This window comes from Amblyraja radiata, unplaced genomic scaffold (assembly GCF_010909765.2).
Source record: "Amblyraja radiata isolate CabotCenter1 unplaced genomic scaffold, sAmbRad1.1.pri scaffold_397_ctg1, whole genome shotgun sequence".
NCBI lineage: Eukaryota > Metazoa > Chordata > Chondrichthyes > Rajiformes > Rajidae > Amblyraja > Amblyraja radiata.
In genome coordinates, this window is record NW_022630519.1 from 64905 (window position 1) to 116168 (window position 51264).

The 51264-nt window shown below is 51.7% G+C and overlaps 2 protein-coding genes across 2 annotated transcripts in view; one reads left to right on the forward strand and one right to left on the reverse strand.

Moving 5' to 3' along the window:
* The first annotated feature begins 9523 nt into the window (after positions 1 to 9523).
* LOC116969904 (zinc finger protein 219-like) lies at positions 9524 to 26824 on the forward strand. The gene is made up of 6 exons (XM_033016662.1): positions 9524 to 9563; positions 13622 to 13724; positions 15829 to 15957; positions 19698 to 21624; positions 22998 to 23120; positions 25594 to 26824. The coding sequence occupies exons 4-6, from the start codon at positions 19701 to 19703 to the stop codon at positions 26628 to 26630; spliced, it is 3084 nt and encodes a 1027-aa protein (XP_032872553.1). The 5' UTR covers positions 9524 to 9563; positions 13622 to 13724; positions 15829 to 15957; positions 19698 to 19700; the 3' UTR covers positions 26631 to 26824.
* A 13767-nt stretch (positions 26825 to 40591) lies between these two features.
* LOC116969905 (FH1/FH2 domain-containing protein 3-like) overlaps positions 40592 to 51264 on the reverse strand; it is an 11356-nt gene continuing 683 nt past the window's right edge. Inside the window, exons 2-7 of the mRNA XM_033016663.1 lie at positions 50683 to 50802; positions 47531 to 47692; positions 46567 to 46775; positions 43534 to 43705; positions 42845 to 43004; positions 40592 to 40793 (exon numbers count right to left, since the gene is read on the reverse strand). Of these exons, the coding sequence (XP_032872554.1) occupies positions 40762 to 40793; positions 42845 to 43004; positions 43534 to 43705; positions 46567 to 46775; positions 47531 to 47692; positions 50683 to 50802 (855 nt within the window). The 3' untranslated portion in view covers positions 40592 to 40761. The remainder of the gene's footprint in view (positions 40794 to 42844; positions 43005 to 43533; positions 43706 to 46566; positions 46776 to 47530; positions 47693 to 50682; positions 50803 to 51264) is intronic.

The following is a 51264-nucleotide window of genomic DNA, read 5'->3' on the forward strand; positions in this document are numbered from 1 at the left end:
ACCAGGAGCATGGTGTGCAGTTTTGGTCTCCTAATTTGAGGAAGGACATTCTTGCTATTGAGGGAGCGCAGAGTAGGTTCACCAGGTTAATTCCCGGGATGGCGGGACTATGATGAAAGAATGGAGCGACTGGGCCTGTATTCATTGGAATTTAGGATGAGAGGGGATCTTATAAAAACATATTAAATTATTAAGGGATTGTACACGTTAGATGCAGGAAACATATTCCCGATGTTGGGGAAGTCCAGAACCAGGGGCCACATTTTAAGAATAAGGTGCAATAGCAAAATTCCGCTCCTATCACCTATGAACATATACTCCCCCCATCCACACTGCATCTTTCTCTCGGCATCACTCTTTCGGCTGTGGCTTCCTCGTTTAGCTGGTGAAGTCTTGGGAAAGAAGGTGTCGCTACCTTCATGTCGCCAGCAGAGGTAGCTGCTCAGCACCCAGTGAGACCTGCAACTCTTCACCATTAGGGGGCAGTCAGGGAGCAGGCTGCAGGCTAACAAAGCACAAACAAGGCCGCCTGCCTGAGGCCTGGGTTGTGTGGAACAGGGATGGAGGGAGCTAATGAGAACTGCTAATTCCCTGTTTTCATATATTTGCTCAAGGGGTGTAGGCGGTACTGGCAATTAATTAGAAAAATGTGGGATTAAAGCCAGTCTCAGCAATAGTGACATTGAAACGAGTGGTTATATCTTCATGGAGATGCACAGCACCGAAACAGGCCTTTCGGCCCATCATGTTCAGGCTATCCTTTTTGCCAGTATACATTTGCTCGTATCCTTCTGCACATCGCCTATATAAGTCGCAGTCTAAACACATCTTAAATGCAGTGACTATCTGATTCCGCCAACTCCTCTGGCAACTATAAAATGTGAGGTGTTGCATTTTGGGACGTCTAACATGGGCAGGACCTACACAGTGAATGGTAGGGCCTTGGGAAGTGTTGTAGAGCAGAGGGATCCAGGAGTACAGGTACAAGTTCTCTCAAAAGTGGCGTCACATATAGGATGACCAAAAAGGGTTTTGGCACATTGGCCTTCATTAGTCAGAGTGTTGAGTATAGAAGTTGGGAGGTCATGTTACAGTTATATTAGACAATGGTGAGGCCGCATCTAGTGTATTGTGTTCAGTTCTGGGCATCATGTTACAGGAAAGATGTTGTCAAACTGGAATGGGTACAGAGAAGATTTACAAGGATGTTGCCAGGACTCAAGGGTGTGAGCTATAGGGAGAGGTTCAGCAGGCTGGGACTCTATACCTTGGAACGCAGGAGGATGTGTGGTGATCTTACAGAGATGTGCAAAATCATGAGAGGAATAGATCGGGTAGATGCACAGAGTCTCTTGCTCAAAGTAAGGGTATCGAGAATCCGAGGACATAGGTTTAAGGTGAGGGGGGAAAGATTTAATAGGAACCTGAGGGGTAACTTTTTCACACAAAGGTTGGTGGGTGTCTGAAACGAGCTGTCAGAGGAGGTAGTTGAGGAAGATACTAATGCACGTTTTAAGAAACATTTAGACAGGTACATTGATAGGACAGGTTTAGAAGGATATGGGCCATATGCAGGCGGGGGGACTGGTGTAGACGAGACATGGTGGTTGGTGTGGGCAAGTTATGTCATAAGTGATAGGAGTAGAATTAGGCCATTCGGCCCATCAAGTCTAATCCGCCATTCAATCATGGTTGATCTATCTCTCCCTCCTGACCCCATTCTCCTGCTTTCTCCCCATAACCTCTGACACCCTAATCAAGAATCTATCTATCTCTGCCGTAAAAAATATCCACCAACTTGACCTCCACAGCCATCTGTGGCAAAGAATTCCACAGATTCATCACCCTCTGACTAAAGAAATTTCTCCTAATCTCCTTCCTAAAAAAACATCCTTTAATTCTGAGGCTACGACCTCTAGTCCTAGACTCTCTCACTAGTGGAAACATCCTCTCCACATCCACTCTATCCAAGCCTTTCACTATTTTGTACATTTCAATGAGGTCCCCCCTCATTCTTATAAACTCCAGCCAGTACAGGCCCAGTGCCTATTCATTCCTGGGATCATTCTTGTAAACCTCCCCTGGACCCCCCTCCAGAGCCAGCACATCCTTCCTCAGATACGGTGCCCAAAACTGGTCACAAAACTCCAAACGCGGCCTTACCAATGCCTTATAGAGCCTCAGCATTGCATCCCTGTTTTTGTATACAAGCCCTCTTGAAATAATTGAGTTTGTTTTCTTGGGCCAAAGGGCCTGGTTCCACACTGTATGACTCTATGAACTCCTCTGGCAGCAGGTTCCAGGTAAGAACCATTCTCTGTGTGGAAAACACACCTCGGATCCCTTTTAAAAAACCTTTTTCCCACTTTTGAAACCTGCACCCTCTTGTTTTAGACCTCTTCCCTTGAAACGATTCTGACTATACAGGCCTCTCCTAAACATGTAGAATTCCATCAGGTCTACCCTCAGCCTCCTTCGCAAGACAAACCTGAACAGTCCGATCCCTCACCGTAATTAAAGTCTTCCAACCCAGGCAACATCCTGGTGAATCTCTCCTGCCGTTTTTATATTCTTCGCCCCGTCCAGGATTGTCATAAAAATCCTTCCAGCTCGTCGATGCCCTTCAATGGAGGAAACCTGCCCCGCATTCCCCCAACATATCCAGATGGGATCTGTGCATTTGTCCACTCCTGAATTCAGAGGTGCAATTAGGGATGGATAGTGAATGTTGACAGTGCAAGTAATGTCCCCATTCCTGGAGTAGACGTGTGTTTTCAAAAGGGAATGGTGCACAGAGAACAGTGCGAGACAGGCACTTCAGCTCACAGTGTCCGTGCGCAACTAGTCTCCACTGCCTGCATGTGATCCATATCACTCCATTCCCTGCATACCCATGTGCCTATATAAAAAATAGTTTAGAGATTCAGTGTGGAAACAGGCCCTTCTGACCACCGTGTCTGCGTCGACCTGTCATCCCCGCACACTAACACTATCCCACACACACTAAGACTTACAATTTTACCAAGCCATTTAACCTACAAACCTGCATGTGTTTGGAGTGTGGGCAAAAACCAGAGATACCGGCGCAAACCCACGCAGGTAACGGGGAAAAACGTTCAAACTCCGTACAGACAGCACCCCGTAGTCAGGATCGAACCCAGGTCTCTGGCGCTGTGAGGCAGCAACTCCTGCACTGCGCCACTGTGCCACCTCAATGCCACCATCATATTCAATGGTGCTTTTATTGTCACGTGCAAACGCACAGTGAAATTCTTTTACAAACAGTCCAGTAGAGTATTGCCGTATCTAAGCATGTCTCCGATTATATTTGTCTTTTTGCTTCTTATGCTTTCTCTCGCTCTGCTTCATTTTGTCATGCTGGCCCCTATTGCACTACGTCCTTTTATCCTGTCTATTCTCACTTCTCACTCTCACTCTTTCCTTCTACCCCTTTCCCTAGCCCCATTATTTATCAGGGGCGGCACAGTGGGGCAGCAGTAGAGTTCCTGCCTCACAGCGCCGGAGACCCGAGTTTGATCCTGACTTTGGGTGCTGTCTGTACGTTCTCCCTGTGACCGCGTGGGTTTTCTCCGTGTGCTCCGGTTTCCTCCAACATCTCAAAGGCATGCAGATTTGTAGATTAATTGGCACCTGTAAATTGTCCCTAGTGTGTAGGATAGAACTAGTATATGGTCTAAGTGGACTCGGTGGGCCGAAGGGCCTGTTTTTGTACTATTTCAATCTCCCCTGACTCCACCCACTTTTCTACATTTCTATCTCTGACCTCCCTCCGTCCCTCATTTGTACGTGATTTCTGTTTTCATCTCTCCTGTCCTCTCCAACATACATCTCCTCTCTGATCCGCCCCCTCTTGCTCCATTTCCGCATCCTACACATTGTAATCGTAGGAACAGGGCCTTTAGCCCAAGATGTCGTGACAAACATGATGCCAATTTAAACTAATCTCCTTTGCCTACATGTCCCTCCATTCCCTGCACATCTATATCCATGTGCCCGTCTAAAAGCCTCTCTTTTGATCGTCACGATTGCATCTGCCTCCACCGCTATCGCTGGTAGCGCATTCCATCATCCTTCTCCCTCTCTATAAAAAAAACCTGCCCAGCACATTTATTTTCTCTCCTCTCTCACCTTAAATATATGGCCTACATTATTTTACATTTCCACTTTGGGGGGAAAAAGTCTTAGAATTTCTACATCTCATAATTTTATAGGTTTTTATCTGGTTTCCCCTCAGACTCTGAGGCTTCAGAGAAGATCCAATCTATCATCTTGTCGGTATTTTGGTTAATTCTCCCTGACCTCCTCCTTTCCACACACTTATCCCCATATTTCTCTCTATCCCTAGGATGGTTTCTCAGTCTCTTGGTGTCTATCTGTTTAGCTATTTCTGTCTATTTATCTCTGTTTTCCCCTCTGTATTCTCTCCCTTTGTTTCAACCCCTCTCTCTGTTATTATCTCTCCCTCTCCTCATCACGATTCTCTCCCTGCCCCCCCCCCCTTGCCTCTATCATCTGACCTCTCTCACTCTTCCTCATTTGTATGTCATCTCTTGTCCTCTCCAGCATACACTATCTTTATCTGACCCAGCCCCTCTCGTTCTATTTCTATCTCTTTCCCTTTTTATTTCTACCCTGCCTCTCTCCCTGCCACTCTGTTTCCCGTTGCATCTCTCCCTCCCCATCCCTCTCCCTCTCACATATAATGGGGAGATGAATCTGGACCAGCGCGCTTTATCATAGCCTTTCAATAACCTCAGAAGGTAACCGATTACCATGAGAATAGTGATGGTTGAGATAAGAGAGCGCGACAGATTTATTTTTTTGAAAAGCAGAGCAGATTTCTTGAAAGGGAAAGGGATTGAAAGGGAAGCTGGCATGCAGCGCACTAGGGGAGTGGGCAACTTCAAACGGGCCTTTAAGAAGCCGGTTGCCACAGTGATCAAAATTAGCATAAGATTAATAAATTGAAACACGTCCTTCAGATGAGCACAATAGGCCCGCAGGCCAGGGGCTCGCATTGTTAGAGGGAATGGATGAGAGGGCAAGATCGGGCAGGATTTTGGCTGTGGGTGAGAGGCCGCCATTTTACTGGGGGTGGAGAGAGGGGTTGGATCACTTTTCTGTGGCACTGCCTCCCCACAAGGCAAATGGACGCCGTTTCCGCACAGCTTCCACATAAACTCAGAGAAGTGCGCAGTAGCGAGTGTATTGACTGCGTCACGACCCAACTCGGCAACTTGAATGCCCAGGTGTGAAGGAGATTACACAAAGTGGTGGACACTGTCCGGTCCATCACGGGTACTGACCAGTACTCCGCTCAAAGGCATATGCGGGTGGGAGACATCGGGCGCGAGGAGTGGGCCGGTAGAAGGGTGAACCGGGGTACAGCCTGCAGAGCCTTCAAGGTCGGCTGCAGTAGGCATCCCGGGACAAAACGATGGCCGGGCGAGGAGAGGGATGTCAGTTCATGCGAACTGCGCCAGTCCATCGATCATACAGGCCGATTGGACTTTGAATTTCACTGTCCAGTGGCATTTGTGACAAATAACGAACCTTTGAGTTACACAGCCTCCTCCATCTCCTGAAGGGAGAATCTCTGTGCCTTTTCCCAGATCCCCCTTCCCCATTTTGGACGGCCACAAGCTGGGGATGTCATGAATCGGCAAAAGACACTACATTGTCTTGTTACTCCCTCTTGGGCATCCTGAGAAGATAGGAGAGTGTAAAAGTAGAGAGCACAGGTTTAAAGTGAGGGAAACGATGGAAAGGAGATCTTAGGGGCAGTTTTCCACATAGGGTGGTGGGTACATGCCAGAGGAGGTAGTTGAGGCAGGTACAATTACAGAGTTTAAAAGACAGTTGGACAGGTAGGAAAGGTTTAGAGAGATCTGGGCCAAATTGGACCAAGTTGCTGAGGAATAGGGTCAGGTAGATGCACAGTCTCTTGCTCAGAGTAGGGGAATCGAGAACTAGAGGACATAGGTTTAAGGTGAGGGGGGAATGATTTAATTGGAACCTGAGAGGTAACTTTTTCTCACAAATTTAGGTGGGTGTATGAAACGCGTTGTCGGAGGGGGTATTTGAGGCAGGTACTATCACAACGTTTAAGAAACATTTAGACAGGTATATGGATAGGACAGGTTTAGAGGGATATGGACCAAACAGCGGCAGGCGGGACTAGTGCATGTGAGACATGTTGGTTGATGTGGGCAAGTTGGGCCAAAGGGCCTGTTTCCATGTTGTATGACTCTATGACTGCTGAAGGAACTAAGCATCTGTGGAGGCAGAGGGACGGTCGACATTTCTGGTAGGAGGAGGAGGGGTGGAGACAGCGACAGAGCATGGGCGGCCACGGTGGCTCAGCGGTAGAGTTGCTACATTACAGCGCTTGTAGCGCCGGAGACCCGGGTTCGATCCTGACTATGCGTGCTGTCAGTGCGGAGTTTGTACGTTCTCCCCGTGACCGTGTAGGTTTTCTCCGAGATCTTTGGTTTCCTCCCACACTCCAAAAACGTACAGGTATGTAGGTTAATTGGCTTGGTGTATGTGTAAATTATCCCTAATGTGTGTAGGATAATGTTAATGTGCGGGGATCGCTGGTTGGTGCGGACTCAGTGGGCCAAAGGGCCTGTTTCCGCGCTGTATCTCTAAAAAAAAAAGCATGCGAGGTGATGGCTGCCCATTGACCACATGAATACCGTTGCCATGTAGTCTGCAATAGCTCCTCTCTAAGACACTGGCTAGACCATATTTATAGTATTGTGAGCTGTTTTGGACCCCATATCTGAGGAAGGATGTGCTGGTGTTGGAGAGGGTCCAGAGGAGGTTTACGAGAATGATCCCAGGAATGATTGGGTTAACGTACGATGAGCGCTTGAAGGCACTGGGCCTGTACCGGCTGGAGTTTAGAAGGATGAGGGGGAATCTCATTGAAACTTACCACAGTTGCTGCCTGACCTTGAGACTTTACTTTAGACTTTAAAAATACAGCCGGAAACAGGTCCTTTGGCCCACCGAGTTCCCGCCGACCAATGATCACTAACAATTTGCTACATACCAGGAACATTTTTACAATGTATCAAAGCCAATTAACCTACAAACCTACGAGACACGCAGAATGCTGGAGTAACTCAGCGAGACATTGGTCGGGTTACAGGCAACTTCTGTAGAGAATGAATGGGTGGCGTTTTGCGTCGAGACCCTTCTTCAGACAAAGTCACTGGAACGGGAAGATAGAGATATAGACATGTACAAACCGGTAGTCTTTGGATTGTGGGAGGAAACTGGAGCATGGGGAGAACGTGCAAACTCTGTACAGACAGTTCAGTTTAGTTTATTATCATCACGTATACTGAGGTACAGTGAAAAGCTTGTGGTTGTGTGCCAACCAGCCAACGGAAAGACAATACATGATTACAATCGAGCCATTCACAGTGTACAGATACATGAAAAAGGAATAACATTTGTGCAAGGTAAAGCCAGTAAAGTCCGATCAAAGATAGTCCAAGGGTCTATCAATGAGGTAGATAGTAGTTCAGGACTGCTCTCTGGTTGCGGTAGGACAGTTCAGTTGCCTGATAACAGCTGGGATTAAACTGTTCCTGAATCTGGAGGTGTGCATAACGCCCGTAGTCAGGATCGAACCCAGGTCTCTGGTACGGTAAGGCAGCAACTCTACTGCTGTGCCCGCTGAGTGCTTCCAGCAATTCCTGATTTTAAAAACAGATAAAGCATGGAACTAGGCCCTATGGCCCACCAAGTCCATCAAACATCCGTTCACACTGGTTCTATGTTATCCCATTACTTGCATCCACTCCCTATACACTAGGGGCAATTCACAGAGGCCAATTAACCTACAATCCCTTTGGGATGTTGGAGGGAACCCACGCAGACACAGGCAGAATGCTCAAACTGCACACAGACAGCACCCGAGGTCAGGATCGAACCCAGGTCTCTGGCGTTATGAGGCAGCAGCTCTACCAGCTTTATTTCAGATGAAAAGGTAAATATTTATATATACACTTTGTTCAGAATTATAGTTGTAAGAATGAGGAGCGTTGAAATGTACTGTGTATATAACAACTTGTTTATACCGTGCAGTTAATTGTACATTTATTTATATAAAACTCTGTGCTTAAACCATGTCCATTTTTTGCATCAAAAGTTTGAATATACACACACATATAAATAAAAACACGGTGTGCGTGTTGTATGTAAACGTGATTTAATTTGCTGTCAAGGTCAGCCTGCACTGATTGTGGATGATCAGCCATGATCACAGTGAATGGTGGTGCTGGCTCGAAGGGCCGAATAGCCTACTCCTGCGTCTATTGTCTATTGAGGCAGGGGGCATAGGTTTCAACATCGAGCTAAAGCATTGTCTCTGTTTCTTTCTCCACAGATGGTGCTGAGTGCTTCAAACACATTCATTTATTTCAGATTCCCAGCACCGGTAGTATTTTAGAGATACAGATTAGTTTAGGGATACAGCTTGGAAACTGTCCCTTTGGCCCACCAAGTCCACTCTGACCATCTGTTGACACTAACCCTGCTATCCCACTTTCTCATTCACTCTCTACACACTAGGTGCAGTTTACAGAGTGCCAATTAACCCACACGGGCACGTCTTTGGGACGTGGGGGGAAACCGGAGCACCAGGGAGAACGTGCAAGCAGACACAGACAGCACCCGTAGTCTGGATCGGACCGGGGTCTCTGGCATTGTGAGGCTTTCTTGCATGATGGTAATTTGTCATAAACAGCCCAGTCAAGGGTAGTAATGCTCACCAACCACTGATCTTCCCCCCGCCCCATTTCCCTCCAAAGATAGACACAAAAAGCTGGAGTAACTCAGCGGGTCAGGCAGCATTCCTGGAGAAAAGGAATAGGTGACGTTTCAGGTTGAGACCCTTCTTCAGACGCCCTCTCCATCCCCCCTCTCTTCCTTGTGCCCCTTATTGCCCTCTGCTTCTCAGTAATCCTGTTTAATCTGGAGCATTCACTGATGAAACTCCTGCATGTTGGATCGATTTCAAAACGCGCACACAACAAAATCCTTTTCAACCCTCCAGTGAAGGACGGGGAGAGAAGAGAGGGCGGGAGGGAAGAGGGATTAACTCAACTCCCAAAAGTAATTCGCATGATCGGTTTTGGGGAGAAAGAATATCTTAAAATAAAAGTCACAATTTAAACAAAAATGCTATCGAGCCAGGAATATTGATGCCACAATAGACGAGAGAGAGAGAGAGGGAGAGAGAGAGAGAGATGCCACCTAAAAATAGATAGATAATGTTTTGGAATTAGTACTACAGGGGCCAAGAATGAATGAAACCTGTGTGTGTGAGCTTTTGGGGGTGGGGATATGGTGTCCTTAAGAAGCAGGTGAAAGGCAAGGAAGGCAGTGAAAGAAGGCTGGTAGGGTGTGTGTGTGACTGATGACAGACTACGCTCTTTCTGATATGTCTTAATTGGCAATGCAACAGCTAACAAAACAAAACGTAAGTGTGACGCGCTTGTTAATCACTCTGTCTTGGCGCTATCACTGTGAGTATCATTTCCTTCCTCTCTCTCTCTCCCTCCCTCCCTCCCTCCCTCTCCCCCTCCTAAAATAACCCCCTCCCTCCCCCTCCCGGGCAAGTTTCGGAAGGCTTTGCTAAGATTTATTTTGATGTGTATTTTCTCCCTCCTCTTCGCAAAGTTGAAAGATGGTAACTGCACCCGGTCTCTCTCTTTTTCCCTCTCTCTCCCTCCCCCCCCCCCCCCCCCTTCCCCCCCCCCCCTCTCCCTCCCTCCCTGTCTGCCCCGATGTGATATGTCTGCCTCTCTGTGTGCAAAGGCACAGGAGAATGGGATGCTTAAATCTGTTGTTTAATGTCAGGTCGAAGATACTTGTGACAGTCTGCACCAATCGGAGAAAAAAAATGTTTTTTTTTTCAATGGAGGTCAAAGGGTGGGGTGGTATTTGTACAACTCCTTCACTCGTACAAACTCTCCCACGCAAACTCCATTGTGCACTCCCCTACACACACTCATTTGCCCCCGCACTCACACTTCCCCTCAACACACACACACACACACTCACAATCATGCATTCCCTCACACACACCAACACATACAAACCCTCTTGCACACACAATCTCCCTCCCACAGACTCCGTTACCCACGGGCGTTCAGGCACGTTCCCTCCCTAACACATGCACTCGCCCTCTCACTTCCCTCAATCTCACCGTTTCTATCTCCCTCAATGCACAAACATTCTCACACACAGGCTCCTCGGATGCACACCCTCACGCACACTCACACTCTTTCGCGTACATACACGCACACACACACACTCCTTCACACGTACATACACACACACTCGCACACACACACACTCTTTCACACATATACGCAAACTCGTTCACACATAAATACACTTGTACGCACCCACGCACCCTCCCCCTCCTACACACCTCCTCTTTGTACACCTCTCACTCTGCCTCCCCCTCGTACACACACCCCCTCCCCCTTGCACACACTCGCTCATCTTTTCCCCTGACCTTAAACCTATGTCCTCTGGTACTTGATTCCCCTACTCTGGGTGAAACACTACATTCACCCTGTCTATCCCTTTCATGCTCTTTTCCACCTTCATAAGTCAAGCAGCAGAATTAGGCCATTCAGCCCATCGACACTACTCCACCATTCAATCATGGCTGATCTATCTCTCCCTCTCAACCCCATTCTCCTGCCTTCGCCCCATAACCCTTGACACCCGCACTAATCAAGAACCTGTCAGTTTCCGCTATAAAAATACCCAATGGCGGTCTCCACAGCCGTCTGGCAAGAAATTCCACAAATTCACCACCCTCTGACTAAAGAAATTCCTCTTCATCCCATCTCCTACACCTCAATAAATTCACCCATCATCCTCCTGTGCTAATAACGGAATAATGTCCAGCCTGCTCAACTCAGTGCATCCATAAATTATTTCCACTGTCATACCTTTCCCGTGATAGAGCTCGGAATAGCGTGGCCATTTTGGGAATGTGGTGCAAACCACACGGATCTGACTGAGTGTATCCGGGCCTCGATGCTGGCCTATTGGCCTGGGAGAGCACACACTACCATGAATGGAGAGAGGTTGGAGTTAGGGGAGGAAACACGCCCTTCGGCCCACCTGTCCATGGCATCTACATTGCCTCTTCAAAGAATTTTCAATCAAATTGGACAGGCACGGTGGCGCAGCAGTAGAGTTGCTGCTTCACAGCGCCAGAGACGCGGGTTCGATCCTGACTACGGGTGTTGTCTGTACGAAGTTTGTACCTTCCGTAACCGTGTGGGTTTTCTCTGGGTGCTCCGGTTTCCTGCCACATCCCAAAGACGTACAGATATGCTTTGGTAAAAAAATTGTGAATTGTCCCTAGTATGTACAATAGTGCTAGTCGCTGGTCGGCGTGGACTCAGTGGGCCGAATGGCCTATTTCCACGCTGTAACTAAAGTCTAAAAAGGGAAAGTTTGGGATTGAAACATATCTTGGGTTGTTTAGTTAATTTTGGAGATACAGTGCGGAAACAGGCCCACCGAGTCCACACTGACCAACAAACACCTGTGCATTAGCTCTATCCTACACACTAGGGAGAATTTACAGGTGCCAATTGACCTATAAACTGCAAGTCTTTGTGGTGGGGGAGGAAACCGGAGCACCCGGAGAAAACCCACACTGTCACAGGAAGAACGTGCAAACTCTATGCCGACAGCTCCCCTCGTCAGGATCAAACTTGGGTCGCTGGCGCTGTGAGGCAGCAACTCTACTGCTTCCAAATGTCCATCCTCTGCGCTCATTAGGTGTGCTTCTTGATGTCCCATAACCACAACACCCCCCCCCCAACTGAAGTGTTGCATCCAACCATTTCCTGCTCCGGCACCCACATCACCATTGCTTGCTCTGCATGGTGATCGACTAAAGAATCACTCGATCCGATCATTACACGCATGGCTGGATAAATAGACAGATAAAGGGGCCGGTCGGAGATGGGGGGGGGGGGGGGTGGCCTCGCCTGGGGAGGGGAGATGGTGATGGTGATGGTGATTAGAAAGGAGGGAGTTGGCAAGCAGATAGAATCCGGGGAGAAAATACGACAGGAAGTGCGCTTTACAGAGCTATTGACAAATAATGGAGGGGGCAGGGAAGGAGGGAGCGGGGAGATCTGACACATTGACAGTTTTGGGGGGGGGGGAGGGGGGGGGTTATTGATTGCAGCCGGTCTCACTTTTTGCAGAGGCCGTACACATCTGAGATGATCATCTAAAAGAGCCAGAATAAAGAGGCAAAATATAACTGGATGCAAAGGTATTGATTGCAGGATTAGTGCGTGCCAGAGACAGAGAGGATGTGACTGATGCAGAATGTCACAGGCAAACAGATATTGACAGAGAGATTATGAAGCAGAGCAGCAGATATTGAGAAAGGGGGAGACTGCAACAGAGCATCTGGCTGTCAGGTAACAAAAGACAGGAGAATATAGGTGGGGAGAGATGACCACACAGGGACAGAGACTGGATTTATATAGACCTTCCTCTACAGGGAGTGAAGGTGCTCCACAGCGCTGTCAGACTGGGTCAGTGAGGGAACGGCCAGCTTGTGAAAGGCCTGGATAGAGTGGATGTGGAGAGGATGTTTCCACTAGTGGGAGAGCCTAAGACCAGAGGCCATAGTCTCAGAATTAAAGGATGTACTTTTAGAAAGAAGACGAGGGGGAATTTCTTTAGTCAGAGGGTGGTGAATCTATTGAATTCTTTGCCACAGACGACTGTGGAGGCCACGTCAATGGATATTTTTAAGGTGGAGATTGACAGATTCTTGATTAGTACGGGTGTCGGGGGTTATGGGGAGAAGGCAGGAGGGAAGGGAAGGGTGTTAGAAGGGAAAGATAGATCAGCCATGATTGAAAGGCGGAGTAGACTAGATGGGCTGAATGGGCTAATTCTGCTCCTATCACTTATGAACTTGTTTTCCCGGAAAGTGATTCCCGTATCCCCACACGCACTGCCCTCGCCCTCCTGGGTGGGAGAAGGAGGAATAGACCTGGTAGAAGCACAGAATCTCTTGCCCAGAGTTGGTAAATCGAGGACCAGAGGACATAGGTTTGTGAAGGGGAAAAGATGTAATAGGAATCTGAGGGGTAACTTTTTCACAGAAAGGGTGGTGGGTATATGGAACAAGCTGCCAGAGGAGGTAGTTGAAGCAAGGACTATCCCAACATTTAAGAAGCAGAAAAGTACATTAATAGGACAGATTTGGAGGGATATGTGCCAAACATGGGCAGGTGGGACTAGTGTAGATGGGACATGTTGGCCGGTGTGGGCAAGTTGAGCTGAAGGGCCTGTTTCCATGCTGTATCACTCTGACTCGATTAGCACAACCAGAACTATACACTATTCTCTAGGTGTGGTCTCGCCTACGTCTGTATCGCTCGAATATAACGTTGCAACTCCTTTACTCATTGCTCTGACCGATGAAGCCAAGCTTCATCGCACTGTCTAACCGTGCTTAGTGATGCTAGTTCTACGATAAATATTGTTGTGCAAAAACCTTTCCTACTCTTCCTCATGACAGCGAATGGGATTGCCCTGAGCCATCCGATCGTGCAGTTAGTGAGGACCTTGGACTGGTCATCGAGACTGCTGCCCGATCGGCCTACTGATCACATTGAACAAGGGTGAGTCCCAGCATTTATCCAGCGTTCATTGTAGAACCCACAACCTGAGAGAGGAAGCAAACAAAATGAGTTTAGTTTATGGCCAGAGTGAGTCCCACCGCAAATGGAGGAGCAGCACCTCATATTTTGCTTGTACAAGTTTGAAGATAGACACAAAGTGCTGGAGAAACTCAGCGGGACATACAGCATCTCTGGAGAGAAGGAATGGGTGATGTTTTGGGTCAATATCCTTCATCAGACTGTCTCTGCCTCTTCCTTTCTTCTTCCCGCCCCACCAGTCTGAAGAAGGGTTTCGACCCGAAACGTCACTTATTCCATCGCTCCATAGATGCTACCTCACCCGCTGAGTTTCTCCAGCATTTTTGTCTACCTTCGATTTTTCCAGCATCTGCAGTTCTTTCTTAAACAATGAGTTTAGTTTATTGTCACGTGCCCCGAGGTACAGGGAAAAGCTTTTGTTGCGTGCTAACCAGTCAGCAGAAAGACAATACATGATTACAATCGAGCCGTTTACAGTACACAGATATTTAAATGAGTGTATGATATTGAGAGAATGAGAATGTAACAGAACGGGCGATGTGATGTAATCCAAGGGTTTCGGGGGGTTATATACAAGATAAGAGACCCCCAGGAGTGGGATACAGGCTGGGATTTAATCCAGGGGTTTGGGGGAATTTGAGATGGTTGATGAGCTTCAACAACCATCAGTTTCAGCTGTGGATTCCCCACAATGTCACTGGTCCTCTGACTGAAGAAGGGTCGCCATCTGAAACGTCATCTATCCATTTTCTCCAGAGATCTTGCCTGACCCGCTGACCTACTCCAGCACTTTGTGTCCATCTTTGGTCTAAATGTACAGTTCTTTTTTTATTCCTAAAAGCTTCATTACTGACCGAGGAAATATGATGAGAGGCCTAACTACTTAGTGCAAAAGGAAACCAAACTGCATAAATTGGGCTGAGGCCAAAAGGCCTAACCACTAATCGAAACTTTACTTTAGACTTTAGAGATGCAATGTAAAAACAAGCCCGAGTCCGTACACTAGCACTATCCTACACACTAGGGACATTTTACAATTTTACCAAAGCCAAAGACTTTAGAGTGTGGAAGGGAACTGGAGCACACGGAGAAAACCCGCGCGGTCACAGGGAGAATGTACAAACTCCATACAGACAGCACCCGTAGTCAGGATCGAACCTGGGTCCCTGGCGCTGTAAGGCAGCAACTCTACCGCTGCACCACCGTGCCGCATGAAATAGGCAGGAGAGGTCGAGCTGCCAAGCAAAAGGAGCTTTACCACTGTGAGAATAAAGGCCAAAGCACTGGTGGGAGACAGGCCAAAGCAGACCACTACCAGAGGAATCAGTCTGATGAAGGATATTGACCCAAAACATCACCTATTCCTTCTCTCCAGAGATGCTGTATGTCCCGCTGAGTTTCTCCAGCACTTTGTGTCTATCTTCAAACTTGTACAATTGAGTTTAGTTCATTGTCACGTGTACCGAGGTACAGTGAAAAGCTTTTGTTGTGTGTTAACTGACAAGGGCAAGTTCACAATTCCAGAAATTGGAAATACGCCAATGTCTAATACTTAACTAGGAAATAAGTCTCAAACCCTGAGCAGTAACTGATTTACTGAGAATTTAAAAAAATACTCAGAAAACCCTAACTCCTAATAAGGAAGCTGACCAAAAAGCCTGTCAATTGCAGAATTAGCCGTATTGAAGACAGGCCAAAAGCCTAATCATAATATTAGCCGAAAATCTTACCAACTAAACAAGAAACCAGACCACATTTTTAAATCAAAATCTCTCCTTCCCTCCCAACCTCTGACCAACCCTCTCTCCCTCCCACTCTCTCACCCTACCGCCCACCCTCCCACCTCTCCCTGTATCCCATCCACCCACCTTCTCTAGACCCTCTCCCTCCCTCCTAACCATTGTTGCAGCTGCAGGCACCCCAGGTTAATGCTGAGTTGTGGTTTGGAGGTGATGGTGCCTGGTGTGGTGCACCAGCTGGCATCCAGCAATCGGCCAGGGTTTGCTGGTGCAGCCCAGGCGAGGGCCTCCGTTCGGCTGTTTTATTGCGCTCTGTTGTAATGCAGGACCTTCCGTGAGCGCTCCCCAGGAGTCAGAGCCAACGAGGGACGCGCTGGGGCTGCTGCTTCACCCCACTAGAGGCTTCCACCAGAGACTCAGAAACACCAAGTGAAGCATGTGACCAGGACACACAGGTAATTCATTTTAAAGCTAATTCCAACCAGAAGCATTTCCGCAACACAACATGTAGGACAATGGACTGACGGAGCAAGAGTCGGCACCAAATGGAGTGATGCTCCCTCCGCACTGTCCCGTCACATATCCCAGGGACAGAGTGAGACACAGGGTGAAGCTCCCTCCACACACCGCCCCGTCACATATCCCAGGGACAGAGTGAGACACAGGGTGAAGCTCCCTCCACACACCGCCCCGTCACATATCCCAGGGACAGAGTGAGACACAGGGTGAAGCTCCCTCCACACACCGACCCGTCATGCACTCCCAGGGACAGAGTGAGACACAGGGTGAAGCTCCCTCCGCACTGTCCCGTCACTTATCCCAGGGACAGAGTGAGACACAGGGTGAAGCTCCCTCCACACACCGCCCCGTCACATATCCCAGGGACAGAGTGAGACACAGGGTGATGCTCCCTCCGCACTGTCCCGTCACATATCCCAGGGACAGAGTGAGACACAGGGTGAAGCTCCCTCCACACACCGCCCCGTCACTTATCCCAGGGACAGAGTGAGACACAGGGTGAAGCTCCCTCCACACACCGACCCGTCACATATCCCAGGGACAGAGTGAGACACAGGGTGAAGCTCCCTCCACACACCGCCCCGTCACATATCCCAGGGACAGAGTGAGACACAGGGTGAAGCTCCCTCCACACACCGACCCGTCACATATCCCAGGGACAGAGTGAGACACAGGGTGAAGCTCCCTCCACACACCGACCCGTCACATATCCCAGGGACAGAGTGAGACACAGGGTGAAGCTCCCTCCACACACCGACCCGTCACATATCCCAGGGACAGAGTGAGACACAGGGTGAAGCTCCCTCCACACACTGCCCCGTCATGCACTCCCAGGGACAGAGTGAGACACAGGGTGAAGCTCCCTCCACACACCGCCCCGTCACATATCCCAGGGACAGAGTGAGACACAGGGTGAAGCTCCCTCCACACACCGACCCGTCACATATCCCAGGGACAGAGTGAGACACAGGGTGAAGCTCCCTCCACACACCGCCCCGTCACATATCCCAGGGACAGAGTGAGACACAGGGTGAAGCTCCCTCCACACACCGACCCGTCACATATCCCAGGGACAGAGTGAGACACAGGGTGAAGCTCCCTCCACACACTGCCCCGTCATGCACTCCCAGGGACAGAGTGAGACACAGGGTGAAGCTCCCTCCACACACCGACCCGTCATGCACTCCCAGGGACAGAGTGAGACACAGGGTGAAGCTCCCTCCGCACTGTCCCGTCACATATCCCAGGGACAGAGTGAGACACAGGGTGAAGCTCCCTCCACACACCGACCCGTCACATATCCCAGGGACAGAGTGAGACACAGGGTGAAGCTCCCTCCACACACCGACCCGTCATGCACTCCCAGGGACAGAGTGAGACACAGGGTGAAGCTCCCTCCGCACTGTCCCGTCACATATCCCAGGGACAGAGTGAGACACAGGGTGAAGCTCCCTCCACACACCGACCCGTCATGCACTCCCAGGGACAGAGTGAGACACAGGGTGAAGCTCCCTCCACACACCGACCCGTCATGCACTCCCAGGCCTGGGGTTATAAACAAGGTAAAGTTTCCTTTATATTCCAGTCAGATCATAGGCTGGCATGGGTTAAATCCCCTGAGGGTGACACTCACGGCACAGAGGAAGAATATACATGAGAATTGGAGATATATTTGGAGTTGGAGCATGGGGACATTTTGGAGTGGGTTATAGAATATGCAGCTTGGAAACAGACCCTTTGGCCCTACTTGCCCACACCAGTCAACATGTCCCAATTACACTAGTCCCACCTGCCCACGTTTGGTCCATATCTCTCCAAATCTGACCTATCCATGTACCTGTTTGTCCCTGCCTCAATGACCTCCTCTGGCAGCTTGTTCCATGCCCCCACCACCCTTTGTGTGAAAAGGTTACCCCTCAGATTCCTATTAAATCTTTCCCCTTCACCTTAAACCTATGTCCTCTGGTCCTCGGTTCACCTACTCTGGGCAAGAGACTGCATCTGTTTGGAAAGGTTGGGAAAGGGTTAAACACCAGTGCCAGTGTGTGAATCAGAGTCACCCCAACAATTAGATGCATGGCTGGATGCCCTGACTGAAAGGGAATCAGCTGGATTCATCATCTTTCATGGCTTATCTCCCCCCTCGGGCCTTATGAAGGGCTGCATTGTCCGCCCAGAGGCCTTCAGGAGAAGGGCTGCCTTTGTGCCTGTGTGTCCCTAGCCAAGCCTGGTATAAATGACACACTGTCTGTGAAGCTGAAATAAACTCCATGACAAGGTAACTCGGGGTGGTGTAGTGTAGGGAGGGTACGTGTCCGGGATTTTTATTTCCTCACAGCCCCCCCACCCCCCAATCCGTCTCCACCCGGAAGGAATCAAGATGGTCGCTTCCGTTCTGCGACTTAATTAGGTCAGTCCCATCACCGAGACGGCTCTTAAAGTAGGTGCCTCTGTATCGAGAACCTCTTGGGAGAAGCGGGCAGATAGAGAGTGGGTGAACTCTGCCCATCAGGGATCCCAGTTACTAAGGAGGGTGCCCTTCAGTCAGCGACGCCTGTTCAAAAGGAAGCCAATCCCAGAGGAGACAACTCCTGTCTGGAACCCTATTGAAGAGGGAGTCTCTCTCTCTCTCTCTCTCTGTCACAGACCCCTGTGAAAGAGATGGTCATTCTCCCTCCATCGTGGACCCCTGTCTCTCCTCGTCAAAAACTCCTGTTAAAGACAGCTCAGTCAGCGGCCTATGTAAAAACTTGCTCTGTGAAGAAGTACTCTTCTTTAAAAGTTGCTTTTTGAAGAAATTATCTCTTCTATAGAGGCCTGCATACTATTGGGTTTGTACAGGGACAGTATCTCCATTGGGACCTTTCTGATGAGGAAGACCTTGTTTACAGCAGCAGTCACTCCATTTAGAAAGGGTGTCTCTTCACAAAAAATGTTTAACAAGATAGTTTCTGCAACAGGGTCTCTTCTTAAATAGATATTAAATGAGCTAGATCTTCACATGTTGAGGCTATTCCAAGGAGAGGGTATTTGTGGTTTTGTGCTGATCGACCTTTCCCTCACAACCCCATTCTCCTGCCTTCTCCCCATAACCCCTAACATCCTCACTAATCAGGAATCTTTCAATCTCCGCCTTAAAACTATCCATTGACGATGTCCACAGCCGTCTGTGGCAATGAATTCCGCAGGATCACCACCCTCTGACTAGAGAAGTTCCTCCTCATCTCCTTTGTAAAGATACGCCCTTTTATTCTGAGGACGTGCCCTCTGGTCTCACTAGTGGAAACATCCTCTCCACATCCACTCTACCCAGGCCTTTCACTATTCGGTAAGTTTCAATGAGGTCCCCCTTAATCCATGTAAACTTTGAAGGGTCCAGCGGTGTACTCTTACTCCTGTATACTGAGGAGAAATGTTTATTAAGAGAAGGCCTCTCCACTGTTAACCTCAGGTAAAGAGCAAGTCTGTACATTGGAAGTCTCGGAACCTCACAGTTCTACTTTTAAGCAAACGGCTAACAAGCTTAGAAATATTCCCTGCTGCCCAGACCGCAGCTCATTCATTCACACTAGGAGTGTGTGGAGGGAGAGTCTGACCCTGTCCCTGGGAGTGTGTGTGGTGGGACAGTGCGGAGGGAGCTTTAACTTTTCACTAATTCCACATCCCTTCCTTTCAGGACATGGAAGTTTCTTCCGGCGCCGTTCCCTCACTCAGCCCTGGGTCTCTCGGATGCCGGGAAGTGTCTGGGCAGGAGCTCAGCGCCGGGGAAACTCCTGAGGGAGATGTCCTGAGCTCGGCGGTCGTCTCTGAGCTGGCGTACCGCGACCTGGACCTGCAGCGCTTCTTCAACCGTGCCGGGGGGAGCCCCCGGCCAGACGGGGTCAGTGGAGGGGCGGTGCAGGCCCCCAGGTACCCCTGCCTCATCTGCGGCAAGCGCTTCCGTTTCAACAGCATCCTCTCCCTTCACCTCCGCGTCCACACGGGCAGCACCAAGACTCACCTCCGCACCCACACGGCAGTCGGGGGAGGGGAGGGGCACGTACCCCCAGGGGGAGGGGAGAGGCACGGGCCCCCAGGGGGAGGGGAGGGGCATGGGTCGGTATTGGGAGGGGAGGGGGACGGACCTGCAGGGGGAGGGGAGACACACTGGCCCCCGGGGGGAGGGGAGAGGCATGGGTCAGTAGTGGGAGGGGAGTGGGACGGATCCCCAGGGGGAAGGGAGGGGGACAGACCCCCAGGGGGAGGGGAGACACATGGGCCCCTAGGGGGAGGGGAGAGGTATGGGTCAGTAGTGGGAGGGGAGTGGGACGGATCCCCAGGGGGAGAGCAGCGTTATAGGCAAGTCAGGGAAGAGGAGGGTCACAGGGCCCCAGGGGGAAGGGAAGGTTGTGGGCTGGTCGGGGAACCAGAGAGGCAAGGGCCCCCGGAGGGAGGGGAAGGGTATGGGACCCCTTGGAGAGTGGAGCCCCCTGGAAGAGAGGGGAGCATCGGGCCCCCCAGAGAAAGGGGGAATCACAGACGGGCTGGGGGAGAGGAGGGTTACCGGGTAGCTGGGCAAGGGGAGAGTCATAAGCCCCCTGGGGGTGGGGTGAGCCAGCAGCCCTGCAGGGGAGGGGAGAGCCAGGGGCCACCGGCCGGGAAGAGCCGGCTGCTCCTGGAGCTGGAGGAGATGGCGGTGCAGCGGGGGTTGCCGTGCCGTCCTGCCCGGGGGCAGGTGGAGGGTCCGGAGCGGTCCAGCCCCCCCACCTTCCGCTGCTCCTCCTGCAAGGGGCGTTTCCGCAAGGCAGCCGAGCTGGAGCGCCACTCTGCAATCCTGCACCGGCCCTATAAGTGTGGCCTGTGCCCCTTTGCCAGCGCCCTGCAGCACAGCCTGGCCGAGCACACTCAGAAGGCCCACCGCCCCCTGCCTCAGGTCGATGCCCCGCGGCCTGCCCCCTCCACCTACGTCTGCCCCGTGTGTGGGCAGGCCTTCACCCGTTCCTGGTTCCTCAAGGGCCACATGCGGAAGCACAAGAACTCCTTCGAGCATGGTTGTGGGATGTGCGGGCGCCGCTTCAAGGAGGCCTGGTTCCTCAAGAACCATATGAAGGTGCACCTGGGAAAGCCGGCGGCGGCGGCGGCAGCAAGCAAGTTCCATGACAGGCCCCGGGCCCTCGACCCCAGCCATGCCAACGGCCCCGGGCCCCAGGCCTACCCAGGCGGAGGCTGCCTGGCCCGGCTGCGAGCCGCAGCTGCCAGGGCAGGAGAGGCCACGGTGGGCAGGCCCGGCCCCTGGGAGCTGGTGTCAGTGGGCCTGGGCGCCGAGATGTCTCGGGCGAGGCCGGGCCGGAGCGGCAAGCAGCAGTGCGGGCCGGCTGCGGCAGATGGAGCCGGCGAGAGGAACGCCCAGTGCCTCGAGTGTGGCCGGGCCTTCAGAACCTACCAGCAGGTGGCTGTCCACTCCAGGATCCACCGCAAGAAGGGGCCGGTGGACGGCAGCAGCGGCGGAGAGCGCAGGAGGGACTCCCCGGCCACTCACGGGCCCCACGCTCACATCACCTCATCCCTGGGGCTGCCTGGAGGTGGGCAAGGAGAGGCCATTGGTCTCCCATCTACACCCCAAGGTAAGGCAGATGGGTGACAGGATCCTACTGATTTACGTGGAGATATTAGGGGGGGCGGGGGATAAAGAGAGAGGGGGGGGAGGCAGTGCAGATGGAAAGGGACAGAGTCAAAACAGGGATAGAGCGGACAGGGAAAGGTCAGAGAAGAACGAAGAGAAGAGAAAGGGAGGACAGAAAAACAGAAAGGACAGGGAAGAAAAAGGACAGATTGAGTGAGAGCAGACAGAGGGACAGATAAAAGAAAGACAGGGAGGGAGAAAAGACGAGCCGGGGTGGGAGGGAGAAACAGACAGGTAGAATTGACAGAGGGAGCGAGAGCAGTCACAGGGACAGAAAAGACAGAGTTGGAGTGAGAACAGAGAGAGGGACAGAAAAAAGAGAGAGAGAAGGAATAAGAAACAAAGGCAGGGTGGCACGGTGCCGCAGCAGTATTGCTGCCTCATGGCGCCAGAGACCCGGATTCGATCCTGACTACATGTGCTGTTTGTACAGAGTTTACACGTTCTCTCCATGACCGCATGGGCTTTCTCCGGGTGCTCCGGTTTCTTCCTACACTCCAAAGACATGTGGGTTTGTAGGTTAATTGGCTTCGGTAAATTGTCCCTAATGTTTAGGATAGTGCTAGTGTACGGGGAGATCGCTGGTCGGCGCGGACTTGGTAGGCTGAAGGGCCTGTTTCCCCGCTGTATCTCTAAAGTCTAAGTAAACTAAGCAGACCGAGAAGGACTATTTATGTGTGTGTTTTTCCCGGTATCTGTCCTACCTTCCCATTTATCTCTCCGACTGTGCCTCTCTCTCTCTCTGAAGAAGGGTCTCGACCTAAAACGTCAACCATTCCTTCTCTCCAGAGATGTGTCTGTCCTGCTAAACTTACACCAGCATTTTATGTCTATCTTTGGTGTAAACCATCATTTGCTGTTTGTTCCTACACATCACTCCATATGTCTCTTTCCATCTCTCCATTTCCCTCTCTCCTGCATCTCTCTCCATGTCTCTCTCTCTCTCTCTCCCCCCCCCCATCTGCCTCTGATTGTCTGCCAGTCTCTCCTGCTTTTCACTCTGTTTCCCTCTCCTCTGTCAATTTCTCTTTTATCTCCATCTCCGTTTGCTTTCTTTCTCTCTCCTTTCTATCTGCCTCTCTCTCTCTGTTTACGTTTCTCTTTTATCTTTAGTTTTTCTTTCTCTCCATGTGCCCCTCTTTCTCAGCCCCACTCTTTCTCAGACCATTTCTTTTATCCTCTGCTTTGTTTCTCTCTCATTTTCTCCATCTCTCTCTGTCCCTCTCTCCCGCTTTCTCCATCTTGCTTTCTTTCCTTGCTCTCTCTCACGCTCTCTGCCACACTCATGCCTGCCGTTTTGTCTCCCCTCCCCAGGGGACGCCGAGCTGCACCTGGATGACGATCGTTCCCGTGGACTGGCCACCAGGGAGTGCCCTTACTGCGGCAAGACCTTCCGCTCCTCCCACCACTTGAAGGTCCACCTACGGGTGCACACAGGTAGGTTGAGGGGCAGGGGTTGCCCTACCCCCCCCCCCCCCCTTCCAGGGCTGCCTGTTGCCCAGTGGGTGGGCATCATGACCAACAGGGCTGGGGGAGGGCAGAACCACCCTGGGGCGAGGGTGGGTGGGGGGCTGGGTGATCTAGAATCCCTCCAGACTGCCCACTCGCCCTCAAAGACCCCTGCCCACGGCACAGGCAGGGGGAAGGAGAGAGGGCAGAAGACCAGCGTAAGAAAGAAGGTGAAATGGAGGGAGAGAGACAGACGGGGTGAGGGATAATAGACAATAGGTGCAGGAGTAGAGGCCATTTGGCCCTTCAAGCCAGCACCGCCATTCAATGTGATCATGGCTGATCATCCCCAATCAGTACCCTGTTCCTGCCTTCTCCCCATATCCCCTGACTCCACTATTTTTAAGAGCCCTATCTAGCTCTCTCTTGAAAGCATCCAGAGAACCTGCCTCCAACGCCCTCTGAGGCAAAGAATTCCACAGACTCACAACTCTCTGTGAGAAAAAGTGTTTCCTCGTTTCCGTTCTAAATGGCTTCCTCCTTATTCTTAAACTGTGGCCCCTGGTTCTGGACTCCCCAACATCGGGAACATGTTTCCTGCCTCTAGTGTGTCCAAGCCCTTAACAATCTCTTTGCTCCTATATTCGATTCCTCTTGTTATAAAGGCCAACATGCATTCGCTTTCTTCACTGCCTGCTGTACCTGCATGCTTACTTTCATAGACTGATGTACAAGGACCCCCAGATCCTGTTGTACTTCCCCTTTTCCCAACTTGACGGCATTTAGATAATGGGGGAGCGGGAGGGGCGGCACAGTGGTGCAGTGGTAGAGTTGCTGCCGTACAGCGCCACAGACCCAGGTTCAATGCTGACTACGGGTGCTGTCTGTACCGAGTTTGTACGCTCTCCCTGTGACCACGTGGGTTTTCCCTGTGTGCTCTGGTTTCATCCCAAAGACGTACAGCTTTGCAGGCTAATTTGCTTCAGTAAACTTATAAATTGTCCCTAGTGTGTAGGATAGTTCTAATGTACATGGTGATCGCTGGTCGGCGTGGACTCGGTGGGCCGAAGGGCCTGTTTCCAGGCTGTATCTCTAGTCTAAGGGAGAGACAATGGATTAGAGAGAGGGGGAGGAGTGGGATGAGCGGGAGGAAGAGAGGAGGGGGGGGGAGGGCATTAGAGAGGTGAGAGAAAGTGGGTGAGACACGGGAAGAGGGGGTGTAAAGGTGGAGGGAGTGGAGGGAAAGGGAAGTGAGTAGGTTGAGGAGAGGAAAGGGAGGGGAGAGATGGTGTAGGGGAGAAGGGTGTGGAGGACAGGATGGTGGGGATCGAGGAGAGGGAGAGAGACGGGTTGGGGAGTGGGGGGAGGAAGTTTTGGGGGGGTTGGGAGATGAGGGGAGGATGGGCAGAGAGGTGGTAGAGGGGAAGAACCATGGAGCATTGGGAGAGTGGAGGGTGGGTGGAGAAGGGTGGGTGGAGAGGCCAGACAAAGACCCTGCCCAAAGAGAGGGTGCCCGTTCCCTATGTGCATGTCCACCGGGTCTGGGGAGAAGGGGTGTGGGGGCCATCTGGCGGAATGCCGGCCTTCTGTCGGGAAAATCCCATCCAGACATCACAAAGATTCACGTTTTTCATCTGTGTCTCCCCCATCCCTTCCCCAATCCCTCATATCCTTCACTCTCATGGCACACTCCACCTCTCTCCTCTCACCCCTGGCATTTCTCCCATCCCTCTCTCACCACCTTCTTTACATTCTCTCCCTCCATCGCTCCTCACTCTCCTCTTCCTCGCCTTTGTCACTTCCAACTCTGCTCCTCTTGCACCCCTGCCCCCTTCCTCCAATCTTCCGTCTTCTGCCTACTCCCGATCTCCCTCCCTTCCCCTCTCCACCTTTTACATTATTTTGCATCCTCCCACTACCCTCTGACGTACCCCTCACCCCCAATTCTATCACCTCTGTCTCCATCCACCACCTTCTCTTCCCCTTCATCCTATTTTTCTCTTGTCTCCCTATTACCACCCCACTGTCTGTCATTCCCTTCTCCATTCTTCCCCCTCTCACTCCCCTCTTGTCATGCCCCTCCCTCACCGTCTGCCACATCTCCCCCTAACTCCCTCTATCCCCATCTCCGTCCCTCCCTCTGCCCCCTCCCTCCCTCTGTCCTCCATCCCCCTTCCCTTCCTCTATCCCATCCCCTTTCCCTCCCTCTATCCCCCTCTATCCCCTTCTCCCTCCCTCTAATCTCCTCTTCCTCCTTCTATCCACATCCCCGTCCTCCTCCCTCTGTACCCCACCCACTCTCCATCACCCCCACTCCTTCCTTCTACCCCAATTCCCCTCTCCCTCCCCCTGCTCCCACCGCCTCCCTCTATCCCCATCCTGCCCTCACCCCTCTCTCTTTCTCTCTCTGCCCCCATTCTCCCTCCTCCACCTCTGCCCCCACCCCCTCCCCCCCCCACAGGCGAGCGTCCCTACAAGTGCCCTCACTGTGCCTACGCCGGCACGCAGTCGGGTTCCCTCAAGTACCACCTGGAGCGGCACCACCGAGAGCAGCGGAACGGGACATGCGGGGGGTCTGCGGGGGAGAGCCCGCCCGCCCAGGGGGCTTCGGGCCCCAGCAGGGGGGACGAGCCCGGACCTAGGCCGCCGGTCCCCACTGCCCCTCCCATCAGCCTGCAGGCCTGGCTGGCCTCCTTCCTGCCCGAGGGCCCGGGGCCGCACGCATGGCTGGGCCTGGCCGAGCTGGAACCCCTTGACCTGTCACTCAGGCCGTCCCAGGGCCATGCGCACAGACAAGAGCTCGGCGACTGCCTGGCCTACAGCTTCCAGACCCCCACGCCGCTAGCACCGGGCCCCAGGGCAAAGGCCCGCAGGCGGAGAGCACAGACCTGGCACCGGGGGCTTAGGCCTGGCGGCTGGGGGCAGCTGGACGGGGCCCTGGCTCTGGGCGGGGCCTGGGTGGCAGGGCTGGTGAGCGAGGCAGCAGGGGAGGGCAGGGTGACAGTGAGTGGGGCATTGAATGTAGTTGGTGATGAAATGGAGGAGGGCCGAGCAACTGAGGGGGGCAGAACAACAGTGGAGGGTAGAACAACAGTGGTGGGCAGGGCAACAGTGGGGGGCAGTGCAACTGAGGTGGGCAGTGCAACTGAGGTGGGCAGGGCAACTGAGGTGGGCAGTGCAATGAATGAGGGAGGAGAAATGATTGTGGGCAGGGCAATAGATGAGGGCAGGGCCTGGGCAGCGGAAGGGGTGGATGGGGTAATGGAGGTGGACGGAGTGACAGTGGAGGCTGGGGCAATGGAGGGGGGTGGGGCAATTGAGGTAGGTGATGTTACCAAGGTGATGGGCGGGGCATCAGTGAGAGTGGGCGTGGCTATGGATGCGGTGGGCGGGGTCACTGGGCTAGGTCGTTCAGCCTGTGGGCGGGGCCTTGGAGCTGGTGGCAGCAGTGGTGGTGATGCAGGAGATGGAGGGAGCGACTCTGAGGCAGGAACTTAGCAGGGTGGGGGAGAGATGGAGCTGCGACTTCAGGGAAGGGAAGGGACTCTGGGAGAGGAGGGCAGGCCTGGGAGGCTCCGAGAGACAACTCTACTCCTATTCCTACCCCCTGCATCCCCCCCTCTTTACCCCTCCTCCCTCACACCCTTAGAACCCACCAACCCTTCTAACCACCACCTCTCCCCTCCTATCTGCTCCCCACCCTCCTATATCTTCCCTTCACTCCCACAGCCTCCCTCCTGCACCCTCCCCTACCTCTTACACCCCACCTGTCCCTTCCACACCACACTCCTTCCTCCTACACCCCACTCCTCCTTCACCCCTTCTCTTTCACACCCCACTTCTCCTTCCTAATCCCAACCCCATCTCCTTTCCCCTACTCCCTATCCCCACGTTTCTTAGCCCCCCTCATTTGCTCCCTCCTTCCCAGGGGTTTACCATTAGAGGGGAAATGGTAGAAGGAAGAAAGGTGATCGTAGCGGGATACAAGGGAAGATTATTAGGAATAATGCAGCTGAGGCAGCGATGGAAAAAATGTGAGAGAGGGACGGTTGAAACTGGGAAGTGAAGGTTGGGGGGGATGGAGACAAGGACTGGGTTAGAGAGAGGGGCAGTGGCGAGAGGGAGGGGATAGCACGGGATGACAGAGCAGTGGCAGCGGGTGGCATGTGAGAAATGGGAGGAATAATTTAAGAAATAAATGATGGAGAGGAAGGTAAGGGGAGGAAAAGGAGGAAGGAGAGCTGTGGAAGAGGATTAAAACAAGGTTAGAGAGAGGGTAGAATAGCTACAGAGATAGTATGAAAACGAGAGAGGAGGTGGAGCGATTGTAGAGAGGGAGTGGGGGAGAGAATGAGTAAAGGAATGATGGAGGAAGAGAGGAGGGGATAATGGGAATTGGATAAAGAAGATAAAATTTATTGTGAACGATTCGGAGAATCTGAGAGGCCTTGCTGATGGGGGTGGAGGAGAGTGGGGGAGGGTTGCATCAGGCAGTGTGAAAAATGGAGGGGAAGGAGGTTGACAGAGAGAGAGAGGTACACACACACACATGAATTCATGCCTGCACACACTCACACAGTACATCATACAGACCTCACCACACTTACACACATTCACAACCATTTCCCAATACCACCACCAATGGGTAGAGCCAGAGCCGCTGCCTCCAAGTGCCGGAGACCTTGGGTGTTGTCTGTGGACTTTGCACAGTCTCCCTGTGACCATGTGGTTTTTCTCCAGATGATCCGATTTCCTCCCACAACCCAGAGATGCTGGTTTGTAGCTTAATTGGCCTCTAAATTGCACTGAGTGTGTAGGGAGCGCATTGCAAGAGAGGGATAATATAGAACTATTGTGAACCGAGGATCGGTGGTCTGCATGGACTCAGTGGGCCAAAGGGCCTGTTTCCATGCTGTATCTCGCAACCAATAGACATAACAAATATCCCTCTACAGACAAGTACACACAGAGTTTGTACGTTTATCCTGCGACCGTGTGGGTTTTCTCCGGGTGCTCCGGTTTCCTCCCACACTGCAAAGAGGCGCAGGTTTGTAGGTTAATTGGCTTCAGTAAAAATTGTCCCTAGTGTGTCAGAGAGTGCTAGTGTACGGGGTGATGGGCTAAAGGACCTGTTTCTGCAATGTATCTCCAAAGTAATTATATAGAACAATCAGCTTTATTTACATATGTGTACACCTGTGCACATTGCTCCAAACAAGGACACTGTAGTCTCATATACAAACATGCACGGCTACTATAATCATGCAACTGATTTATACAACAGTTACACACACATACATTGTCACCCATGCATACACAAATAACACAGTCTCTCTCTGCCATATATATATATATATATACACACACACACCACAGTGTCTCACTCACACAGAATCTTCCAATCAAGCTAGTGATTGTCGAATTTCGGCCGAGTTTTGGGGGAAAAATTGAACTGGGAGAACCACACAGATTCACCGAGCCAGAGAGAGGCAACAGAGGAAGGCAGACCGAAGAAGAACGAGAGGGAAATGGGATGGAGATAAGGGGGACGTGGAGAGAGGGAGAAGGGGACGGAGAGGGAGGAATACAGGAATGGAGAGGATATGGAACGAGCTGGAATGAGTCGGGGGGGGGAGGGGGGCCATAAAGAAAATTAGGAATATAAACGCAGGCTTGGACGGATGAGATTGAGTTGGCGAGAGTGCGATGGCCTGGGTGGGACACAGAGATGGAGTGGGGGTGGGGGGGGGGGGGTGCAGCATGAGTGGGGAAAGCGGGAGAGGTGTGTGGTGTAACACAGGTGGGCAGACAGAGTGCCTTATTTCCTTTGCAGTCCTATTGTGACATCTGGTGGCAAGGACTGGAGACGTCTGCTGATCAGATTAAGGACTGCACCAGTCGCTGAGCAGCATCTACAGCAGCACTCAAATTCAGCTGCAAAGAACATTTGCAAGCCTTGTCACTGGTTAAACTGTTGTGTCAATGGATGTACCATATTATTTCCTGTTCTAACCCGCACTGTAGATTTTTATGTTGAATATATCTGCTGTCAATTTTACAGACGTCTCTTGGCTTATAACGTCGCTATGTCTCAGGAGTTCAGGGGAAAGTTCATGTGATAGGAGCAGAATTAGGCCATTCGGCCCATCTTGTCTACTCTACCATCAATCTTGGCTGATCTATCTCTCCCTCCTAACCCCATTCTCCTGCCTTCTCCCCATAACCCCTGACACTCGTTCTAATCAAGAATCTATCTCTGCCTTAAAAATATCCATTGATGGCCTCTACAGCCTTCTGTGGCAATGAATTCCACAGATTCACCACCCTCTGACTAAAGAAATTCCTCCTCACCTCCTTCCTAAAGGAACGTCCTTTAATTCTGAGATTATGAAAGGAGGGGGGATTACAATCGGGGAAGTCAAACGGACCTGGAGACAGCGAGAGAGAGAACATATCCCCACCCTTGCATCCCCTCTCTGTTCCACCCCCACCTCCAGTGGACGTACTAGTTTTGTTTGTATTACTCTATCACCTTCCCCACAGCCAACAATGGACCTTTATGTGACCACCCTTGCTGGCTTCGATCTGTCTTTTTGTATATCTTTCATTTATTTGCTCTATATACCTTTCCATATCTCTCGGTTCCATCTCTCCTGACTCTCAGTTTGAAGTCGGGTCTCGACCCAAAATGTCACCTATTCCCTTTCTCCAGAGATGCTGCCAGACCCACGGAGTTACTTACTCCAGCTTTCTCTGGTAACACACCAACACCTGGCCCCTGTTAGAGGGGTTTCTCTCTCTGCCTCCCACCGTTACAGTCAAACACCAGACTGTCTGTGTCTAATGGAGGAGATTAACCCTCTCCTCAGCCTCAGTCAGTCTGTTCCTGACTGAGCATATTATTTTCTCCCCACATTAGTCAGATGGTGGTGAATCTGTGGAATTCATTGCCACAGAAGGCCGTGGAGGCCAAGTCATTGTGTATTTTTAAGGCGGATATTGGCAGGTTCTTGATTTGTACAGGTGTCAGGAATTATGGGGAGAAGGCAGGAGAATGGGGTTGAGTGGGAAGGATAGATCAGCCATGATTGAATGGCGAAGTAGACTTGATGAGCCAAATGGCCTAATTCTGCTCCTAAAACGTGTGAACTTTTCTGCCAACTCTGTCCCTCACCCACACACTGGAAGGAGAGGGGGGGGGGGGGGGGGGGATTCAGCTGTTCATCCCACCGACCTGCACATCTTTGGGATACAGGAGGACACTGGAGCACCCAGAGGAGACCCAGGCACTGACGAGGAGAATGTACAAACTTCTCACACACACACACACCGAATGTGCTGGAGGTCAGGATCAAACCAAGGTCGCTGGAGCTGTGAGGCAGTGGCTCTAACCGCTGGGCCACCCCTGGATTTAGATGTTCGAGCCTCTGCAACAGAGTCTGGAAGGTCTGATCTTCAAACAGCTGGGAGAGCATGATGGACCAAAATATGCCCCAGAAAACTAGTTTAGTTTAGAGATACAGCGCACACCGATCAGCGATCCTCACTCACTAACACTCCTACACACACTCGGGCAAACCAATTAACCTACAAACCTGTGCTTCTTTGGAGTGTGGCAGGAAACCGGAGATCCCGGAGAAAACCCAGGCAGTTCACAGGGAGAACATATAAACTCTGTACAGACAAGCACCTGTAGTCAGGATCGAACCCAGGCCCCTGGCACTGCGGCATCAACTTCACCGGCCCGCTCGAGTCACTGAGAATGTAGATGGAGCACTCAAAGGAAATTTAGTCATCGACCGAGCTAACATCAAGGTAATTGTTTATCAACAAGCCAATAAAGTGTGGAAGGAGCAGTTTTGATGATGTGCTGTGGACAAGTGATGTTTCCACTAGTGGGAGACTAAGACAAGATGGACATAGTCTCCGAATAAAAGGACGTGCCTTTAGAAAGGAGATTAGGAGCAATCTCTTTAGCCAGAGGGTGGTGAATCTGTGGAGTTCATTGCCACAGATGGCAGTGGACACCAAGTCATTGGGTATTTTTAAGGCGGAGATTGTCAGATACTTGATTCGTAAGGGTGTCGGGTTATGAGGAGAGCGCAGGAGAATAGAGTTGAGAGATAGATTTGCCATGATTGAGTGGCGGTGTAGACTCGATGGGCTGAATGGCCTACTCCTATGACATGGCAGCGAGGAATGGAGCAATGAGGGAATAGCAGAGAGTATTATGGCAGGAAAAGGTGTGGCTGCAGGTCAGGGAAGTTGAAGCTCAGTTTTGACAACTTGGTAGGGTCTGGAAGGTTAGATCGCATGGGATCCAGAGAGCAAGCTGGATTCAAAATTGGCTTTGTGGTAAGCCAAGGGTGTTCATGTAGGGCTTTTTCAGACTGGTGACTTAGGGCTAGTCACCTTGGGTTGGTGCTGGGTCCCCTGCAGTTGGTCATCTATATTAATGATTTGCATGTTTCATGGTTAGTTAAGGGCCTGTCTCACTTACGTGTCCTTGGCACACAAATTACGCAACCTCGTGGTCGCGTTGAGGCGCACAGGCATCGTACGGCTGCGCGGGGCCGGTCCCACTGAGAAACGCGGAGGGGTATGTAGTTGTGCGCGACATCGCGCGGGGCTCCGAAATTTTTGTAGCGAACAAAATCTTCGCATGCTAATGGCCTGTTGTGGAACTGACGGCCAAAGTGGGACAGGCCCAAGACCCTGGCGCGACGCAACGTCTCACCTCCAACAGCAGCAAAAGCAGGCAAACAATCACGTAACTCGGCCTGGGGCTCACGGCCGTTGTGGTCCGGATCCGCCCCCACTTCTACTCCCACAGCAGGGCCAAGAAAAATGAAGATAGACACAAAATGCTGGAGTAACTCAGCTGGACCGGCAGCATCTCTGGAGAGAAGCAATGGGTGACGTTTCGGGTTAAGACCCTTCTTTCAGATTGAAGAAGGGTCTCGACCCGAAACATCACCCATTACTTCCCTCCAGAGATGCTGCCGGTCCCGCTGAGTTACTCCAGCATTTTGCGTCCATCTTCAAATGACGTCACGCGCTCCAGACGGCTGTGCGGTCGAAGGAAGTCGCGCACGACCTTCGCGGTCGCGTAATTTGCGTGCCAAGGACACGTAAGTGGGACGGGCCCTTAAGTTTGATAATAAAGGACGCGCCTTTAAAAAGGAGATGAGGAGGAATTTATTCTGTCAGAAGGTGGTGAATCTGAAATTCATTGTCGCAGACAGCTGTGGAGGCCAAGTCAATGGATATTTTTAAGACAGAAATTGAGATTCTTGATTTATACGGATGTCGGGTTATGGGGAGAATGGGGTTGAGATGGAAAGATAGATGAATGAATGGCCTAATTCTGCCACTAATCTATGAATATAACAATTGGTGGCGATTCAAGGAACTGCAGATTCTGGAATCGAGCAAAAGACAGCGCTGGAGTAACTCAGCGAGACAGCTGGCATGATTGAACAGAATTGGTTGTGTGATGGAAAGTTATTGGTCAATAACAACTTGGTAAATGGACCAAGGAAAGACCAATGGAATTCCACTTGGACAAGTGCGCATTGTTATATTTTGGGGAAAGTAAATCAGGGCAGGACTTGTGATGCTGAGGTTCTATAAGGCGCTGGTCAGGCCGCACTGTGAGCAAATTTGGGCCCCGTTAGAAGGACGTGTTGGCTCTAGAGAGGGTCCAGGGGAGGTTTTCAGGAATTATTCCAGGAATGAGTGGGTTAACATATGATGAGCGTTTGACAGCACTAGGCCTCTACTTGCTGGTGTTTAGAAGGTTGAGGGGGGGGACCTCATTGAAACACAGAATAATGAAAGGCATGGATGGATTGGATGTTTCCACTGGTGGGAGAGTCTAGGACCAGAGCTCATCACCTCAGAATTAAAGGGAGCTCTTGCAGAAAGGAGGTGAGGAGGAACTTCTTTAGTCAGAGGGTAGTTAATCCGTGGAACTCTGCCACAGAGGGCTGTGGAGGCCAAGTCGGTGGATACTTTTAAGGCAGAGATAGACATTCTTGATTAGAACGGGTGTCAAGGATTAATGGGGAGAAGGCAGGAAAATGGGACTAGGAGGCAGAGATCAGCCATGATTGAATGGCGGAGTGGACTTGATGGGCCGAACGGGGCCCTTGGGACTGCTGTAGGACAGGGAGACTTGGAGGTACAATTACAGAGTTATCTGAATGTGGCAAAACTAGTGGAGAGAGTAATGAAGCTGCACTTGTGAGTATTGAATATAGAGGTTGGAAGATCATGTTGCAGGTATATAAGACATTGGTGAGACCACATTTAGAATATTGTGTTCAGTTTTGGTCACCATGTTATAGGAAAGATCTTGTCAAACTGGAAAGGGTACAGAATGATTTGCCAGGACCCGGAAGTCCTGAGATATAGAGAGAGGTTGAGCAGGCTAGGACTCTACTTAGAGCGCTGGAGGATGAGGGGTGATCTTAAAGACGTGTTCAAAATCATGAGATGAATAGATCGATTAAACACACAGTCTTGCCCAGATAAGGGAATCGAGAACCAGAGGACATAGGTTTAAGGTGATGGGGAAAAGATTTAATGGGAATCTGAGGGGTGACTTTCTCACACAAAGGGTGGTGGGTGTGTGGAACAAGCAGCCAGAGGAGGTGGTTGAGGCAGGGACTATCCCAACACTTAAGAAACAGACAGGTACATGGATAGGACAGGTTTGGAGGGATATAGGCTAAATGCAGGCAGGTGGGACGAGTGTAGCTGGGACATGTTGGCTGGTGTGGGCAAGTTGGGCCGAAGGGCCCGCTTCCACGTTGTATGACTGACTTTATAACTGAAGACATTAGTTGTGGCTGAACACTTGCCTTATTGTGGCACTGATATCCAGGGGAATCAAGAACCAGAGGACATAGATTTAAGGTGAAGGGGAAAAGATGTTGGAGGAACCTGAGGAGTAACTTCTACGCAAAGAGCGAACTGCTGGAGGAGGTAAATGAGGCAGGTACTATTGCAACGTTTAAGAAACATTTAGACAGGTACATGGATAGGACAGGTTGTGGGATATGGGCCAAACGCAGAAATGTGTGACTAGTACATGGTGGGCAAGTTGGGCAGAAGGGCTTGTTTCCCACTACGACTCGATGACTTGGTCGTAGGTTGTAACTATAGTATGGAAAGTATGTGATTAAGCTAGAGAGAGGGTGCAGAGCAGATTCACAGGGATGTTACTGGTACTGGAGGGCTTGAGTTTGAGGAAATTCAGCATGTTGCAAAATACTCAATTGAACCCGGACAAGTGTACGGTGGAGAGTGTACTGACTGAGTGCATCACGGCCTGCTTCAGTAATTCAAACTGAAGAACGAAGGAGACTGCAGAAAGTCGTGGACAGGCGAGGAGAGGAACGCCGGTTCGCTGGTCCACCCACACGTCCAAGGAAGGCGACAGCTGGAGGCCCGCAGCAGCCTGGGACGCGCCTGAATTGGACACTGCTCATAACGAGTTTAGAAGGATGAGGGGGATCTTATAGAAACATATAAAATTATAAAATGTCTGGACAAGCTAGATGCAGGAAAAATGTTCCCAATGTGGGGCGAGTCAAGAACCAGGGGCCACAGTCTTAGAATAAAGGGGAGGTCATTTAAGACTGAGGTGAGAAAATTTTTTTTCACCCAGAGATTTGTGGAATTCCCTGCCACAGAGGGCAATGGAGGCCAAGTCACTGGATGGATTTAAGTGAGAGTTAGATAGAGCTCTAGGGGCTAATGGAGTCAAGGAATATCGGGAGAAGGTAGGCACGGGTTATTGGTTGGGGACGATCAGCCATGATCACAATAAATGGCGGAGCTGGCTCGAATGGCCTCCTACTGCACCTATTTTCTATGTTTCTATAACAACTAGAACATGGACTGGACTGAAATAAGCACCGAAACATGGCTCCTCATGCATGCAGCAGATTATTTCTATGCAATTTGCTAATCGAGGATGTGCTTAGGTATGGCAATATACTTCTCACATGTGACACTAAGAGCACCATTAAACTTACATAAAATCTGACTTGCAGAAAAGTTCACAGAATGTGATGCTTACATAAGTTGGGGAGTGCTTGTATTTACAGTTTCTTTGTAAACTCATTCCAACATTTTCCCAATCGTAAACTCAGTTCAAATTTATTTGTTCACTTTTCATATTTTGGAAAAATTCATTCCAAATATTTCAAAACATTTAAACCTTTTCCAAGTTTGTCAAACGTTGCCATTGCCTTTCTCCAAACTTTAAAAATGCTCTCCTGACTTCTTCCAAAATACATAACCTTGATCTGAACTCTCCCCACAATGAGTAAACTTAGCCCAAACGTAATTGTATATTTGTTACAGCCGTTATAAACTTGCTCCAGTTTTGTAATCTGGCTCCCAATCCTGCCTCGACTACTTCCTCCAGCACCACCACACTTTGTGTTAAAGAGTTACTTCTTGGCTTCCTATTAAATCTATCCCTCCTTTGTTTGGATCTGGGCAAAAAGCAGTGTAGACCAGTGTGGTGGGGCACGTTGGTCAGTATGGGCACGTTGGTGTCTGAAGGGCCTGTTTTCACACTCTGTGACTATTCCGATCCCCAAATGTTTTTTTTAAAAACTTTTTCCAGTTTAGAGTTGAGGATTTGGAGGGGATGATTCGAAAGGTTGCAAGAAGTTGCACGGTGGCCCAGCGGTAGAGTTGCTGCCTCACAGCACCAGAGACCCGGGTTCTATTCTGACTGGGTGCTGTCTGTACGGAGTTTGCACGTTCTCCCCGTGACCTGCGTAAGTTTTCCCCCGGGATCTCCGGGTTCTCTCCACACTCCAAAGACGTACAGGTTTGTAGGTTAATTGGCTTGGTATAAATGTAAATTGTCCCTAGTGTGTGTAGGATAGTGTTAGTCTGCGAGGATCGCTGGTCGGCACGGACTCGGTGGGCTGAAGGGCCTGTTTCCGCGCTGTATTTCTGCACTAAAAAAACTAAACTAAGTTTACAAAGTGGGAGGAGTTTTTTTGGAACCGATGTGCCACCAATTTGCAAACTATGGAGAACATTTAGACCTAATTCCGGATGTTGTGAGACTTTTGAAGTTGGCCTAAAAGTTTGGAAAAAGTTCACAAAGTGTGGAAAAATGTTTGGAAGCACATTTTAAAAAACTTTATAATAAAGGGAGAGTTTATAAAAGACGTAGGAATGTTGGGATCAAAGATCAAAAGTTTTGAAAAAGATCTGAGTTTATACAGACAGCCGTGAATGTTTAGGTTAAAAGATCCAGAGGGAACTTGCAAAGTTCCAGAGGGAACATGCAAATATTCCGGCAATTTAGATCAAGCTTTGATGCAAATTGGCGAGATTATAAAAGGGATTAGGTTACAGACGGAAATTCACAGGATTCCTAGATTAGGAGTCAATTTTCAATGCGAGTGAGATAACCAGTTTACAAAACACTTTGAATCTCAGTTCAGGCAGTTTAGAAAGTTTGGACAAATCCTTCTAACAATCCCACCCTCCCCTTCCCTGTTCTCCTGTATCTCCCTCTCACCCCTCTCCTTCACTCTTGCATCTGTGGAGACCCCTCGCACCCCCTCCTGTGTGGAGCCCCCCCTCCCCCCTTCTGCATCTGTTGAGTTCCCTCTCTCTCTCTTACCTGCATCTGGGAAGGTCCCTCTCCTGCATGGAGGTCCCCCCCCCCCCCCCTCTCCTGTGTGGATCAGATGCAGATCAGATTCAAACTTTAACAGTAAAATATATATATGTATATACAGTAGCAGTAGTGCAAATTTTGGGGGGGGTGAGATCAGTCACTGGGGGAAGGGGTGTCCGGGGGGGGTGACTGGCAATCACCAAGGTGCAGAGTTAAGTAGGGTAACAACCGCAGGGAAGAAGCTGTTCCTGAACCTGCTGGTCCGGCAACGGAGAGACCCGTAGCGCCTCCCAGATGGGAGGAGGGTTAAACAGTCTGTGGTTGGGGTGAAAGCATTGCTAGACGATGCTGCGCGCCCTTCGCAGACAACGCTTCCCCCACCACCCCATCTCCTGTGTGCAGCCCCCTCTCCTGTGTGGAGCCCCCTCTGCCCCCTCTCCCCCCTCTCTTGTGTCGAGCTGCCTCTCCCGAGTTCCCTCACACCCGCGCCCTCCTCTCCTGCACCTGGGTAGATCCTCTCACTCCCCTCAACCAACAATGAACCATTCTACATTTCCTTATCATCGTCCGCTTACATCTGCCGTTCTCACGTCTTACCCCTCCATATCGTTTCCCTCTCCCCTGACTCACAGACTGAAGAAGGGTCCCGACCCGAAACGTCACCCATACCTTCTCTCCAGAGATGCTGCCTGCCCCGCTGAGTTACTCCAGCAATTTGTGTCTATCTTTGGTGTAAACCTGTATCTGCAGTTCCTTCTTAAACAACTGTACCTGTGGAGCTCTCTCTCACATCGAAACATAAAAAATGGGTGCTGGAGTAGGCCATTCGGCCCTATGAGCCAGCACCGCCATTCAATATAACCGTGGCTGATCAGCCACAATCAGTACCCCATTCCTGATTTTCCCCCATATCCTTTGATTCCGTTAGCCCTAAGAGCTAAATCTAACTTTCTTGAATACTTCCTTGTGAATTGGCCTCCACTGCCTTCTGTGGCAGAGAATTCCACAGATTCACATCTCTGGGTGAAAAGGTTTTTCCTCATCTCAGTCCTAAATGGCCTACCCCTTATTCTTAAACTGTGACCGCTGGTTCTGGACTCCCCCAACACCTTCCTCTCTTGCCTACATTATCTCCCGGTTGCCAACAATTTCTGACCTTGTGTTTACGAAGGAAATGCAGATGCTGGTTTACACCGAAGATAGACACAAAAAGCTGGAGTAACTCAACAGGACAGACAGCCTTTCTGGAGAAAAGGAATAGGTGATGTGTCGGGTCTGAAGAAGGGTCTCAACCCGACACGTCACCCATTCCTTTTGGAAACCGGAGCACCCGGAGAATACCTACACGGTCACGGGAAGAACGTACAAACTCCACACAGAGAACACCGTAGTCAGGATCGAACCCGGGTCTCTGGCGCTGCGAGGCAGCAATTATACTGCCACTCCACCATGCCGCTCAAAACACTGTGCCGCTGTTTAAAAGACCCCCCCCCCCCAAGTGTCAATTAAAGCCCTGAATTCATTGCCACAGGCAATTATGGTCCAATTCTACACGGCCATCGTAGAGTCTGTCCTCACCTTCTCCATCATGGTCTGGTTTGGCTCAGCCACCAAGCACGACACCCGGAGGCTGCAACGAATCATCCGATCAGCTGAAAAGGTTGTTGGCTGCAACATTCTCCCCATTGACGAACTGTACACTGCAAGGGCCAGGAAGCGAGCGGGCAAGATCATCTCTGACCCCTCTCACCCTGGCCACCAACTCTTTCAATCACTTCCCTCTGGAAGGCGACTCCGGATTGTCAAAGCTGCCACAGCCAGACATAAAAACAGTTTTTATCCACGAGTAGTAGCTCTACTCAACAACCAAAAATCTGTAGCCTCCTTTTGCTCTGGTATTTTATTTCACTCACATGTTTAAACTATAATGTTTTATTCTTAATTGTTACTGTAAGTCGTGTTGTTACTTGTGAGCGGAGCACCAAGACAAATTCCTTGTATGTGAATACTTGGCCAATAAACTTATTCATTCATTCATTCATTCATTAATTCATTTATTTTATTATTGGTTTAGTATTGAGTATATATACCAAGATACAGTGAATAACATTGTTTTGCATGGTATCTAGGTGAAAACATTGCTACATGATACAATGAAAACCGTACATGAGCTCACCTGCCACAGGTGGAGTAAAGAGAAAACAAACCGTGCAGAATGATAGTGTACCGCATCAGAGAAAGTGCAGATTATAAAAACAAGTACAAGAGCCACAATGGGGCAGGCTGGAAGATCGGAAACCACATCAACAGCTTGTGATAGGTCCGTTCAAGATGCTGTTTCTGGGTCTGTTGGTAGGTGTGTTTGAAGCTTTTGTACTTTCTGCCCGATGGGAGAGGGGAGAAGAGGGAATGATTGAGGTGGGACAAGTCTTTGATTATGTTGGCTGTTTTTTTCCGAGGCAGCGTGAAGTGTAGATGGAGCCGATGGTCGGGAGTCTGGTCTGTGTGTGATGGACTGGGCTACATCCACAACTCTCTGCCTCACAGCCTGGGTCGATCCAGACCTCGGGTGCTGCTGTACGGAGCTTGCACGTTCTGCCCACGTCCGCGTGGGTTTTCTCCGGGTGCTCCGGTTTTCTCCCACACTCAAAAGACGTACAGGTTTATAGGCTAATTGGCTTTGGTAAAATTACAAATTGTCCCTAGTGTGTAAGATGGTGCAAGATAGTGTGTAAGATGATGCGGGGATTGCTGGTCAGCGCGGACTCGGTGGGCCGAATGGCCTGTTTCCATGCTGTATCGCTAATCTAAGCTGTTCCCAATCTGAGCTATGATGCATCGCGATAGTATGCTATCTATGGTGCATCTGTAGAAATCGGTGGGGACATTGAGGTCATGTTGAATTTCCCTTGTGAGCTGAGGAAGTAAAGACCTTGGTGTGCTCCCATTTAGTTTATTGTCACGTGTACCGAGGTACAGTGAAAAGCATCTTATTGCGTGCTAACCAGTCAGCGGAAAGACAACACACGATTGCATTCAAGACATTTACAGTGTGCAGATACATGATAATGGAATAACGTTTTGTGCAAGATAAAGCCAGCAAAATCTGATCAAAGGTAGACAAAAATGCTGGAGAAACTCAGCGGGTGCAGCAGCATCTATGGAGCGAAGGAAATAGGTAACGTTTCGGGCCGAAACCCTAATTCAGAATAGCTCAAGGGTCTCCAATGATGTAGATTATAGTTCAGGACCGCTCTCTAGTTGTGGTAGGATGGTTCAGTCGCCTGATAACAACTGGGAAGAAACTGTCCCTGAATCTGGAGGTGTGCGTTTTCACACTTCTGTACCTTTTGCCCGATGGGAGAGGGGAGAAGAGGGTGTGACCGGGATGAGGCTGGTCTGAAGACGTGCAGGTTTGGCTTTGGTAAAATTGCAAATTATCTCTAGTGTGTACAGGATAGTTTTAATGTGCGGGGATTGTTGGTCGGCGTGGGCTCGATGGGCCGAAGGGCCTGTTTCCACGCTGCATCACGAAACTAAACTATCCTCACACACCAGGGACAATTTACAATGTTTGTACCATGGCCAGTCAACCCACAAACCTGCACGTCTTTGGAGTGCGGGAGAAAGCCGGAACCCGGAGGAAACCCACGCAGGTCACGGGGAGAACGTGCAAACTCCGCGCAGCCAGCGCCGACCGGTAGTCAGGATCGAACCCGGGTCCCTGGCGCTGTGAGGCAGCCACCCTGTGTCTTTTTGTGTAGTAACCGGCATCTACAGTTTCTGCTACTGTTGCAATGATAATCCCCGACTTGGTTATAGTGGACGGTCGGCAATAACGGACTCCATTTCATCCCTGTGCTCCGTTATAACGAGGGTTTACGGAACTTGAGGCGCTCCACCATTTCCAATGTTGCTGCCTGGAGTGTATACGCCAGCTCCCAGCCTCCTCACCGCACCCTCCACAGCTCACCACGTAAAGGTCTTCTGCTTCGGGGCATCTTCAGAAGAGAACAAACACGAGAATGGAACAGCGGACCAGGGCATGTAGGGCAATGTTTCTCAAGGGGCAGCAAGGGCCATTCTGCCCATCCACGGCCTGTTATACCATGGACAGAAAAAGCCATTCAGCCCATCTTGGGGCCTGTTACATCAGGGATAGGATGAAGGCCATTCTGCCCATCCATCAGGGATAGAACAGGGCATTCAGACCATCTTGGGGCCTGTTGCACCAGGGATAGGATGAAGGCCATTCTGCCCATCCATCGGGGACAGAACAGGGCATTCAGCCCATCTTGGGGCCTGTTACACCAGGGGTAGGATGGAGGCCATTCAGCCCATCCATCAGACAGAACAGGTCATTCAGCCCATCTTGGGGCCTGTTACACCAGGGATAGGATGGAGGCCTTTCAGCCCATCTTGGGGCCTGTTACACCAGGGATAGGATGAAGGCCATTCTTCCCATCCATGGCTTGTTACACCAGGGAACGAACAGGGCATTCAGCCCATCTTGGGGCCTGTTACACCATGGATAGCTCACCTTGGGGCCTGTCACACAGGGATCAGCAGGAAGACCATTCAGCCCATCTTGGGAATGTGCTCTGGACCTTGTGCTGGGAATCGAGCCTGGTCAGGTGACCGGTGGTATGAATATTAACTTCTCTAACTTCGAAACCCTTGCTTTCCCTCTCTCCGCCCTCCCCCATCCGAGTTCTCCGACTAGTTTCACTGTCCAGATTAATTTTACTGATTACATGCCTCATTGTCACCTTCCACTCGGCTAACAATGAACCATTCTACATGTTCCTTGCTATTCCTCCCTTTTGATCTGTCATTTTCACAGTTTACCCTTCCGTATCTCTACGTCTCCCTTTCCCCCCCTGTCTCTCAGTCTGAAGAAGGGTCTCGACCCGAAACCTCACCCATTCCGTCTCTCCGGAGATGCTGCCTGTCCCGCTGAGATACTCCAGCAATTTGTGTCTATCTTCGGTGTAAACCAGCATCTGCAGTTCCTTCCTGCGCATCCCAACTCTATGTTTTCTTTCCCGAGCCACCCCCCTCCTCCAGCACACTCCCATTTCCCCATCTCCCACCCCTCCCCCCCATTCATCCTCCTCTCCACTCTTTCATACACTCATCACCCATTCCCAAGACCCCCATTTCCCCTTCATCCCCACTTTTTCCCCTCCCCGTCCCCATCCGCCCACATCGCTCCTTCCAGCTTTAAATCACGCTCCTCCTCTCCTTATTTGACACCTTGTTGTCCCCTGTTCACCTCTAGCCTTTGTCCACCCATCTTCCAACCAACCCCCGCAAGGAACCGCAGATGCTGGTTTACCAAAGAAAAAAGGAGTAACTCAGCGGGTCAGGCAGCATCACCGGAGAACATGGACAGGTGGTGTTTCGAAAGGCTTGCCTGCAGAGGTTGGGGCATTGAGGTATATGGACAATAGACAATACACAATAGGTGCAGGAGTAGGCCATTTGGCCCTTAGAGCCAGCACCGCCACATGGAGTTTAGAAGACTGAGGGGAGACTTCATTGAAACATGCAGAATAGTGAAAGGCCTGGATAGAGTGGATGTGGGGAGGATGTTTCCACTAGTGGGAGAGTCTAGGACTAGAGGTCACAGCCTCAGAATTAAAGGACGTTATTTTAGGAAGGAGATGAGGAGGCATCTCTTTAGTCAGAGGGTGATGGATCTGGAATTCTTTGCCACAGACGGCTGTGGAGGCCAAGTCAGTGGATATTTTTAAGCCAGACATAGATAGATTTTTGATTAGGACGGGTGTTGGGGTTATGGGGAGAAGGCAGGAGAATGGGGTTAGGAGGGAGAGATGGATGGGCCGAATGGCCTACACATGGAAAGGAGGGATATGGATCAAGTGCAGGCAGAGGAGAATAGTTTAACTTGGCGTGGTGTTCGGCACGGGCAAGTGGGCCGAAGGGCCTGCTCCTGAGCTGTATTGTTCTACGCTACAAGAGGAGACAGTGGAAGGCCATTCAGCCCCTCTAGGGCCATGTCTCCTGACCTGCTGACCCCCAGGCTCACCTTTGCCCTGTGATCTCTTGGTGCGGGGGAGGCTGCTGTCGAACCTCCGGCTTCTCTCCGGAGTCCGCAGAATCTCCTCCATGTCCTTGTGTTTCCGGCTGTGCTCCGGGTAAAGGCTGCGGATCCGGGGGGGGTCTGTCTCCCCCTCCCACGGAGCACCCTGCGAATAAATACCCAGAACAGAGGCTGCGGTCAGAAGCAGCGTGAAGCTCCCACCGAACCGTCACGTCCCATCACACACACTCACACACACACACACACACACACACACACACACATACACACACCCCCACACACACTCACACACACACACATATATATATATATATAAGGGTTTCGGCCCGAAACTTTGCCTATTTCCTTCGCTCCATAGATGCTGCTGCACCCGCTGAGTTTCTCCAGCGTTTTTGTGTACCCTGATATTTGGTCACCCAGTGTATATATATAAATGTGTGTTTGTGTGTGTGCCTGAGTGTGAGAGGCAAGTTAGAGATAAATAGATAAAGTTCCTTCTCACGGATCAGAAGCAACTTTGATTTCAAGCGACACTATTTCTCCCCATCTTATTTGTCAGATGATGTACATAAACCATTTTGTTTTCTGAATTAAAGTGTTTGTGTTTTTTTTTTTAAAAAGGCTCTGGGGACAGAGTGGTACTCCCCCTCCGCCTCTCCCCCATGGGAACCTACCTCGGCCCACTGGCGCTCCCTCTCCCTCTGGCGTTCCCGCTGCTGCAGGATCTGGATGCGGACCATGCGGTATTCCAGGGCAAAGTCGCTGACCATTTTGCAGAAGCCGCTGACAGTGGCCGTACGTACGGAGGAGTTCGGGTAGCCCAGGTACAGCAGGAACATATGGAACCTGGGCAGAGGATGATCCCGTGAGTCCGGGGTCCGGGGGGTCAAGTCAAGTCAAGTTTATTTGTCACATTTCTGGAGTTTGGTGTACAATTTTGGTCGCCTAATTATAGGAAGGATGTCAACAAAATAGAGAGAGTACAGAGGAGATTTACTAGAATGTTGCCTGGGTTTCAGCAACTAAGTTACAGAGAAAGGCTGAACAAGTTAGGGCTTTATTCTTTGGAGCGCAGAAGGTTAAGGGGGGACTTGATAGAGGTCTTTAAAATGATGAGAGGGATAGACAGAGTTGACGTGGATAAGCTTTTCCCACTGAGAGTAGGGAAGATTCAAACAAGGGGACATGACTTGAGAATTAAGGGACTGAAGTTTAGGGGTAACATGAGGGGGAACTTCTTTACTCAGAGAGTGGTGGCTGTGTGGAATGAACTTCCAGTGAAGGTGGTGGAGGCAGGTTCGTTTTTATCATTTAAAAATAAATTGGATAGTTATATGGATGGGAAAGGAATGGAGGGTTATGGTCTGAGCGCAGGTATATGGGACTAGGGGAGAATACGTGTTCGGCACGGACTAGAAGGGTCGAGATGGCCTGTTTCCGTGCTGTAATTGTTATATAGTTATTATATGGTTATACATACACAAACAACAATAGACAATAGGTGCAGGAGTTGGCCATTCGAGCCAGCACTGCCATTCAATGTGATCATGGCTGATCATCCACAATCAGGGGTGAGGGGGGTGAGGGGGGTGGTTGGCAGTGGCCGGAACATGGGAGGGAGATAAATCCATCCCCCCTCATCACGTACACCAGCTCTCGCCTGCCGACCGCGTGTATTACTCCCTCTCTAGTTCGGGTTCCACTTCCTAGGTCTCCTCTCTTGGGGCGACACTTGGTGGTGCAGCAGGTAGAGCTGCTGCCTCATAGTACCAGAGACCTGCGTTCCATCCTGACTACGGGTGCTGTCGGTGTGGAGTTTGCACGCTATCTCTGTGTCCGCGTGAGTGGGTTTTCTCCTGGTGCTCTGGTTTCCCCCCCACACTCCAAAGACGTGTAGGTTTAGTTCAGAGATACAGCACGGAAAACAGACCCTCCGGCCCACCGAGTCGGCACCCACCAGCAATCCCCGCACACTAGCACTGTCCTACACACACTGGGGACCGAGCCAATTAACCTACAAACCTGCACGTCTTTGGAGTGTGGGAGGGAAACCGAAGATCTCGGAGAAAACCCACGCAGTCACGGGGTGAACGTACAAACTCTGTACATCACAGCACCCGTAGTCGGTATCGAACCCAGGTCTCTGGCGCTGTAAGGCAGCAACTCTACCAATGTGCCACTGTGCCACATTCAAGCGTATTACTGCTCCAGTTCAGATTACACTCCCCAGGTCTCCTCTCTTGGGGCAGCGGGTAGAGCTGCTGCCTCACAGCGCCAGAGACCCGGGTTCCATCCTGACCACGGGTGCTGTCTGTACGGAGTTCGCACGCTCTCCCTGTGACCGCGTGTGTAGGTTTTCTCCGGGTGGTCCGGTTTCCCTCCACACTCCAAAGACGTGCAGGTTTGTCGGTTGCGGATAGATAGAAAGAGAGAGGTGGAGTGTGGCAGGAAGAGAAATGGAATGAGAGAGAGAGAGAGATACATAGAGAGGGAGAAAGATGAGGACAAGAGGGAAAACAGTCTTTGAAAAACAGAGACAGGGAGAACAAATGTGTAGAAAGGCAGGGAAAGGGAAAGTGGAGAGAGATAGACAGAATGAGGAGCTGCCCATGAACGAGCGAAAGAGGAAGAACGAGATGAAGGGGAGAGGTAGGGAGAGGGATGGATTGAGAGCTGGAGGGAGGGAGGGAGACGGGAGAGATGGGTGGAAAGAGGGAGGAAGGGTGGAGAGAGAGGGATGAGGGGGATGGAGTGAGGGGTGGCAAGAGACGGAGAGAGGGATGGGGAGGACTCGGACAGGTTGGGAGAGCGGGCAGAGAAGTGGCAGATGGAATATAGTGTAGCAAAGTGTGGAGTCGTGCATTTTGGTAGCAGGAATAAAGGCGTGGACTATTCTACAAATGGGGAGAGAATCCAGAAATCGGAGGTGCAACGGGACTTGGGAGCTGGTGCAGGATTCCCAAAAAGTTAATCTGCAAGTCGAATCGGTAGTAAAGAAAGCAAACTCAATGTAGCATTTATTTCAAGAGGGCTTGTATACAAAAGCAGGGATGTAACGCTGAGGCTCTATAAGGCGCTGGTCAGGCCACATGTGGAATATTGTGAGCAATTCTGGGCCCCGTATCTGAGGAAGGATGTGCTGGGTCTGGGGAGGGTCCAGAGGAGGTTTACAAGAATGATCCCAGGAATGAGTGGGTTGACATATGATGAGCGTTTGCCAGCACTGGGCCTGTACTCGCTGGAGTTTAGAAGAATGAGGGGGGACCTCATTGAAATGTACTGAATAATGAAAGGCCTGGATAGAGTGGATGTGGAGAGGATGTTTCCACTAGTGGGAGAGTCTAGGACCAGAGGGCACAGCCTCAGAATCGAAGGATGTTCCTTTAAGAAGGAGATGAGGAGGAATTTCTTTAGTCAGAGGGTGGTGAATCTGTGGAATTCTTTGCCACAGACGGCTGTGGAGGCCACAAGTCAGTGGGTATTTTTAAGGGTAAAGATAGATTGTTGATTAGTGCGGGTGTCGGGGGTTAGGGGGAGAAGGCAGGAGAATGGGATTAGGAGGGAGAGATAGATCAGCCATGATTGAATGGTGGAGTGATGGGCCGAACGGCCTAATTCTACTCCTATCACTTATGACCTAATGAGAAGACCTCCAGGGTGATGGAGAGGGGGGAGGGGGAGGGGGGAGGGGGGGCAACGCCACCCACCTGTTTCTCACCCTCCTGTGCACGTCCTTGAGGATAATGATGCGTTGTGCAGCCTCCCGCAGGAATGTGGCGGTGGGGCTGCAGTGAGCGGCACTGGGGCTGCGGGAAGCTGCGGTGGAGCTGCGGGAGATGGTGTGGAGGTGGTCCCAGGCCTCCCTGCAGCCGCTCTCCAGCTGGGACAGCTCAGCACCCAGATGCTGCAGGTCAACCTGGGGTACAGGGAGGTCAGTCACTACACCCCTCACCCCCACTCCCCTCTCCCCCACCCCCACCCCTCTCCCCCACCCGTCACCCCACCCCTCTCCCTCACCCCCATCCCCACCGCTCTCCCCCACTCCTCTCCCCCACTCCCCACCCCTACACCCCACTCCACACCCCTCTCCCCCTCTCCACAACCCCCCACCCCCTCCCCAACCCCCCACCCCCTTTCCCCTCTCCTCACCCCCTACCCACACCCCCACCCCTCTCCTCCACTCCCCTGCCCCTCCCCACCCCTCCAACCCCCCCCCACTACTCCGCCAGCCCCTCTCTCCCCTCCGCCTACTCCAAGCCCCCCTCCCCCGCTGCCACACCCCCCCCCCACCTCTCCCCCCCTCCCCCCCTCTCTCCCCACTCCTCTCCCCCACTCCCCCCCCCTCCACCCCCCCCTCCCTCCCCCCCCCCTCTCCCCCCTCTCCACCCCCCCCCCCCCTACCCCCACCCCCCCCCCAACCTCTCCCCCCCTCCTCCCCCACCCCCCTCCTTACCCCTCTCTCCCCCTTCTCTTCACCCCTTATCTCTCCCCCCCACCCCTTCCCCCCTCTCCCCACCCCTTCCCCCCTCTCCCCCACCCCTCTCCCCTCTTCCCACCCCTCCCCCCACTTCCCACCCCTCTCCCCCACTCCCCACCCCTCTCCCCCACCCCTCTCCCCACCTTCCACCCACCCCTCTCCCCCCCAGCCCAGGGTGAGGAGGGTGTGTGTACCTGTGTGCATCGGGTGAGAGGGAGGATCTGTGTGTACAGGTCTCCAGCGTTGGGGAAGGCCTCCATCACCATGGTGCAGGCGTGGTACAGAAGGGGTTTCTTCTCCACCGTGTCCCTCACGGCCCCTACACGTCCCAGGTAGCTCAGCTCAAAGCCCCCCGCCTACCCAGCACAGACACGGGGGGGTTAGTGTGAGGGGGGGGATCCTGCCCGGCCTTCCCACCCCCTTCCCCTCCTCTCCCCTCTATCCCGCCCCACCCTCTCCTCACTCTCTTCCCACATCCCTCCCCCCCCCTGCACTCTCATGGCTTCCCGACTCTTGTACTCAACGCCCCGACCGATGGAGGCTAGCGTTGGAATTCTCTGCCTCAGAGGGCGGTGGAGGCCGATTCACTGGATGCTTTCAAGAGAGAGCTAGATAGGGCTCTTAAAGATAGTGGAGTCAGGGGATATGGGGAGAAGGCAGGAACGGGGTACTGATTGGGGTTGATCAGCCATGATCACATTGAATGGCGGTGCTGGCTCGAAGGGCCGAATGGCCTCCTCCTGCACCTGTTGTCTATTGTCTATTGTCTATTAGCCTTCTGCCTTCTTCACCGCTCTGCCTGCTGGTGTTGTCACTGTCAGGGACCCCGGCATCCCACTACAACGCTGCTGCTGCTGCTGCTGCTGCTGCTGCTCTTCAGGGTCTTGCCATTAACTGTCGACGGTCCCCCTCACATTCACCATCCCAGAGCTCAACACCTCGCACTTGCTCAGATTCAACCCCATCGGCCATTTCTCCATCTGTGGCTCATCGATAGATATCCCACTGGATACTTTTTGTCAGCCTTCCTCACAGTCCATAACCGGGATGGGATGGGACGGAAGGTGCTACACCCTGTACGGGAATGTGCGGGATGGGACCGTGTGGGATGGGACCGTGTGGGATGGGAATGTGTGGGATGGGACCGTGTGGGATGGGATTGTGTGGGATGGGACCGTGTGGGATGGGAATGTGTGGGATGGGATTGTGTGGGATGGGATTGTATGGGATGGGACCGTGTGGGATGGGATTGTATGGGATGGGAATGTGTGGGATGGGAATGTGTGGGATGGGACCGTGTGGGATGGGACCGTGTGGGATGGGACCGTGTGGGATGGGACCGTGTGGGATGGGACCGTGTGGGATGGGACCGTGTGGGATGGGAATGTGTGGGATGGGAATGTATGGGATGGGAATGTGTGGGATGGGACCGTGTGGGATGGGAACGTGTGGGATGGGAACGTGTGGGATGGGAACGTGTGGGATGGGACCGTGTGGGATGGGACCGTGGGATGGGAATGTGTGGGATGGGAATGTGTGGGATGGGACCGTGTGGGATGGGATTGTGTGGGATGGGACCGTGTGGGATGGGATTGTGTGGGATGGGACCGTGTGGGATGGGAATGTGTGGGATGGGATTGTGTGGGATGGGAATGTGTGGGATGGGACCGTGTGGGATGGGAATGTGTGGGATGGGAATGTGTGGGATGGGACGGTGTAGGATGGGAATGTGTGGGATGGGACCGTGTGGGATGGGATTGTGTGGGATGGGACCGTGTGGGATGGGAACGTGTGGGATGGGAATGTGTGGGATGGGACCGTGTGGGATGGGAATGTGTGGGATGGGACCGTGTGGGATGGGACCGTGTGGGATGGGAATGTGTGGGATGGGACCGTGTGGGATGGGAATGTGTGGGATGGGAATGTGTGGGATGGGACCGTGTGGGATGGGATTGTGTGGGATGGGACTGTGTGGGATGGGACCGTGTGGGATGGGACCGTGTGGGATGGGAATGTGTGGGATGGGAATGTATGGGATGGGAATGTGTGGGATGGGAACGTGTGGGATGGGACTGTGTGGGATGGGACCATGTGGGATGGGAATGTGTGGGATGGGAATGTATGGGATGGGAATGTGTGGGATGGGACCGTGTGGGATGGGACCATGTGGGATGGGAACGTGTGGGATGGGAACGTGTGGGATGGGAACGTGTGGGATGGGACCGTGGGATGGGAATGTGTGGGATGGGAATGTGTGGGATGGGACCGTGTGGGATGGGATTGTGTGGGATGGGACCGTGTGGGATGGGATTGTGTGGGATGGGAACGTGTGGGATGGGAACGTGTGGGATGGGAACGTGTGGGATGGGACCGTGTGGGATGGGACCGTGGGATGGGAATGTGTGGGATGGGAATGTGTGGGATGGGACCGTGTGGGATGGGATTGTGTGGGATGGGACCGTGTGGTATGGGATTGTGTGGGATGGGACCGTGTGGGATGGGAATGTGTGGGATGGGATTGTGTGGGATGGGAATGTGTGGGATGGGACCGTGTGGGATGGGAATGTGTGGGATGGGAATGTGTGGGATGGGACGGTGTAGGATGGGAATGTGTGGGATGGGACCGTGTGGGATGGGATTGTGTGGGATGGGACCGTGTGGGATGGGAATGTGTGGGATGGGAATGTGTGGGATGGGACCGTGTGGGATGGGAATGTGTGGGATGGGACCGTGTGGGATGGGACCGTGTGGGATGGGAATGTGTGGGATGGGACCGTGTGGGATGGGATTGTGTGGGATGGGACTGTGTGGGATGGGACCGTGTGGGATGGGACCGTGTGGGATGGGAATGTGTGGGATGGGAATGTATGGGATGGGAATGTGTGGGATGGGAACGTGTGGGATGGGACTGTGTGGGATGGGACCGTGTGGGATGGGAATGTATGGGATGGGAATGTGTGGGATGGGAATGTGTGGGATGGGACCGTGTGGGATGGGACCGTGTGGGATGGGAACGTGTGGGATGGGAACGTGTGGGATGGGAACGTGTGGGATGGGACCGTGTGGGATGGGACCGTGGGATGGGAATGTGTGGGATGGGAATGTGTGGGATGGGACCGTGTGGGATGGGATTGTGTGGGATGGGACCGTGTGGGATGGGATTGTGTGGGATGGGACCGTGTGGGATGGGAATGTGTGGGATGGGATTGTGTGGGATGGGAATGTGTGGGATGGGACCGTGTGGGATGGGAATGTGTGGGATGGGACCGCGTGGGACGGGAATGTGTGGGATGGGACCGTGTGGGATGGGAATGTGTGGGATGGGACCGGGAGGGACAGGACTTACATTCATCCCGTTCAGAAAGTTGCCGATCGCCAGCAGTGTGGCCAGGATGCAGTGAAATGTCTTGTTCCCCGCCAGTTGTTCCATTCCCAGCTTCAGGTCAAATAAAGACTCGGCAATCTCCTACACAGCGGCACAGTGAAAACCACCCCAATAACATTCCCACCCCTTCCTGACAGACCCATGCAACTAACACCCCTCCCTGTAACAGCAACACACCCCCACTGTAACACTGACACCCCCCCCCCACTGTAACACTGACACACCCCCCCCCACTGTAACACTAACACCCCTCCCTGTAACGGTAACACACCCCCCACTGTAACAGTAACACCCCCCCACTGTAACACTGACCCCCCCCACTGTAACACTGACACCCCCCACTGTAACACTGACCCCCCCCCCACTGTAACACTGACCCCCCCCACTGTAACACTGACACACCCCCCCCACTGTAACACAGACCCCCCCCCCACTGTAACCCCCCCCCCACTGTAACACTGACACACCCCCCCCACTGTAACACTGACCCCCCCCCACTGTAACACTGACACCCCCCCCACTGTAACACTGACCCCCCCCCCC

Excerpts from the sequence above, each read along its gene's own strand:
- LOC116969904 (XM_033016662.1), top strand. The coding sequence starts at position 19,701 with ATGGAAGTTTCTTCCGGCGCCGTTCCCTCACTCAGCCCTGGGTCTCTC. Across the intron at positions 21,625-22,997 it reads TCTCCCATCTACACCCCAAG|GGGACGCCGAGCTGCACCTG; the intron begins GTAAGGCAGATG and ends TCCCCTCCCCAG. Across the intron at positions 23,121-25,593 it reads CCACCTACGGGTGCACACAG|GCGAGCGTCCCTACAAGTGC; the intron begins GTAGGTTGAGGG and ends CCCCCCCCACAG.